Below are 71,912 nucleotides of genomic sequence, written 5' to 3'. Positions count from 1 at the left end.
AGAGATACTGCTTTGGTTTCACTTCTCGTCTTTCTCTTCCACACTCTCCCTCTCCTCTCAAAGTAGTAATTTGTTTGCTGTCTTTTAAGAAGTAACAAATTTGTCCCTTGTTATATAAACAAATTAATTACACAGTCTTTAAAAAACAGATGGAAACAACATCACAGTAGAGGAGGAGGAAGGAACTACATGGCCTTTCTGCTCAGGTGGTATCCCATGTGCACTTAAGGGGAGACTACAGCCTTCTTACCCTAAGTCTATGCCTAAACAATTCTATACCTTGTAATCTCCATGATTCACTGATTACTTTAAATGTAACCACCTAAGCATATAAGTAACAGTTATAATTTAAAAATTCAATTAAAAAATCAGCCTTAAACTCTAGCCTACTGTCTAGTTTAATCACCTGTATTCTGATTTCCACACCAATATATACACAAGCATTCAGATGAAAGACCAGGGATGTGGACCTCTATGTTGCTCTTGGGTGAACACCACAACCAATTAGGTGCATCTCTTGCTGAGAGCATGAGATAATGCACAGGCCTGAATATTGTTCTCCTACAGGGTGTCAAAAACTAAGACAAGAACAGACTAGATGATACATCCTTCTATTTTGATCTACTTTCACCCTCACAATAAAAATGTAATGTATGTATTTGTCACAGAAAAAAGCCCTTTTAGTGGGAGCCTAAGTTGCCTTGCATTCAATATTTAATTACATATTCAAGAGACAATCTCCACTATATACCTTCCAGAAGCAGTGCAAAGGAGTAATGATTTGGAAGAAGTAATTTTCAGAGATTACTATAGATAAGTACATAAAGTTTCAGATGTTATCAGCAGTGTTTCTGAGCTTTGTAATGGTTGATTAAAGAAGAAGCTATGTTACTCAGCATTGACCCAAAGATGAATACATATCCTTACGTTCTGAAGAGATCTTAAATAGATGTTCCCTTTACAGCCTGAGTATGTGTTGGAACTGAAATGGAAAGAGAGGAAAAGAACAAAAAGTTCTGTAAGGACACATCAAAGGCCATTAGAGAAAGAGCTTTTAAAAAGGAGACAGTAGCATATGGCAAAATGATCAGGCAGTGCTATATAGAGAAGAATAATATTCAGCTATTACATGGAACTGACTATGTTTTGAAAGCAATAGAACATTCAAAATGTATAAAACTTGCCTGTGAGGTGTTTTCTCTTTAGTTAAAAGCTTCTTTTTAAAAGGTTTACCAAAGGATAAGCATGTATTACTTCTCTGAATTCATTTATTATTTTTAATGGAAAATAATATTTATTGTTCACATATTGCATATAGGTAATATCTGGTTCTTCTAGGCTGAAAAAGTATATAGATAAAAAGAGTTCAGCAGATCTACCATTTTAATGCATTTGAATAAAAACACCAGAAACTCCACGTGGCTTAGTAAATAAGAGAACATTTTAATTAAATGGAAACATTAGTTGACAAAAGAATGACCACTTTTAGTCATATTACTTTAGTGAAGTCATTTAACATTTAATAACTCAGACCATTTAACACTGAGATTAATCGGTAAAATTTTTCTTAAAGTTATTGCTAAACAGTATTCTTCTCCATTGAACCTAGTTAAATCTTTCAGTATATATTCTTGTATCTCTACTTTATGCTAAAAATGGCCTCTCTGAGAACATACTGACTACATGGCAAATTTTTAAGTATTTAAAATAGTAACTTGAATGCATGTTATACTGGAAAGCATATGTACCTCATTGGATGGATTAGAGTTGACATTTTGCACAGTACCTGGCCTGCATAAAGAAAGCATCTCATTCTTTTTTTCAAAATTTTCATGTTTTTGGTCCAGGTGATGTGACTGGTGAGGTGCAAGACTGCTTTGTTCTTCACAAGACTCATCCAAGTCATTGGATAGAGTGAATATCATGTCCTTTTGGAAGATCATGTCTTCATCTCATCTTCACTTTGATAAAAAAGCAAGGAAAAGAGTTGGACAAGCAATATGGGAACCAGAAGCCATAGCTGCGTTGGCCACGCCACACTGAGCAAAGCTGGCAAAATCCTGTTTGACTTGGAAGAAAAGGCTAGGAATCAGAGAGAAAGGTATATCGATACCAGTGTCCACAAGATCAAAAGTTTATCAGTTAGGAATGTGTTCAACATCACCCAGGAGCCAGAGAGACTGTATATACTTCTTTACTGAGAGCTTGGTCTGCAGCATATCTGTGCACGCTCTGTCACACAATAATGTGGTATCATCAGGGTGATTCTGGTGCCTGTTTTATGAGACATTACTGAAGAGAAATGGGGAGAATGTGCTGAGGTTATCTTCCCTTTTTAATTCTGGTTTTGAAAGTGAAGATTTGTGCAGGAAACCTGCACTGACAGTCTTACATTCCCTGCTGAAATATCCAGAAAGATAATGAGCTGCTACATCCAAGACCAATGCTATGGATTTCTCAGGAAGCATATGTGCAGCTTTGCGTCCCTTAAGAACATGCCAAGTAAAGGATTTGCAGAGCACTTCCAATGATGTAGGAGTCTGTCAGACAGTCAAGGCAATCAGAATGCCCATCATTCATTGCATGGTTCTCTCACACACAAAGTAATAGATGAAACCAGACAGCCTAAACATCTAAGGAACACTTTTTGGGAAATGACAGGGAAAATCAACTGGGAAAAAATCAGGAAAAGAGATCGTTACTAGCCTAGCTAACTAAAAAGTCCAAGTATAGTTACATGAGTTAGCGAAGTCGAATAATGCCAAAACCGAAGCTCCATAGAAGCAACCCACCCTTTATCCTTGGTGCAATGCAGGCGGGGTGAAGAAATGCTTAAAAACTTTCCAAGATCTTGCACGTGAGGGATGACACACCCACAGCAGAATGATCCCTCGGCTAGAACTGGACCTGCACTGTGTTGACACAGAATGATTAACTTTCAACTCAAAGAACAGGTAAGCTTTCTTCTTGGTTAAGAGTTTGCAGAACAAGAACTCTCATACTGTAAATTTCTCAGATGTGACCTGAAATGAACACATTTCTGAGAATAGGCTCTTTGACAACACTGGGTGGCATTCAGCAATATGTAACATTATAGAGTAATAGAATATGTATACAGGTTTTTAGAAGTTTATCATCTTCTGCCCTTCCAGCCCTCAGATTGGAATACTGGAAGGAACTCACAGCTAGCTTGGATACACATACGTGTGCAGCAGTTTTAGCTCCTGAGCACACAGACATGATGTCTTTATTGCTGCCTCTCAAAGGAAGTGCTTATGTCTTTGTGTATAATTAGCTCCACTGTGAAAAAGTACTGAGAAGAAAAAGGCTTGGTTATCTTGTTAGACTTGTGGTTCAACAGGGTGGGGGGGTAGTGATGTAGAACAGAGGGTTTTGCACTTAGTCATAAGCGGTGCTAGAGGCAACTAAAATCATTAGTATAGACTGGCTCTGTGTGGGATTCCATTACCAGTAGAGGAGAGATTCACAACCCGAGACTGGTTTCAGAGAAATGCTGCAGGGTGGAAATTCCATTCCCACCTGAGCTCTGGACCTAGGGGCTCGTTTCCCATTAAGGAACAAGAAAGAAGAAGAAAAATAAATTTCCATGCAGAGAAACAACACCCGTGTGTCAGATGACATGACTAGACACAGATGTGAATGACATTGCTGATGATAAGAGTGAAATTTGTTTTCCTTTCAGTTATTTGGTATTTTATAGTATCTAGCAAGTAAACTTTGGCATGAAATGCTACTGAAGAGGCACATAAGCAAGTTCAGCATAAACACTTACCTATATTTAAAGAAATCAATTGAGTTAGTACGTAGATAATTTGAAAAACAAATTAGAAATAAAATTAGATGACTTACCTGTCTTTTATTGTTATCTCTGTGGTTTTACCTCATGTAATTTTAACGTTTCTTTCTCCCCCGTTGTTGTATGAAGTACAACATAATTGGTAGGACCCACTTGACCAAAGTATATCTGATAGGACTTGATATATCTGATTTTTCAGCAAGTAATACAGAGCAAAACAAAGAAAACCTTTTTCATCTTACTCTTTCAGTGGTAGTTGCTAAAAATAAAGATAAGCAGCTATTTAAGTTCCAAGCTGTTTTTAAGAGGATGTTATTTCTTAGGAAATGGGGCTTAAAAATCTTTTTTAATTAAAGAAGGAGGAAAGAATACTAATAAACTAGAGCTCTGGTCCTGTAACAGTAACATGCATTATTGCTTTATTTGCATTATTTGACTACATACAAAATTGGTAATTGTAAGAGTATATAAAGCTACATCTCCTCAAAAATATATAAAACTACATCTTCACTCCATCACAAGTACACGTAATGATGTTGATACAAAGATACTTGCACAAAAATATATTGTTTATTATAATACTGTACAGGTTTAATTGATTTGATAAAGAGTAATTGGAGCCATACTGCAAATGGCTAAGTTCCCATAAAGTAGCAAAATGTTTGAAATGCTCTGCTTTCTCATCACAAGATCCTCAGGGCAGGGGCTTTCCTTATTCATGTCTGTACAGATTTTATTTAGGAAAATGAAGCAGAATTATTTCCACTCTCAATTTTAGGCCCCCAAATTGGAAGACTAAATTAGTGCTCTACAGTCAGTGACAGAAGGAAGGCACTTCTATGGGGCTATTCAGGCCATCTGTGTCAGAAGTTGAATTGCTGCCCCATTTTAGGTGGTCTGAATTGCCTTACAGAAGATTCCCATCTTTCCCCATTAATACATAAAATTTAAGAAGCCTACTCACCTGTATAGAAACTTAATGTAGCAGCATATAAATTGGACAGTACTATTAAAATTTCTTTTTACAAGACTGATAAAGTATAGGTATACACTTCACAGGCATGAAATAATAAAAGCCACTGCATCATTTTTACTCTGCTATATTTATTTGCAATTGAACCTTGTCCTGTACATTCTCTTGCTGCTCTCCTCCACGTTTATGTTTAGATGGCTGAGAATATAAACACATTACCTTATTTCTCCTTTTAAAATCTGACATGACAGTAATGATTCAGTTTTCTACATAGACCCTTCTCTGCACCACCCCCCACACAAACAAAGAAGGGGAATTTGGAAACGTAGGATTAGAAATTACTTTTTGAGTCACTCAGTCTAGTTCCCTTTTATAGGCAAACATGAAATATCTTTTGTAAAGTAATAAAGTGCCATCCTAAAGCCAGTGAGCTTATTTATCCCATTTCTCCTATTGTAAGGCTATTTTGGAACCGTAGTTTCCTGATGGTTGGAAATTTTCTTCTAATTTACAATCTAAATGTGTTCATACCACATATATCTACTTGTGTCTTGGTTATCATTAGCCTTAATCTAAATAATATCTTACTTTATCTCTGAAGGGTTTCTTTAACTAATGCCTTTCCAGACATTCTTTTTTTTCCACACAAGCCAATTCTTTTAGTCTCCCCTTGCAATACATGCTCTTTATTTCCTTTCATCATCCCAGGAGCTCTATTGGATTGTCCTGTCAGCAAAGTATAAATAATTGCCAATTGTAAGATTCAAAGGATAAGAAGGGAAGCCAGACTTTTCTAATGTCTAAAAAAACCCCAACAAAATATTTACACCAGTCTTGCTGCCAACCCTTAGTTTTGTAGAACGATGGATTTTCACAAGAGTGGCACATGTCATTTGTGATATTTTGAACTTTTAGAAGGAAAGCTGCTATACAAAAAGTATAGAAGGAATTAACTTGTTATAGTGAAACATCCATGATGATAAACATTTGCAATAGAACTGAATGAAGATCCTAATTTATCTCTGCTTATTGTACAATGTGCAAATTTTGCATCGCTTGACAGAGATCTTCATCTAAGAGTTATATTTTTCTAGGCCAATAAGGACTATACTGAAGTTCTGCTCCTACCTGGTTAATATAAATCAACTTACTTGACTTTACTGATAGTAGGTGTCTAATATTCATCCGTGTGAACAACCCTATTAGTTCCATAGCAAAAGTTATATAGGTATCAAAAGTTGTGTTATAACTTCTATAAAATCATGGTTGTACAATATTAAAGTCTCCAGTTATTTCATCAAGATTTTATGAGTCCTGTTTAGCTTATCTTGAAATGCTTATATATGTGTATAAAATATATATATTTGTATAAATTTAAAGAAAGACATTTAGATAGTATTTTATTTTGTCTTAGACCACTTAGAATGCTACAAAGCCAGAAGGATTTTAATGGAATTGCTGTTGATTTACAAGTTAATTAGGCTCATAATCAATAAGAACCAGGAAAAACAAGAGAGTGCTGATAATAATGGATGAGAAGCGTTTTCATATCCACACCCACCAGTTTTGAAAATCTTGAAATGGATGAAATCAGAGCATTTAAAACCTTAAATCTACATCTGGACTTTGTTTTCAAAAGTGCCAGTCACTCTGGATATTTCGGTTTTCTCTGCACTTGATTGGCAAATGCAGGTCTCTGGGGGTGCCCATTAGTGACTACAGCAGTTATTCTTAGTGCTGACTATTGCTGTGCATCAGCTCCTAGATATTTTGAGATAATCAGTCAAAATGGCATTTAAATTCAAACAGCTCCTAAAATCCTATGGCCCTTCTTTTAATTATTAAGTACTATTCCAGCCAACTTTATGAAATCCATTTAACTTAGGGGCCCAGCTCTTAGTCGTAGAAGCTAAACTATAACACTCTGACTGTGCTAACCGCCGGTGAGATCATTTTCAACACCTGAAGCTCTGTAACCCCTTTTCTTCTCTCATGTGTGCACTTTGTCTTTGTACCTTGTCCCTCGGTTGGCCATGTAATGCTGATAGAACCACCCCTGCCCTGTGAAGCAGTCATGTGCCTCCATCATGGGACTGTATTTCGGAGGTGCGGCACATGAAGTGCAGATGGATGGGAAGCCAGAACCAGCAAGCCGTGGAGTTACTTCTACTTGGCTTCCTGTGCTCAAGCCCTTCACACACAGACAGGTTTCAAACACACAGTGGGGAGGAGACAGGGGAAGCTCGGCAGAGCCACATGACTGACTTCAGGCCCTGGCATGAAGCAAAATTCCTGGGGATTAGATTAAGAGACTTCTAATGTGGACAGTTATAAGGTCTGGGTTTAAGGGCATCCTATTGTATTTCAGAAATTACACTCTCATCAACATCACACAGGCCTAGCAACACTGAACACAGTATTGCCTAAATACTTTTAGAAGCTGAATACCTAAGATAATGAAGCTGTTTTCTGTAAATGTGGGTTTTTAAGGTGTTAAAGTCTAAGCTATTTTCATTAATTAATCATAATCATTTTAATTATGGGAAAACTTGAATTTAAATTGGACATTAAATACACTGAACATTTGGCTTTGAAAAATGAGTAGAAAACTAGGAGTCATCATCACCAGACAGTAAATAAATAATAAATATCAATGAATATATTTTAATTAAAAAAAAAACACACCACAAAACCAGTCTGCTAAGTACCACAAGTTACCTGTTGCTCTCTTCACGTTGTTCTTTTCCTTGTCAGTCATGTGACAGACATTATCCTGGCACCATGGGTTTGAATCTTGGTAACTGACTTGAAAAGAGTGGGAAGGATTTTAATTTTTCAGAAAAGCAGCAGGTGGAAAGTGACTTGGTAAAGATGACAGTTGACTGAAAGAAAAGCAGCTGCCTACTCTTTACCCAAGTACATGCTCTTTGGAGCAGCGGAAACTGAAAATTTTGACACTAAAGGATGCAGCTTGCTTTGCTTCATGCTATATCATCACATCCAGCAGTATTAACAGCATACATCAACCAGAATATCTTCTTCACAGAACATGCAAAATATTAACAAGCTGCTCTGCATCAGTACGCTTTAATGCAGTAACTGCTGAAAGTGGAGGACCTCTCAAAACGTACCTTTTGTTCTGCAATTAGCTTATGGTTTCTCAAGCAGGAAATCAGCTTCAGGGGTGGTGGTTTTTCTGCAGCTAACATAACGAACGTAGGAATTGTTTGATCTTTGCAGGTTTTTAAACGGATAGTTTTGTGCAGAGTCAATGGAGAGAGTTAAGTATCTCGGTAGCTACCTGAAAATATCTCATACAGCTATAAATAAATGGATGTAGAAATTACTGAAATGAGAATTTCTTCACATTCCAATAATTTTGTTTATTCTACATTTAGCTGTCTTGAGAGCTTGTATACTTATGAACGATTGAAACCAAATGGAAGAAATAATATGCTTATCCAATAATATGCTAATAACTTTGTTTCCTCTAAAACATGAACAAGGGAAGTTTTCCTTGTTTGAGGATTACACGATGTAGGTTATTTAAAGAAGTATCTGACTGGTAAAGGGAAAACTGTCTAATTTGAAAAGGGGAAGAGCAGTCCTACAGCTGTGACACTGGAACTGGTGGATGCCAGTCTTCCATTCCTGGCAAAATTTCCCCCGAGAGTATGTGAAATTCATAGTCTGTTTCTATTGGAATTGTCTCATTTTCACTTTTCCTTTCTGCCGAAAACAGTTACAAATACTACAATCTGTAAAGTGCAGTATTTCTTTATTTTGCTGTATTCCTTTATTTTTTTATTTTTGAAGGAAACCTGCATTATAAACATTTACTTGATAGAATACAATACTCACAAGGTATTGTGGCAATTTAAGAGTAAATTAAAATTGGATGTAGTGTGGGAAGCTAGGATGACATGTAGCATTTTCAGCTTGACAGTCTTTCACTGGAGGTGGCACAGTAAAAGATCTTGACACATCTTGACACCAGTGTGAATGCCTTCAAGTGGAAGGCAGGTAATTTTTTTCAGCTGCAGTAAGAATCTAAACTTATGGGTAGTCATGAGACAAAAAAAACAGAAGAACTTCTGCATTTCCTAGGTGAGTGATGATTTATGTGTATTTTTAGGAGCAAAAGTAAGTAACTAAAAATAAAACAAATTTAAAAATAACATATAAATAACATATATGTAAAAATAGCTATATATACATACTTAGAACTAGTTTTCCTAGTAGAATAAAGCTGTGGAAAAAGTCCAATATGGCAATTTGGAAAATTGAGGTATTTGGAAATGTCATGTTAAAAACAGTGCAAAATTCCAGAGATCACGAAGAACGGAGGAAATTTAAGTATACAGCAGTAGGTTCTTATTTGCCTCTTTCGCTAGCTGTCTCAAGAAACTTTTCTGTTCTTTTTTCTTTTGAGCTGCTGCCTTCTTTTAAGTTCTCCTTCTCGATTTATTTAGTCTCTTTCAGTCATCTTTTGTGTTTTCTTCTAACATAATTGAAAATAATAGACGAGCAGACACTTAATTCTAATCCTGTAAAATAAACAGTTTTACTACATGAAATTTCAAGTTTATTTTAATAGGATTGCCGACTATATTAACATTCAATACGGTCAGTTTTCATTTATGTAAGGTGATGAGGAATGAGACAACACAGTTAAAACATACATAATACAATACTTAGGTAAAAAAGCTAGAAGAATATATGATGAGATGTAATAAAGAAAAGATTAAGTATTGAAGAATGCTTAGCTGTGAAGTGCAGACAGTTTCAAAAGCCTGCAGGCTCACACAAGGAGACATGCCACATCCATGTGTATCAGCAAGGGACGCTGCGGAGCCACAGTTGGGTGGTGGCACTCCCAAGTGACAAACCCCGTCCCCCGAGGCAGGGTCACATATGGCTGCACCAGACGTGCCTACACTGCAGAGGTCCAGTTCCCATAGTCACCCACAGAAAGCTGACCCAAGCTTCTCTGCACTCACAACACGCTGAGTCTGTGAAATGGATTAAGATCCACCCACAAATAATAGAAAGGTATCTATATGTGTAAGAGGTTTCAGGATTGTGGCTTTGTAGGTAACAAGACTGTTTCTAACTACATTCACGTATAACTCTTATGACAGTGAGATGTCAGTGCTATTTGTAAAAGTAACTGTAATGAAAAGAGGAGTAACAAATGTGACCTTACTACTGCCACCTACAATAATGCTGCATGTTTGTGTCTGGTTTTCTCTAAAAGCTTGTCAGTAGACTATTCAGATCCAAAAATGGGGGATAAAGAAGTTATACTGTGGTGTCTTAAAACAGTCACCGTTGTCTAAATCGACGTCTGTTTAGTTTTTTCTCCATCATATTTACTAACCAGTCCTGACTTGTGAAAATGTACTTGGTGCATTGGTTGAACTGTTTGCGTAAGCCTATTTGAAGGTATGCTCCCTTTACTGATTTGCTCTTCAATATGAGCTGGACTCAATAGCCATTAGAAGTCTTTGTATTTATTACAAAGGTAACAGGATCAGGCCATATAGGAGAAATGTATGTCTAAGTCACACAGTACCACTGTTATCTACCCAGTTAGAGTTACTGATGCTTTATGAAAAAAAGAAATTGCATAGGTCAGTGGGTGGTTAGTGGGACTGAATTTCAAGAGACCTGGCTTCTATATTTAGCTTGACCTTCCTAGACAAGCCATATCATCGATCTGTGCCTCTTCTACCTAATAATACATGCTGCCTGGTTTTCCAAGCTTTTCTTAATAGGTCCTGTCTCTTACTGGATTTAGCATAGGGAGGCTAAAATGCTAGCTAAAAGTCCAGCAGGCACATCTGTAATAGAAGTGTGTAAAAAGAAAGGGAAGGGGAAAGAAAGAAGTAACAAAAATAACAGTGAATATTCATGTTCATATACAAATACCTTTTCTACTGGAGGGAAAAAAAAAGTGAATTTGTATAAAGAAATTAGATTAAAGCAACTCCAAAGATTAAAAGAATGGAAAAAGAATTGGGGGTGTATATTAAATAAACCCCCAAAATAATCCTTTAAACATTCAGTAGGCAGAGAGCCTTTTACAGGTGGAGGTTTAAGAGGAGCCCGGGACCACACAGCAGGAGAAAGAAGAGTTAGAAACAGGGGCCAGATTTCCCGTCCCAAGCACTGGGGTATCACAACAACCCCACAACGAACAACTAAGTAACTGATGAGTGTAGAATGACTACAAGGAAAACTGAGGAAGGAAAGCCTATGTGTACTTTTCAAAATAAGTTTGCGTAAAACTACACATCAGGTGGTTGTTCCTAGGCCAAAGAGTGCACTTTGACTACAGATACTCACAGCAGAGCCCTCCAGTGACATGTACATCACTATGCAGTCTATGAAACTAAACAACACCATCATGAATATTATCTACAGATTTTACTTCTTCAAACACTCTCACTGTTGGTACATTAAAACAGCTTATTTCTGCCTCACTGCACACAGGAAAACCCCATTCCACAAGAGAAACAGAAAATGGGGTTAAAAAAGGGCGTCTGTGGCTTCTGTTCTCTGCTGTATTCCAGTAAAGTTCTCCTTTGAATTGGCAGATGAAATTTAGTTACTGCTTGTTTTTGTCCAGCCCCAACTCTTAGCCCTACATACAGCACCACGACCCTCAAGCCTGCACTGAGTTCCTAAAACTACATACACTCCATTGCAAAATGATCTAGTGATCATTGTATCTAGCGATACATTACATTCGTAAATTGTTTAAATTACAAGGCTATTGTGAAAGTAGTTTGAGACAACTGATCTGTAGTGACGAAAAATACTTCTGTAACATTCAAATCCTTTAGCACCCTTCAAACATTCCAAAAACCAAAGGACACTAATTGTGTAGGCATAGCTTTAAGCTTAAAAACCTTTTTATGCAAGAAATTAAGTCTTCATCAAGAAAATAACCGTTGAAATCTTAATATCTTTCAATGACAGCCACATTTGAAGAGCAATTTTATAGCATAATGATCCTTGTTGCATAATTTGGACAGGCTTTTGTTCTCATTTTAATTTCCCATACACAGCTTGCTTTACCATCTCTCCTTCCCACACCGATTGAAAGGGAGAGATCAAAAGTCAGGAGGGAAAACATCAAGATATGGGTCTGGAGTTAAACTTCTAAAGATTTCAGAACAGCTCCTACTTCAAACATGCTATGGCATATCTGACTAAAGCCTTGGGTGCCTCACATGAGACTTGGGCAGCTGCTTTCCATCTGAGATCCCACTGTAGGCACAAGTCCAAAACAGCAACTTTAAAAGCCCACTCAGCTTCCACCCAGGACCAGAAGTATCTAAACTTCCTGCTCTTTGATTTTGATATTCTCAAGGCATCTAGAATATGAACCTGCCCAGAAGATGTCCTGGAAGAAGAGGCATTTTTTCCCCTCTACTTTACCTCATATCAAAGGTTGTCTAAAATTCAGAAATTAGTTCCTTAGTCTAAACCTTCCTCCAGTAATGATCTAACAGGCTTCCTCAAAACAGGCCTATAGGACTGGGTAGACTATAAAATGGAGCTTCAGATTCTTGCTTTATTATCTGTGTAGCTGGAGGAGAGTCTTATACCCATCTTTTATACAATTTCATAACAGTTACAGCATTTGCCAAGGAATGCAATTTTCACTTTTTTGTGCCCAAGAGAGTCAAACACACACCATTCTCCCATTAGAAAAACTGTCTAACCATCAGTTGTTACCCTTAGTACATAAATTGCTGGACTGTGATGTACAAGAGGTCAGACTAGACAATCTTAAGAGTCATTTCTGGCTTTAAACTCTATGATAATTTATGAAAACTAACGTGTTGCCGGAAATAAATAAATAAATAAGGCATTTTGCCTCTGAGTCACTACTTTCACAACGTGATAACAATTTGCTAAGGCAACAATGAAAAACTAAAATATTGTCCTTCTGGAGTATTTGTGACAAGTTCCGTGACACAAGACATGATGCTTAGTGTCCCATCTAACTTTGCCTTGGGGTCTGCCCAAGTCAATGCCTTTGTACTTTCAACTGCCTGAGGATTTCAGCAGGTGAGCTGAGTCCTACCTATAGTTTGTGAAGCCCTTCTGATCTCAAGTATTCTATAAATGTGCAGTAACATAAGAGGAATCTTAAATTCCTTTCTATATACAGAATTATACCAGTCTGAAGCTTTTATTTCCTCCCAAGGAAGTTTTATTAACCCTTAAACTCTAGAAACATAGGTCTTCAGAATGAATGCGTTGTATCAGTAATGCATTCTCAGCATGAGTGGAACAAAACCATATCCCTTCAGAGAAGAAACGTGTATTGGGTTTGCATGGCAAGGTTTTGGTAGTGGGGGGCTATAGGGGTTGCTTCTGTGACAAGCTGCTAGAAGCTTCCCCTATGTCCAACAGAGCCAATGCCAGCCGGCTCCAAGACAGACCTGCCACTGGCCAAGGCCGAGCCCATCAGCGACGGTGGTAGCGCTTCTGGGATTACAGATTTAAGAAGCGGGGGGAGGGGGCGGAACTGCGCAATTGCAGCCAGAGAAGAGAGGAGTGAGGATATGTGAGAGGAACAGCCCTGCAGACACCCAGGTCAGTGAAGAAGGAGGGGAGGAGGTGCTCCAGGTGCCGGAGCAGAGATGCCCCTGCAGCCTGTGGTGAAGACCATGGTGAGGCAGGCTGTCCCCCTGCAGCCCATGGAGGTCCACAGTGGAGCAGATACCCACCTGCAGCCTGTGGAGAACTCCACGCTGGAGCAGGTGGATGCCTAAAGGAGGCTGTGACACCTTGGAGACCCTGCACTGGAGCAGGCCCCTGGCAGGACCTGTGACCACATGGAGAGAGGATCCCATGCTGGAGCAGGTTTGCTGGCAGGACTTGTGACCCTGTGGGGGACGCACGCTGGAGCAGTCTGTTCCTGAAGGACTGCACCCCATGGAAAGGACCCACCCTGGAGCAGTTTGTGAAGAACTGCAGCCTGTGGGAAGGACTCACATTGGAGAAGTTCATGGAGGACTGTCTTCTGTGGGAGGGACCCCATGCTGGAGCAGGGGAAGAGTGTGAGGGGTGCTCTCCCTGAGGAGGAAGGAGCGGCAGAGACAACGTGTGATGAACTGACCGCAACCCCCATTCCTTGTCCCCCTGCACTGCTCGGGGGGATGAGGTAGAGAAAATCGGGAATGAAGTTGAGCCCAGGAAGAAGGGAGGGGTAGAGGCAAGGTGTTTTAAGATTTGGGTTTATTTCGCATTGCCCTACTCTGATTGGTAAGAAATTAAATTAATTTTTCCAAGTTGAGTCTGTTTTGCCTGTGATGGTAATTGGTGAGTGACCTCTCCCTGTCCTTATCTCGACCCACAAGCCTTTCGTTATATTTTCTCTCCCCTGTCCAGCTGAGGAGGGGAGTGATAGAGCGGCTTTGGCGGGTACCTGGCATCCAGCCAGGGCCAAACCACCACAAAACCATACTGCCTTTGGTTCATTTTTCAAGCTAAGTGATGCATCCATATCTTTCCAACTGAAGTGGGAACTGGGAAGATACATCTCTTGAACTATGGTACACATATAACTGACATAAGACACTTGAAAGTCTTATGCAAAACCAGAAAAATACACAACCCGTCACTCTTTCCTGAGAGTTGTGGGAAATAATTTCTCCGCATAGCAAATACTGACAAAATTGTTCAGTGACTCGACTCCATTCATAACCTCATAAAGCCTAGCATCACCTTCCCTTACAGCTCAAATCAGTGTCACACAATTGTATTCTAAGATAGCGGTTACCCAAATAAACTGAATTCTTGACACAGAGACTTTTTAAAAACCTGAATTTTGCCTTGGATATAAAATTTCCAACCCTTCAATGAATTAACTACTTATTACTTAAAAATTAAAGTATCCTACCAGAAACATGCCATAATCCTCTAAATGCAGTCTCCACTTACATGGAGTTGAGAAAAGGAAATTAAAATTCCTATTACCTGAGTATTATCCCTATGTTCTAGGATTCACAAGATATTAGGGAGAGCCAATTGATTAAAAAAATCAATTTCTCTTTTACCTACCAGTAAAGTTATAGAAGGGATGTGCTGAAAAAAGAGCTCGTATTAAGTAGAATTTGAAAAGAAAATGGAGGGTGAGAAGTGAGAGGAAGAGATGTTTGTTTTTTTCTTCTGAGTGCCACTATAGACCCTTGATTCAGACTTGGTTAGAAGAAACTATTAAGGTTTGGAGGTTTTTTGTCTGATAGCAGCATTAAATGAATGGTACTGCACCCTTCTTCCCTTTTTTTTCTCTTTCTTTTTTCCTTTCTTCTGAAAGGGAAGTAATTACCATTTTGCTCTGCCCTGAAGACTTGACGTGAGACTGAATAAGCTATTGTTGTCCCTGCAAGCAGACTTGCAGTAGATGCCTTGAGAACTTGCTGGGGAAGTCTGCAATCTTTGCTGATGCAAGAAGAGGTGCAGCAGCAGCTAAGACCCAGATTTCCAAATAAGCTTGTATCTTTGCAAGATATACAGAAACAAAAGCATTTCTATACACCAGTGGCAGAGTAACTGTCATTATCCTACCTATATCCTTAGACCAGGTTGGAAGATAATAGCTCTTGTAAGACCATCTGGTATAGGTGGGAAAAAACCCAGAGAAGCCTTTAAGAACTCAGGCTCTTTTTCAAGTCTAAAATACTGGGTATAAAAGCTACAGCCCTGCTCCCCCCCCCCCCCCCCCCAAAAAAAAAAAGAAAAAAGAAAAAAAAAACCCATCCAAAACAAAAGTTAGAAACTATTTTAAATTGTTATTAAATAAATCTATCATGCCAGGATTTCAATCTGGTTTTTCTTTGTATATCTTGAAAATAAAAACCTAAGCATAGAGTTGCTATCCTGAATAGAAACAAAAGACTGCTATGAGTATTTCTCTGAGAAATGGAGCACTCTAGGAGAATTGAATGAGGGTAAAAGATTATCCACCCTGAGACTACTTATCCTGAATTATCAATATTGCCTAGGACATCAACAAAGCACTGACTGTTTTTTCTATCTACTATAGGCTACTATTTGTAGAACTACTAAAACTTTTACGTTTTTTTTTTCTAGTATTGTTAAACAAAAGCATGCTTTCCAGGACAGTGGTTTGAATTCTGGGAAATCTTTCCTGGGCCTTTGGATGTATGTAGGTACTTGGGTCCTCCCCCAGATTCCCAGTTGTCATACACATACATTAAGGTGGAAATATGCATCATCAACTTCTGTGTTAGCTTTAGCCTCCTTTTACCTTTCAGATTTCTGTTAAATAAACCTTATTTAAACTGGAGAATGCAACTCCTGCCTTTCCATTTTGGCTCTCGTCTTTCTAGGTACCTCTGTTCTTTTTAATGTTACTACTAACCTAGGAAGGAAACCAGTTGCTTCTTATATCTTTTAACTTCTAATGCCATATTTGCAAGCTACTGGGGTGAATGTTACTAGTCTTCGTTTATTATTTCCATCTTGAGCAGACCATTAGTTGGTTCACTTTGCTTACATGTTGCTTAAGCTGTCCCACAGTCTATGATGTCAATAAAATATAAATCTATAACTCTTCTAAGTATGTTATGGTTGTATCAATCTATATTTTAACTCATGAAGTCAGCTGTGGTTTAAGGAGCAGATGTGGAAGTTTGTGTCTGGTAGATGGCTTGTTCGACTCTGCTTTTATTTTAAAGGTACATCCTCCAGCTTGATGTACAGATCAATGTTTTGGTTTTACCAGAGAATATTCTGCATTGAGGAACAGCTTAAAACATTGTTCTTCTTAGGGGTATCTTAACACCTTTTATTTTAAATTCTGTGCTTTAGGGTCGAAAACAATGGGTGAAGATTGCACATCTAGTTGTGTAAATTGTTCTATCACAGGTAAATTGCCAGTTTCAGACCATTCAACCACACAAGCACAAGAACTGGAAGTGAAAGAAAACCAGAAAAGAGAGAACAGTCTTCCTACTAGCGTTAAAGATAAAATTAAATGTATTATAAGTGCAAAATGTCATACACAGTGTCAAGTATAAACTCTTAGCTTCAGCCATGCTTGAAAGTATCAAGCACTTAAAACAGAAAGTATCTACATTGAGTTGAGTTGACCAGTGTGGTATTATCAGTAGCTAAGCTGCTTTGAATCAGAGGCACTCTTTAAATTTCTCATGCTGGTTTCTAAGATAGTATGTGGCTTCAAAAAAATTGTCTCTCCCCTTAGTGCGGTAAAAGGAATTTTTCAAATTTCTCAGCCTAATCAACATATCTTGTTACTTTCAGTCATTTTCTGATTTTTTATTTTCTAGCAGAGTTCCAGATGATGTGGTGAACTTGAAGCCTTCTCATAGTCGGTTGATTTATTCTAATTAGCATTTGAAGGTATCAGAAGTACAGTCTCCAGCCCCAAAGAAAAATAGGTAAAATGCTTCCTCAGTGCAATAAGCATGGAAGTTTAGTCACTGACTCAAGATCCTAGCATTATATATGTTAGAATCTGCCTATGAAATCTTCAGGCTTTTCCAAAGTTTCACCTACATAAATTAGAGATGCAGGTATCTTTTCCCTCACATGGTGATTCCTCCGTTCCTTCAAACGTGTGGTCTTGCAGAGTAAATGCAGGAAAGGCATGCTGTATACTGCTGTTCTCCGAGAGCTGTCCCAAAATTTCACTAGAAAAACTTATTTGACTACAGCACTAGTGAATGTAAAAAACAAATTCAATTACTACTTTTCACAAAATCAAGTTTTAGAATATTTCAGACAAAATACTGATGATTCTTAATGTGGAATACTCAAACTTGAATGAGTTAGCTTTGATAATCTGTCCCCAAGAAATCTGTTCATGGAGCAAACTCAGATGTAGAGTTAACAATTTATACAACTGATACTAAGGTTTTAAGATTGTAGTATCTAATTTTCTGCAATAGTCTCTTCAAAAACCTGAGCTGACAAGATGGTAAGCTGAGACCAAATTCATAACCCAAATGAAACATGGGTTAAATAGAATTATTCTATTCTGAAACCATGGTTCAGAGGAAATTCATGTTGAATGTCAGTTTGGAAGACACTCTTTCTAACCTTATTTTCCCACTTCAAGTACACTTTAAATGCTCTTCCTTACTATTTTCTTGATCTGGAATTAGTTTTCATCAAGCTACTCACAGGGGTAGGGGTTATAGTTAACCTTAAATGTTGAAGGTATTCAGAGTATCCAGATGGTTTTGCTTCTGACATAATTCTGAATGGCTGCAAGTAGGGACACCGTTGCATGAGACTGATCCCCCCCAGCACTGTCAGTCCTGTGCAAAAGTATTTACTGAAGACAAGACAAAGCAGCAGAGGGAGAGGGAGATGGAAAAGGGACATAGCTAATGTAAAGGCAGGCTGAACAGCACGGAGAGATGACAACTGGGAATTGGAGTAAATAATTCCTCATTAAGAGAGAAAGCCAGGAAGAGACAAGAATGAGTAAGAACGTTCAGAATAAACTGTACCAGTAGTCAGACTCTGAGGACACCAATGCGTAAACGTCCCTTGTGCAGCTGCTTTTCAGGGTTTCTCCTGGATGGTATGGTCTGGCTTTCTGCCCTCATGATCTTTCTTTTTCGTGATCTGTCCTTATGATCTTTCTGCCCTCATGATCTTTCTGCCCTCAGCTGGTTCAGTTGAAGAAGTAAGGCAAAACCAGCCCTTGTATTGCCAGAACGAGGGATACTTACACTCTTTCCCACCAAGTTCTGAGTTTGTTCAGGGAGGGGTACTTTGGGGTAAGGTCTGTTTTCCGTACTCCTCATGATGTTACGCTGCTTGTTGAATTAGCTTGTTTCTGCTTCCTCTAGCTGAGTTTCTCATTAGTTTGACCACTGATGGTTCTGAGTGGTTGCTGAAATGAGACTATCAGTAAACATTTGACTTCTTTTTTAAAGCTCTCATTTCTGGAGTAGCTTCCAAAATTCACAAAATGCCACACTAAATGTAGGTGCTTATGTTTTTTTTTTTTCCTCCCAAAATGTAAACACTTATCTATATATGGATAGTGCAAAAGAGTGCCTCTGTGTGTGTGTGTACAAACACGTTTGTGTATTACATGCTGGATGCGAAAAGGAATGGAAGCCTGGCCCTCCTGATGACAAGAGAGTCATGCCATTTACTTCATTCCAGACAGGATTTCACCCATAGCCTCTGAAAATTAGAATTATTTAAAATGCCAGAAGCTCGGCATGTCAATTCTTAGACAATTCTGTGGGGGTAAAAGAGTAGCCAAATAGCTGTTTACTTTATTTTTTCTAACTCATATTTGAAAGAGATTTGATAGATTTGAGTGGGATGCTACAACTAGTTCCAAAATTAGATGCCTAGTTCTTATTTGCAAAGTAATTTTTCTGCTCCAGTCTCTACCTGTAAATAAAGCAGAAATATGTTAAAATAGTCACCTAAAGGATATTAAAATATTTGACAAATATTTTTGACAAAATTACTAGATAATACTGTGGCTTTAAATATCTTCTGCAAAATGTAAAAAGATTACCTTCATCACTTTTTTTTGGAAAAAAATACAGCACAAACTATCATCATGTGTTTTTTCTTATGTGAATACTGAATGGAAAATATTTGACATGAAGAGTTTTGATGTATTTATCAGATCACAGCTCCCTCTTGTGTAATTCATTATTACTACAGAAAACTAAGCTGGACAGAGATTGCTTAAACTAAATTCTATGATACCTATTTATTTTATTCCTTTACTTTTACTTTTCTCATCACTGATATTTTAGGTTTTGGAATTTCATATTTTCATGTAATTTCAATGTCAGGACAGATTATAATACTTACAGTAAGGCTGCACTAAAACTACATTTAGAGGAATATTACTTTTGCTCAATGACAAGATTTTGACGTCCATAAGCAAAATCCTGGGGTTTTACTTAAGAAAATTCATGTCTAATCTGCTATTTATTATTGCTGCTAGGTCTTTCTTGTACATAACTTTCTAGCTTTTTTTTCTGTTTATATTTTGATGACTTTTGGAAAAACTCTAGCTATTCTCCTTTTGTTTCATTTTCTAATTTTTGTATCCGTAAGTGTTCAGAGCACGATAATGTGCTATTATCACTCTGTGTCTAAGGTTTGCAGTATTCTCTTTCTCTCAGTGAAGACAGACTTACTTTAGAACCAGTACCAGAATATGTATAAAGGAAAAGCTGGAAAGCTCATTTTTGCTACAGCACTTATTTCTGACTCTACACAGGAAGATTGCATTTCATTAATTTGACTGCTATTAACACTTGAAGAGTTATGTTTGGAAAAGAAACTTAAAAAAAAAAAAAAAAAAAAAAAAAAGGGCAGTTCTTCCTATAACAACATAGTACAAAACCCCAAGTGACCCTCCTGGAGAAGGTGTATGAAAACACAGTATGGAAGAGATAAGCAAACCCAAATTTAGAAAGTACAAACAGACCTGGTGCTAATGGTTTAACTGCCACTTGAACTGTGAGTTGTGGTTTTGTCCACAGAAAACTATGAAACATCTTAGGTGGATCTGTGCAGACCAAAGCTAATGCCAGAGAAGGTAACATCACTGACTAAAGCAGATGTGAAGATCCTTAATCTTTTATCTATCCCAATATATACCACCATTATAATCAAGTAAGGCTGACGTCGCGTATTCATTCCTCCTTGAAGAATTCAGTTTATTCACAAAACTGCACTGGTTTACTATTTTAAATTGAAATTTATTTTCAAAGAAACAAACATTTATTTTCAAGTAAACAACGCAACCCCAAACTTGGTAACATTGGCCTGAACCTTGCTGGGGGCGAGGGGAAGGAAACGTGGTGCTGTTTTCAGCGTTTCAGGGCCCTCCGCTTGCTGCGCCTGTTGCTCCATCCCGGCTGCTGGCTCGCTCCGCCTCCCGCTGCCCCGAGACCGGGCACCCCCCGCAGCGATCAGCCGCTCCCCGACGCCGACACCACCCGGGAACCGGCGCCAGCGGCAACCGGCCCCAGCAGCTCCCGGGAGCCGCGGTCTGCTCGTCCCGTCCCGCCCCGCCGCCGCCATAGCACCCCCACGCTGGAGGCCTGCGGGGAGGGCCTGTAGGTAGCCAGCGCGATCGCCCGACGGCGGCGCGCAGGGCCTTAGGAGCTGAGGGAGGCCGAGAGGCGGTGGAGGAAGCAGGCGCCGCCGGGGCAGCCCCGGGTGGCCGTTGGGCGGCTGGGGCCTGATTTCGAACGGCAAGCGGCCCAATCAGAGGCGCGGGCGGGGTAGGGCGCTGGGTTTGAGCCAGGCGGTAACCGGCGGCGCGCGAGCGGGGCTGGGCCGGGCGTCGGGGGGTTGCGATGGCGCTGAGCGGCGTCTGAGAGGCGGCGGGGGGCTGGGGAGCGAGAGGTCGGGGAGGCGGCGGGCGCTGGGATGGCGGAGCAGAGGCGGAGGCTGGTGCGGCTGGCGGTGCTGGAGGAGCTGCGGGCCTCTTACGGGATTAAGGTGAAGAGCGGGAGCTGCCTGGCGGCGGCGGCGGCCAAGCAGCCGGGAGCGGCGGCGGAGGTAAGGGGGGCGGGGACGCTGCGGCGCTCACCGAGGGCACCCGCTCCCCGGGCCGGGCCGCGGCGGCTGTCGCTGTGGGAGCGAAGCTTCTGCGGGTCCGGGAGCTGGCCTGCTGTCCCGGGGAGGCCGGGAGGCCGCCCGTTCTGGCACCAGCGGCGCTACCGCAACTCCCTTGCTCCTGCTGGCCCCTGACAGGGCATAACCTCCCCTCGTGGGGAAACGTCTTAATCCCTACAATGAGGAAAGTCGTTTTTTCCCCCTTTTTCCTCAGCGAGCAAGTGCTCCGGACGGTCGTCAGGGTAGCCAGGTTCTGACGTAGTAAGATAATGGTTTAGTGATGCTGATTCCCCCCGCCCGTTTAGGACCTGAATGTTGCAAGGCAGACCAGATGGTGAACGAGATGTGTTCCTCTTTTTGTTAATGTAGTGGATGTTCTCTCAAACACGCATGCGTGCCTCTGGTCTAGGCAAGAGCTTTTTACACCTTGCTGTGCTTAATGTCACTCACTATGGAATTTAAGTCTCAGTCGTATTATTTATTGGAATACATAGCTACTATGTAGTTTCTAAAAGCTTTATGTCTTTTATTTTACGTGATTCCTTAGATTTTTGGTTTGAATGGCTTTATTTGCATGGTTTCTTAGTATAAGACGTAACTGTGGGTATTTGGTACAGACAGATCTGGCCTTGATTTGCCTGTGCTCTGAAGAATGAAATCTGTCCTGTTATCTTAAATACCTACTTTGAATTTGTTGAAGGAAAAAAGTGTGTTTTCTCTCTCAGGACTCTTATTTAAAATTAAAGCATCATAATGGATGCCAGTTTATACAGCACTGAAGTCCATTTCAGAACACTGATCTTCCTGTAGACTTATTTATAAAGCACAGACCACTATCAAGTCCTAAACAAGATCCCTGTGCACCTGATATGGCACAGAACAGAGCATTCTCAGAATGAGCTTTCTGTAAGGCTAAGAAGATATTACAAAATGCTGCAGTAACCCTTGGTCAATATAAACCAAAAAAGTTGCAAAAACACATGCTTGAGTCGGGTTGTTTGGAAAGGGAGAGAGCAAGAATGAAGTTAGAATTAGTTTCTTCCCCCTTGTCAATATCAAGCATATGGTTCTAGACTTTTTTTTCCCCGTTTGAAGGGAAGGTAATAAGAACTGTGAATAATGTATGTATGTCATAATAAAAGATGCCTATGTAGTTGTCTGTAGTAATTAAATTTTATACAAGGAAGAAAATGTATGTTTAAATAACAACTGAGCAAGGTACGAAAAGGTATAGAATAACATTTGTTTTGCCAGGAGGCGTTATATTTCTATTGTAAGGGAACAGACATAACTTTATTTTAAGAACTTAAATCAGAACTTCTGATATTTCAAACAAAACCTAGTAAAGTGAGGGTATCAGTTATGAATTTTGCGTGTTGAATTACAAGCCACTGGAATTCTCTATTGCATAATCTTGTAAATACAGAAAAACATTATATCTTGGAGTTAATTTTCTTTTTGTACTTTTAGTAGCAACCTGGATTACAACGACAAACATGTTTCTTCTCTTTCCTTATCGTGTTATGCTTGTTTTCTGTAGGACAGATAGGCCCACGGTGGCCTAATGGATTAGTTATTGATTAACTATTTTCCTAATGTGGTCAGCACTTTGAATTTCAGGTATAAATGACCAAGAGTTTGCATTCATCTCTGATAACAAGTTGGGCATGATCCCAGTCCTCTTCTGGTTTGGGGAGGCGCTGGCTTGCATGTTCTGTTAACGTAAATAGAAAAGAGTTGGGGCAAAGAAATAAAAGTACAAGTTGTTACATTGAAATGTGGGCTTTTATAACTGAAACAACTGTGCAGTAACGGATAAACATTTTAAAAAACGCTGTAGATAAGCATCAGTAGTAATGACTGAAGAAATTGCTTGTTTTCTAATATGTAACAGGTACTCTGATGTCTTGCTATAAGGCAACAGAGTTATAACAGTTTCTTAAATACAAATGCTAAATGTGAGAGTTGAGAACAGTTTTCTAGACTATTCTGTTGAGTTTAATCCTCCCTGAAACAGCAATCTTGAGTGCTTCAGATGAAAAAAAAAAAAAAAAAACCAAACCAAAACCAACTTAAAAAAAAAAGAGTAATTTCAAATGTGTTGTGTTGATTTTTAAGAAAATTAGGATTTAGTCAATTTGAAAAGGTAAGGTGAGATTCCAAAACAGTCTGTTTAGTATCCTTACTGATTTGGGGGCCTCATAGGAAAACTGACTCCTTGTAAAATAAAAAGTGCAAAATGTACTGCAGAAAACCTTTCTATTCTTTCACAGTAATCTAGGGTGTTACCTGTAACTAGAATCATCATAGGTTCAGATATCTAGAGATGATAGTGCTTTTCCTGACAATACCTCTTATCTGTCTTATCTATAAGACTGGTTTTTGTCTTAACTACCCTTCTATTTGTACTTTGTGGAATATGTGCTTTTCTATGTTGTATAGTTAGTAATCCTATCAACTTCTGAATAACATTAATTGAATTTTTTATTTTAGGGTAAAATCTTTGGAATATCTTTTCATGCGTTACCGCAATCACTTGTGCCAGAATATGGTTATATTCCGAGGTAAATTAACACTGTATATTTAGACTTACTCTTACTTTGCCCTCTTTATAGTATTAAACTCTTGTCAGAATAGGGAACATGATATTTATTCCAGGCCTGCTAAAGGTAATGGGGGATATAAGAATAGTTTCAGTTGGGGAGGGAGGGATACAGAAGTTAGATGGGGAATTCAGAGCCACAGCTTTCATTCAGTTGTATTTCTTTATACTTCTTGTCATTGGGGAGAACTATCCTATATGTGAAGTTTTATCTATTTATAATGAAATAGTTTTTCTGGAAAAAACAAGCTTTATTCTGAGTGTCAGAAGTATGTTACTGTTCTTTCCTCAGCTTTCTTGTTGATACTTGTGAATATTTGGAAGAACATGTTCATACCGAGGGACTCTTCAGAAAGTCTGGATCTCTTGTTCGTTTAAAAGCTTTAAAGGTATTCTCTAAAGCCTCTCTCTCTCTTTTTTTTTTTTTTTTTTTTTTAATAAGCTGCATTTCACTTGATCATATATGTGTTTTAGTTTTTGGACTCTTCAGTCATATTCAAGTTTTAATATTGGAAGTAGACTGGTAACATTACCGGCTTTAGAAATGAGAGGAGATCTAGTCCAGAAACTGGCAAATTTCACTTTTTTTTTTTCCTGGGAAATTTTTCAGCTTTCCAGATGGTGAGAATACACTCGTGACTGAACAAACTTGTTAGCTGTTATGCACACTGGATACTGTGAAGACATTTATTTAGCAATGTCCTCCCAGGAGGATGTGTACGTGGGAAACCTGTAAATTAACACGTGGTCTGACAAGATGGTCTGTGTCTGTAGATACTGTAGCTGGGTAAACATGACAAGGCTGAAACTAAAAATGGGGAAGATGTGACTGTCTTTTCTGATAGGGGCTAGAGGGTTAATGCCTAAACTTAGAAATCTGATGGTATGTTGAAGACTTCAAATCATGTTTCTTATGAACAATTTCAGAGTAAACTGGATCAAGGTGAAAACTGCCTCTCAGCTGCACTGCCATGTGATGTTGCAGGGCTTCTTAAACAGTTCTTTAGAGAGCTGCCAGAACCCATCCTTCCACCTCACCTGCAGGAAGGCCTTTTCAAAGCTCAGCAGCTAGGAAATGAGAAGAAAACTGCAACTGTGTTGCTGTCGTGTTTGATGGCCGACAGAACAATTGAAGCTTTGAGATACTTTTTCAACTTTCTGAGAACTGTGTCCCTAAGGTCAGTGTAAAGAGAGTGCATGTAAACAGCTTCCAATTCCTTTAACGAGTTCTCTTTACAGGTAACCGCTGTAACTTTCTGTGAGTTGTTTGTGACTTTAAACTTTATCTGCAGTCATTCACTAGAATTCAGTCATGGTCTTTTCTTTCATAAATCCAAAGTGTTTTCTTTATGAAACCTTATTTTACTGGAGACTTGACTTTGTTCCATTCTTTCATAGCTGTATTCCTCATTCTTCTTTGGAAAGCAAAAGGGGTGACTGATAAAATTAACATAAGCTAACTGATACCTTGCATTCCCCAAAACTGACCAGGGTCTACAACCTCTTGATTTCAATAACACAGTCATGTGGTTACCTAGCCTGTGGTGCATAAGTCTACATGTTAATCTTGGTATGTGAGTACTCAAGTGAATGACTCCGTATTTTCTTTTTTTAACTGCATTTGTCTTATTTGGTCTTTTCTCTGTCCACTGCTTATGTACTGATAATTTGTGTAAAAAAAACCTTTTCTTGTTAAGATCCAATGAAAACAGAATGGATAGCAGTAATCTGGCAGTGATTTTTGCTCCCAACCTCTTGCACTCGAATGAAAATGAAAAGATGTCAGCCAGTACAGAAAAAAAAATTCGCTTGCAAGCTGCTGTTGTGCAAACACTTATTGACCATGCAGCAGAAATTGGTAAGATGATAAATGTTTATCAAAATGTCTTGTTGCAAATACTTATATACAGCTTTTCTTTTCAACTTTTTAAATAACTTAAAAAAAAAAAATATATATTTCTCAACTAATTCAGGACAAGTACCAGAATTTATCTTGGAAAAGATTCCTGCAATGTTAGGTGTTGATGCCTTTCAATCTACTCCTTCACTGTGGGGCCACGAAGACAGTGAAAATGAATCTCCCAGTGAATGTAAGAAGAGGAGGCACCGAAGTGTTGGGGGTAGGTATGTTGCATGAAAGTTTCAGAAACTAAAATAGAATTATTTCAAGACTTCAGGTATTCAGGTATGCTGATCCTAAGCACTTGCTTCTTCCACAAGCAGAACAGATGCCTGTGAAATTTGTTGGATTTGATTTGCAAAATATATATAAGACTTCACTAATCACATCACTTTATTGTGTTTATTCTGTCTGAGTTTATTCTAGCGTGTCTGTTGTCTACCAAAGAAGCTATTTTGCTTGTGTTGAGATTTGTGAAGCCAGATTAATGTTACAGCTTTTTATTGAGTCAACTTCAGATCCTGTTGCAGAACACTGATAAAGATTTTTTTTTTTTTGCTAGTTTTGAAATGATATTTGGACACTCAAAGATACTGCATACTTTGATAAGTCAGGTCCTGAGAAGGCAAGGATATAAATGGCATGTGTGTTTTGAATTACAGTAACTAATTTGTGTCTTGTAACTCTGAATTGGATATTATTGGATACTGTGTGCACTGATATCATGGATCTGGGGTTTTTTTTTCAGTTTAGCTATTCAAGGGGGGATGTGTGAGATATGGACAATCAAATGGTATATTCTCTGTTCTTCTGCATTCTCTTTGAGGAAATACAATGGAAATACAATACGCTTGACTTGATTCAAATCTACTTTAACACTGGTCTTGTATGTATTGCTATAAAAATATGAGTATGTATTTAGCTCATGTAACTGGAATATTAAACCTGACAGCAATTGAAATTAAGGCTTTATTATTGTATATGTTTAGCCAAGGCATGTTTTTTTTGTGTAATATATTTTTCCATTCTGAAGAAGGGAAATCATCCTGGAGTTGCAAAGTGATAAATATTTGTTGATGTTAAAATTCTGAGGAGAAGCAGTTAGAGTTTCTTAATTCTGTGGAATAGGTTCAGGTAGTAGGCAGCTTCTACTCTTTCTCCAGATGTAGTAAAACATAGTATTACAACACTTCATCTATTTTCAAAGATGAGGTTTTAAAAACTACCTAATATCTACTAGACACCATGAAAGTACCGCAGGCTTGTAGTTTGCCAAGCTTTGCTATGAACACACGGAAATACAACTGTAGGTTGCAATAGCACTTAATAAAAATACTTCATTTTACACTTTTAAAAGCAGGAAAAACAGTGAAACTTCATGCATATACTCTGCTGGGTTTAATTTTGCCTTAAAAAAAAAAAAAACAAACCAGCACCCCAAAACAAAAACACATAGTTAACAGAAAAGTTGTATGTTATTTTTTTGTGAGACCAAAATTTCATACTCCTATTTGGACCTAACTTCAAAGCTCTAAAAGCTTTTCAGCTTCAAGACAACTGTCCAGTAAAGTGAGAAAGTCTGTGAGACTTTCTGTGAGAAGGACTTCAATGGATACCTTCTAGGTTTGCCTACAAGAAATCAGAAGACATATAATTTTATAACGACCAGTAGCATTTTCTACAAGAAACTTCTGTTGTCTGTGCATGAATTTTTTTTTTAAGGAAAAAAGAATTTTTCAGCTATTGTGAAAGCAACAAAAACTATGTTGATGACAAGATCTGGACTATGGTTTTCTTTACATAAAATGATTTGCTTTATTTCTCTCTGAAAGAATACAAGTTAAACTTGGGTTGAAAATAGAGCAAGACAAACTTAATATTTAAATTTGATTGCTCGGTGTGTCTTGCATTTCAGATATTGTTAGTGGAGCATTGAATAAATTTAAATCTAACAGAACACCCTCCACTACACCTCAACAAGACAGAAGTGGTAGGTATTGGTGTATTTGTACTAAATAAAGCCCATGCAGTATCTTCTGGATTTGTCAACTATATTCCACAATTTTAACTGAAGAACTAGAACTTAGTTGAAGATAAGTGATTACGTTTAAGTTGTTTAAAACTTTGAATATAGAGACATATTTACTGAGGATACTGCATTTACTGTAGTTCTTGGAGCAGCTACAGTCACTGCAGCAGTGGGCTGTGCGGTTCTAGGATTACGCAACTGAACTTTTGCTTTTTATCTAATGCGCACTAAGGCTTCAGTGCAGTAGTGCAGCATTTTATCATCTTGGGAATGAATTTGCCAGGACTGAAATTCTTTCACTCTTACTCTGTCTCTCAAACTTACAGAAGATGACTATACTTTTTTTTTTTTTTTTACCCCCACCTAATACTTATATTATGTTATTTTGGTTTTAGATTTTCCTTTCTGGTACTCTGTCTTGTGAAAAAAAAATAAAAAGCCAAACCCTAAGCTATACTGGTTGCTTCGCCTGTTTAAAATGCATGCACTTTGGCTAAGCTTTTAGAACAATTTTCTTTCAGAGTTTTTTTTAAAAAACAAACAAAAAAACCCCAACCAACTGTTTATACTTTAGTAAACTCTCAACATTTTAAGCTGTTATTGCAAATTTAGTTTTCTTAATTTCAGTCCTTTCATCGGTGACTCCGGTGGTTCTTACTCCAAGTACCAAGCGCAAACTTCCAACTGATTGCTCTCAGGGCTTGTCCAGCAAGAAGAGACGATCTTTTAAGCATAGTTTTGCTTTTGAGTTGTTACCAAGTAGCATTTTTAACAGCAGCTCAACACCAGCATCAGGTACAGTGCCTTCATTTTTTCCTTGCTGCTTGAAGTGGTTGTTTATGGCTTTTAATTTAAATGTGCAGTCTTTTGTTCTTATTAGGCAGTCATTGATAATCTTCGTTTAACAGTGTTCCTCGCGCTACTTTCCCATCTTAGTAAATAGTCTGTTTATGTTCGTTAGTGACTGTCATGTTACATGCATTGAGCAAAAGCAAAATTCTGTTTCTTGTTTTCTGTTACATTAATTTCTCAAATCTGCAGTCCTGATGTCCTTTTCTCTTTTTCAGTCCCTCTGTTTCACCTAGGTTATGCTCGTGTTTCTGTCTTAGCATACAAATCCATGAAGACTGCCTATGCTTCCAACCTTTTGAAAGTTGTAGCCTCCTTCTGTCTCCTAAATACTTAAATAGCTGGTCTTAGCTCTGTGTGAAATATAATTGTTGCTACTATAAAGGTTCTTTCTTAAATCCAGTCACCTCTTGTTTTCTCTAGATGCTAAATAATCTCAAAATTCTATAGAAAAAGTTTTACTTTTGTTTGACAGTGCTTTAATACCACTTCATTCTATTTGAGTGCTTCCAGCTGTCAGGCTCTTCTGCAAATCCTGTTTTGTTTTTGTTTGGTTCCTTAATGTTCTGCTAACTGAAGTTAGAGTAAAAAGAAATTTCTGGATTGGCTATGTTTTGTTTTGCCTGAAGATCAAAATTTTTTTCCTCAATTGAGTGGTATAAAACTTATTGCTTTTGTCTATTAAACCATTTCATGCTCACCATGAAATTCTTGTTTCTATGGTGAAGCAAACCAAAGCAATGCCATTTTCTAAAGATAGTAGTAATGCATCTGTTTCATAAAAAAATTAGGTAGTAGAATAGCAACTCTTTCATTTATTGTTGCTTTAACTGTTCTGGCTAGGTATGTAACAAAAGCACACTGAAAATAATATTAGGACTGAATCTAATTTTTCTTATTAAGCTCTTAAATTTGAGGAACTGATCTGCTGACAGCAGTGTGGAAACTTAATTGAGGTAGTGATATCACTAGCATGCAATTAATTGCAATCCAGCAGCTTCTGTGGATGCTACAAGCAACAGCTTCATTTAATATTAAATAAAAGTGGAAGTCAAAGTAATTTCAAGCCAGCATTCCACAAAATAAGCAAACAAATCTGTGCTGTTTTAAAAACCTATTCTTTGTCTTAACTGTTAAGTCTTTATCTGAAAAAAACGTGCCTATTTTAAGATCTTGGAAACATGATTTTGTTCCTGTAGTTCAGTTTGAAGCAAGCCCTTGTGTGTCTCTTGAGTCATCACAAACCTCACTGTCTCCTTCAACTGGTGGTGAAAATCATCTGCCTAGTACAGGCAACAGAAGAAGTAAAAGGCATGCAAGCAAAAAGTTATACAGGTAATTTACCTTAGCTCTCATAATCTAAAGATAAATTGGAAAGGTAGGTCTAGACCCCTTGACTAATGATGGGTAAAATCTTAATCTGTTTTTAAAACGATCCTTTTTGGTATTCAAAACATACCAAATTTTTACAGTAATCTTAAAATCACCAGATCTTCCAATGTGGCAAAATAGAACTCAAAACAAAATAAGACCTGGTATAGTAGCCTTCTGTGTCTATTAAAAAGCTTGGCAAGAAGGCAATAGAAGAAGTAAAACTAGAGGAAATGACCATAAATAAGTGTCAGGATATTTTTATTGCCCTCCTAAAGAGGTTTTTTGTGTTCACTTCTTCCCTCTGTCCTCCCAGGGCTGAATCAGGAAAGACAGGTTGTTTTTCTCCGAAGATTAGCCGAAAAGAAATGGTTCGTAGGTCGTTACGCTTGAAGTTTGGTTTGGGGAAAAGCAACAGAGAAATGGTAAGTATTCTGCTTCTAACCCAGTCTTCTTGTTACTATGCAAATTTTAATCCTAAGTTTTGGGCACTGCTTTTCAGTAGCAGGAAGGACTTATTTGGTAATGGAGGGACCACAGCATAACTGGACCTGCTATCAAGTACAAGAAAAACCCTAGGTTTATTTTCATAGCAGTAACTGATCAGCTTGTACTGCATTTGGCTAGGATGGGGCAAGAGACTGGGGTAGGGGACAGCTGGGACAGCTGACCTGAATTGACCAAGGAACTATTCCATGACATATAATGTCATGCTCACCAATAAAACTGGGATGGGGGGGAGTTTTTGCGAAGTAGCCACTGCTCAGGGGCTGGCTGGGCATTGGTCTACTTGTGGGTTTTTTGGGGTTTTTTGTGTGTTTTGGTTTTTTTTTTTTGTTACCCCCACCCCTCCTTTTGCCTTTCTAGTTCTCTCCCTCATCCTGCTGGGGAGTGGGGGGAGTGAGCAAGCAGCTGGATGGCAGCTTACATGCCAGCTGGGGTCAACCCACCACACTTGTGATCAATAGGTCTCACAGCTACTGAAATTCTGATATTACGGCACCTATGCACAGAATCACTATGTTCAGAGTGTGGTTAAGCCTACCTTACTGCGGGTGGGTTGTTCCCTACCTAGGTCTACAGAGAATCAAGGGAGGATGAAGTATGGCCAAGAAAAGGCTGCTATGGCTGATTTGCATAGCGTTTTCCTGGAGGTTCCTCTGTAAATGAGATTCCAAAACACAAGTTTATATGAAAGTAATTAACACCTTTTATTTGTTCAAGAATATTGTATCAGGATGTGCGGTTGGTAATAGATCTGAACATATTGGAAGGCGTCTTGCAAGTCAACAAGGTCTGGAAAGCAGAACTGAATGTGCAAAAAGAGATGTACTCTTCAGCCCATGTGTCAATGAAAAATTCCCTAAGAAAGGTAAGTATCTAACAGAATATATTAGATGGGGAAGACTTCTGCTTTTGTAAAGCAAAAGTAACTTTATGGATAAAGGTATAAAAACAATTGGATTAAAAGTGCTTCTAGCTAGTAGGACAAAAGTTACTTGAATGTTAGTGGCTCCTGGGGAAAAAGAATTGGTTTGGGACAGGCTTGTTGTGTTTCTAGTGTATTTTAGTAGTTCTCCTTTGTTAGTTAAGCAAGATGAGATATGTGATTTCAGTTCTTAATATTACAACCTTTTTTCACACCTCTGAAACTTAAGGGAGTAATGGCATCTTTAAATTCAGTGCTGTTTTGATAATTAGGGGTTTTTAGCAAGAATTTTGCCTATAATGATAATTAAAATCATACGATATTATTCTTAAACGCTGTGATATTTATTTTAAGGTTCAAAGAATGTGAGCAAGTCAGAAGAAAACTTGCTAACTCCAAAATGTCATGATAAAGTAGTTCACCGAATGTCATGGAATAGTCCTGCTGTTACAGATTCTCAGGCGATCAGCAGGAATGAGGGAATTCTGCCAGGACACCCTGAAATGGGCATCAGTTCTTCAGAATCTGTTTTGATATTTGGAAAGCCACCAGTTGTTCCAGATGAATTCAAATCCACAACTGTAAGCAAACAAGACAACAGCTTAGAACTTTTGCTTTGTGAAGAGGAAAGTAATTCAACTGCAGAAACGTTACTGAAAGTTAAGCAAGCCTTCTCTGCATCTGGAAGTAATCTTCACAATTTGATAGGTGATACAAAATCTTCCTTCTCAGATGTAGCAGGTGAAACATTAAATAAGACTCTGTCTCTCACAGGGCTCAGTCCAGAGAAAGAACTGGTAGCTGAAGAAGTTTCTGAAAATCCAGCAAATACAAAATCCAGAGAGCTGTTCCACCAATTTAATCAATCTTACACTATTGATAAACAGCAATCAAAAAAAGATGAAATTAAAGTTTCTGAGAAAAGAAACTTCAAAACTTCTATTGAGATTGAACTTCAGGTCCCGAAACCAGATACAAAAAATGTAACAGAACTTCCTGTGCCTCAAATGCTGGCCAGGGAAGATACATTGACTGTTCAGAACAGTTCATCAAAAGATGACTTAAACAAATTAGATTCCTTTGGAAGAAAAGCGGAAATAGAATTAACACACTCGCAAACAGCTGAAAACTGTATAGTAAAATGCTGTAATTTGGAAGAAGATACTGCTAAACTTTCTGTGGCAGGACAGCTTCCTACTTCACAGTTGCCTAAATCACAACATGAAGTAGGCAACCAATACTTGCAAGCTGAAAATTCTGATAAAACTTTAACTAAAACGTCAACTGTTTCTGACCATGGAAAAGTTTCTGACCACATACAATGGTTCAACAAGCTTTCACTAAATGATCCAAGTTCTACAAGCAAAACTAAACCACCTCTTAAATTTCAACGTACTCCTGTTAGGCAGTCTGTGAGGAGAATGAATTCCTTATTGGAGGCTAAGAGAAGATCTGTAAGCTCTCAGCTGCTTAAAGCAAGTGATGTTGGTTCACCGCTTGTTAAATCTTTGAGCTATGACTCTGCACTCTTCTCCCGCACAGAAAAGCCCTCAAAGAATTCCATGGCTTTGCCACTCAGGAGTGAAAGTACATATGATCAAGTTTCTATATCTCATAAGCAGCTAGACTTAACATCCAAATCATGTTGCTGGCCGTTAAATCCATCAGACAAGCCTGATGTTTGTGTCAGAACTGCTGGAATCCACGAACAGAAAGCAACTGTTCATCCATCAAAGTCTGTTCTAGAAGATCTAACCAACCATGAAACAGTGAAATCCAGTTTAAAAGTTAATGCAAATATAAATATTCCAGGTGCTGTCCCAGAAAAATCTACAACCACAAGAAGTGCTCCAGGAAAAGAAAGAGTTCGTTATAGAGGATCTCCAAAGAATCCAATATCTAAAGTGAAACTGCTACCAACTGCAAAACCAGTAGACTTATAAGATCAAACATGGTGGCTGAATGGGCTTATTGTAACGTGGTTAACTGTTGGAAAATCTAAATTTGTATGATTATTTTTTAGCTCTAATTATTTGTATTTTTTGATTTATTTTTTTAACTGTACAAGGCATGGAATTGTACAAATAATTTGTTTTATTTGGGGGTTTTCTTGATATACTGAAATGTTTGTAAATGCTAGTCAGTTCATCCAAATGAATTTGACTTCTAAAACAAAAATAACCTGCTTTTACAAATGTTTGTGTTAGATCTCATGTTTGATTATCTCAGCTTCTAAAAACATGCTGCATCTCCCCAAACAATTTTTGCAGTATTTAGACTAAGTACCAAGTTTTAAAAACAAAAAAAATTTCTCAGACATTTAAAACAAAACTAACAGACGTGAAAGGAAACGCCTTGATGCTGAGTGTTGGTAGTTAAATTTAGTTACTTCTTAGTTTTAAGCATATTGTAGCACTACTTTGATATTTAAGTTGGACCTTACACCAGCTCTACTTCTTTTGAGACAATGGTTTTTATTTCTGTTGGAGTAAATTTGGAGCATATTTTTCTTGTTGAGCAGGTGAATTACATTTTGACGTGTACACACACACTGGAGAATTATTAGAACACATGGAAAATAAATGTGCAGTTTATTCAAGAAGTGAAAAGACTTAAAACTTCATCCAGCAACATGTTCTGCAATAGGTACCAAGTATTTTCGGTTGTGAGCAGTAAAATGTTTTATCTTAATATGAAAGGATGATTTTAACTTATTTTTGGAGCAATGGAGTAGTGTTGACTAGATGGTGCAGAAGCAGGTTTTAGATGCTGATAATATTGTAAGAGAGGAATGTAAGAAGCCATAGTGTGTTAAAAGTTGATCTGCACAAGCAAATGTTTACATCTTTTGGAATTAAAACTGTTTGTCTGTCATCAGTTGTAAAATTATTTAAGAGTAAACACTTGAAACTGTTCATTAGCTTTCTGTATGTGTGAATTGCTTATTGGCGAAACGTAAGAGCCGAAAGCATCGGATACTTTTGGTTTTAATAAAACCATTGGTTTTGTCCCTTTTCTGAGCCCGTTCTTCTATAATGACTTAGAAATTTAAATTATGTTGTTATTACTCAAAAATGAGTAAGTTTAAAAATACTGAATTCAGAAGTGATTCTGTTCTGGCTCTCCTCTTTGTTCATATTAGATACATATTGGTGATTCTCATAACTACCAAAAGGCATGGTGCAACACAATTTAGCAGGAGTAGGCTTCTAAACTTCTTGAGTGATATGCTAACGAAAGGAATAGTTCTGCTTGCTTTCTGTTCCCTGCCACCTTCCCCATGTGTCCACCAACTTCCTAGCTGAATTGGTTCAGCGGGTGATCTGGTGGAACCCTCCTGCCATCAGCCTAGCTGAGCTGCCTCACTTGCTATGTTACTGTTAAGATCTAACACTAGGGAAACAGCCATGGGAGGACCTTAACAGCATTGCTTGGTGGTGTGGTTAAGTATTGGAAGCTTCAGTTTCATGAAATAAGGGAGCCAACATAACAGTTTACCACCATCCAAAGAGGAAGCTGCTTCTCCCTGCTCTCAGCTACGTCCTCCTACCCGCTGCCTTTAGCTGGTGCTGGCAGATCCCTCAGTAGGCTGAATGGAGGCACCAGAGCATCATGTTTTGTATCATTTCGCTGAGGTAAATAAGGCTCAGCAAAGCAACTGCCAGCTGTCACAGCTGACGCAAGGAGGTAGGAGATGGAAATAGGACAGAAGGAGATAAAGGCGATGTCAGGAGGAAGAAAAAGAGATCTGACTCCATCTGTAACAGTGATCTGTCACCTCAATTTGTGTTTGAAAGAGCAAGACTTGAGATTTTTTCTGTTAATATATGTCAAAGCTACATTAGCATTCAAAATATTTGGCAATGTGTCACGGATGGAGCAGTAAACTATTTTTGATCATCAATGCAAGCCGGTCTTGAACCAGTACCCTTCAGTGTCAGAAAGGGAGATTTTGGTAGGGGCCTGACAAACAAACTCTTTAACATCAGGAAAGATTGTCAAAGAAAGTTGTAGGCTCCGGTTTTACAGAAGAGTTAGGCACACATCTGTTTACATAAAGTTGATCACATTTTGGAGAAAGATTAGAAATGCTAGATGCCCAATGGATGTCTCTACTGCTCAATCCTGCAAGTTACAGGCCTGCATAATGTCCTAGAGACCAGCAAAAAGAGACGGTAATCCATATTTGAAGGTGTAGTTCATGGATCTGTTGTGGTTTATGGGGTATAGTCTCAGAGCTTTTCTCTAGATAGTTATCCTAAAATGGAACATGTCGCATTCAGGTCAGTAGCAGTGAAGTTGTGTTACATAAAATAGCCTTCAGAAATTACCATTTTGCCAAGTGCTATTAAATGATAGACTTCATTTAGCAAGATCGTTTTATAGCTGTCTTTTTGTTAACCTCTGCTATGGATGATGTATATGGATTTGCTTAACCTGGAGACCTTTGCCTGCAAGTGCTTAGAGATGGTTGCCATGTTGTTATCTTGTAAACCTGCAGCGAGGTAATACTATCATTCCGTAAGTAATCGTTGATCATATGTTCCAGGGAGAGAAATCGCAGCGGGAAGACGGACGCAATCCTAGGAATACGTAGTATCTTATTTCTGTAACCGTTAATCCATCAACAACCTTCAGTTTATTTTTAGACTATTGTGTTTGGCTGAAAAGGGAGATCTCGAATACCCCCCCACACACCCCACACCCCCCCCCCCGAGCTCTGTGTCCTCTTCCGAAGCGGGCAAATCCACGCAGCGAGCACACGGTCGCGGCAGGTGCCTGGGCTGCGGGGGGAAGGGGGGCGAGGGGCCGTGGCTGCGCACGGAGGATGCGCGGCCGCGGAGCCGCCGCACCCGCGGAGCCGCCGCACCGCAGAGCCGCGCCGGGAGCGGGAGGTGAGCGCGGCGCTGGCGGGGGGCGCCGGCGGGGGCCGGCGGCGGGGCCCGGGCCGGGCCGGGGGCTCCGTGCCGCGGCTGAGCGGCCCCGGGCGCCGGGGAAGGGCGCGGGGCGCGGCCCAGCTTCCACGGGCGCAGCACAGGGGCGCGGGGTGGCGCGGGCAGCGGAGCGGCAGCCCTGCTCGGCTGCGTGTTAGCGGGGAATGTTTTGCAGAAAGCAGGCTTTTTCCCCCTCTAAATAGACGAAAGGTGGCCCGGCTGGTGTGCAGCGCTGCTGCAGGGGCCGAGGGCGCGGAGATGGAGGGGGTGGCGGAGCCGCGCACAGGCGTGGCGGGGAACATTTCCAGCATTGTTTTTTTCAGCCATTTTTGCCTCGAAGACGTTTTCAGGTGCCTTCCGTTGGGCGGTTGGAGCAGTGGAACATCTGTAAACGCCTGGCGTGGAGAAATCAGGCAGCTGTGTGTATTTTAAGGAAGACAAGGGGGATTTGAGGGTTTTTTGTTTATTCAAGGGATTGGAAGTGATGCAGTTTAATTATTTTCTGATGTGAGGGGAAAAGGAGGTTTAAGAAACAAGCATTCCTATTAAAATTCAGCCTCTCAAAGAGGACAGTGGTGCTTGGGTTTGTTTTGGTTTTTTGGTTTTTTCTTTTCCCTAATTAAACTACACTGTGCAGCCATTTAGTGCAAGGGATTCAAGGAAACAAATGAAACCTATTTGCTTCAGTGGGGGAAGATGATGCATATGAAGTAGGAAGCCTCTTGTCTTAAGGTACAAATAAAATATAATCCAGGTTGTTCTGCAATTTCTGGTGATTCATTTTTCAGGCGATGCAAGAATAGAGCTTGGAAAACACAGTTCCTGGCTGAAGAGTTCTTTGCTTTTACCTCAGAGCTTTATAAAATAGCATAATAAACAGGAGGGGAGGGGGAAGGGGAAATGTATTCTCATTAAATGAAACAGTGGATCCATTTTGTTTGCAGTGACTGTTAATGAATGTTATGGGCAAATGCAAATCAGAAAATTGATTTCTGCAGTTTGCAGCTTAATATTTTTTTTAGAAGAGAAGAACCTATCCACCCTATTCCCCCCACCTCATTTTTCAGCTGGCTAGATTTTCAGCTGCTCCTAGAAGCTCTGGTAGTAAACTGTGATGTGCAGAAGTAAGATCAGAAGTCATTTCCAGCATGCATACTGGACTTTTTTCCACTATCATTTATAATCAAATTCCTTTCTTTTTCACAGGATAAAAGTGGCTACCAGAATGACAACTACCTTGCTTTGTAACATGATATTTCTGCTGGCATTTGGATTGGCTTCAGCTTTTAGCCACAGCCCTAGGACCCCTGACAGGGTTTCTGAAGCAGATATTCAGAGGCTCCTCCATGGGGTTATGGAGCAACTGGGAATTGCCAGACCCCGGGTAGAATATCCAGCACACCAGGCTATGAATCTAGTTGGTCCACAGAGCATTGAAGGTAGCTAATTTCTACTTTGAGTTATGACAAATGTATTAGTGTCCTTTGGTAATAATTATTGTTTTGCATATAGATGCAGAATATCCTGAGCTTAAAATCATGGACTTCCTCACCATGTTGTTGCCTGATCTTTATTTTAAAATCATCATCCATCTCTTGCCTTCCTTAATGTAATGATTTTGGCAGAAGAAGTAGTGGGTTTTTTTAATGTACAGGCTTTGTAGAAAAAGTCATGTTGTCTTAGAAGTGTCTGGTCTCTAGTACCTCAAAACAACGGGTTTACTAAATTCTTCCCCAATAGTGTGTATAAATACATCACATATATATTTCACATGAAACAAATGTGAGCTATAGAGCCCAAATCTCATGGATTTTTAGAAACATTTGCAGACCAGAAGAGATCAAATGTTTGCAGTGTCACGTGAGATAAAGGGAGAAACCTTCTACGGGGGGGTTCTTCCTACGCGCTGCAGAATGCCGTGCAGCCCCCCGCGGGCCAGGCTGCGTGCTGGAGCGCGGGGGAAGCCAGGGCTCCGGCTGCGGCGCTGGAAAGGACACAGGTGCTCCTCTCCCTGCCTCCACAACTCGCACCTCAACACTGGGTTGCTGTGATGAATGCTCTGGGCTCGGGTTCATTTTTTGGGCTGGTACTTCTGGTCTTGCTCCGTGTTAAAATTTTCCTTGGAATCAGTCTTTTATAACCACGCAAACCATCTGAAATATCTGGCTCAGATGTTAGGGTATTAGGATAATGTTGCAATGTATTGCTATTTGAATTGTAATAAACTAGCTTTTATTTTGGGATTACAGCAAAAGGTTGAAGGTACGCAATGCCAAATATTATAGTTTACATTCGGACATCAAAACAGAGCAGAAGCTCTCAACCCTTCTCTCAGAATTAAACCAGTTTGACACAATGTAGCAAGTCTTCACAGTTCGTAAGTCTGTGCCCTTTATTTTGTCCCTATTCTGATCTACAGGCTATGCTAGCCAAAGAGATACAATTGCCTTAATGGAGGCTGAGTGGATTAAAGCTGAATAGGCACTTCTACCAGATAATTGCAGACCTAAGTTTATATATTTTCTAAAGAAACTTTGATGGACATATGCTTTTCTGCAAACTTAAATGACAGAGATTAGGTTTAAGGAGTAAAATTTGGTCTGTGCCCTTTCCTCCTCCTCTATGAGTGTTTGTGTGTAGAGAAATTGGGACAGACTGGTAGAAGTGAGTAATTTTACTCTCCATCTCCCTCTTTTCCCCAGACTTTTTTTTTTTTTAAAAAAAACCTTAGAAAAGATAAGAAAATGTGGATCTCTGACAAATATTTCATCACAGCTGTTTGCCATTACTTTCTAATTACAATGCTAGCAGAACCAGATTAAGAATCTCTTATAAATAGACATGCAAATCAGACCTTCATGTCAAACGTTGCTTTTCATAGAGTGTTTTGTGGTAAGTTTTTCAGATAGTAATCGCTTGCTCTTTCTTTGGTTTCTTCTGGTGATATGGATCTAGCTATAGATAGCTAGATATCTCTTAAAGTATCTGATTACAAACTTCAACTTAAGAAAGTGTTTTGAAAGTGTTGGTTCCGGTTACAAGATTAACATGGTTTTATGTCATTCTACACAATATTTTCTCATGCTGCTTTTTTAAAAAGTACATATAATTCAGTAAATTTTCATCATGAGTTTATCTTTAAATATAGACCCATGAATTACAGGATAGCTAATCCAACAAAACTCGCATTTCATTCTGTACCAGTGATTTTAATTATTACATTGTGAAAGACTTCAGAATTTAAGATACCAATTACTAATCAGTTAACAATGCTCTGTTATGCTCTCCTTCAATATTTATTTTTGTGTATTTTGGAGAAACACCTGCACAATGGGTCTGACTTTCTCTTAGATGTCTCCTTTGGAAACCAAACTGCTAAAATGGCATGGTAAGACATTTACTCAAAACAGTCTAGCTCCATAAGAGATCCCCATATATAATGCTCCCACATATGGTATCTGCCTGAAAACCTGCAGTTTTTACCATTTTCCCCACAGTCTGCCCACTACTCGGTCATTGCCAGGGGACTGACATTCCTGACCTCCCAGCAGCTCCAGTCAGCCAATGTTTTCAGAAAAGGCACTGGATTGTGGCAAGGGCCTTGTCCTCTGGCGAGGAATGAGGACAGGAGGCATTTGAATGAGGACTCCCCTGAGGCATTGACATGTTATGGGCAGATGAACTGTAATGCTCAGTATAGTAGAAATACTGCGACCTTTCTGAACCAGGTTTTTGTTTGTTTGTTTGGGGGGGGAGCGTGGGGCTGGATCTTACACACATATTTTGTGAAATTCTGTCACATGATGTAGAAACAGAATTTCCTCAGAGGAGGAAGCTCCGATCCCTGCTCTGCTAAAGAGACCTGCAGGACTTTCTGGAAGAATGTTTCTGATGGTGGGGAGGTCTTACAGCTTGCTTGTGTCTCAGATGCTTGGCCAATGTGCAAGGAGGTGAACTGAGCAATGCAAGTAACAGTGTCATGGGTTGTAATGTTTAGGCAAAAAAACCCTGTGCCTGTAGCACAGGTGTTGACTGACAGGAGTATTGAGGAGGATGGAGAGAGGACTTGTGACTGATGTTCCCAGTGCTAGCCATAAGAACAATAAGTAATTTATGGTTGAGCTATGGAAAAAATAACTGCATGGTTTTTTTTAAAGTTCATCAGTACAAGGTTTCAGATTCTGAAGGATTCACCTATGGGCTTTCCACAACATAGTTACACTGTTTTATCACTGCCTAATAATTCTGTGTGCAAATGCTTAAAAAATTCTACGAGATAATAGAAGGGAAAAGTAAGGGGGAATGGAAGAAAGAGGTTTAACAATAATTGGACTATGTCACAGAAAAATAGGGGTTTCACCCTAAATACCATGATGGCAAAGTGGTAATTCACCAACTATGCTCCTGAGGCACTGTCTTCACTGGGAATTTTTGCCTGAAAGCAGTGGAGAGTAGAATTGGGTATGAAATTCTTATTATTGATGAGAAATCCTGAGCTGCCAGGAGTGTTGACTTCCAGCCATTTTTCAGACTGTAGGTTGTCAGTTTTCAGACTGACAGTTTAAAACCTGGTTCATCCCATGCCAGCATCCTCATCATCAACCCACTGACTGTTGTAGAGTGGGTCTGTTTCTCATTTTGACCAGATATTGCATCTCAGCATAAAAAACTTTATCAATCAGAGCTTAATAAATTTAGTATGTTCCTACAGAAAATTGTTTTACTTAACAACATGTTTTTGTCAGAAATTGCCTCAGCAGTGTAGATCCGCAGCAGTGTTGATGGCTGCGGATGCCATCAGCTTCAGCCGAGCCAGGATTCCGCTGATTTTCAAAAGGCCAAGATTTCACCCGTTATATGTGTACACTTGCAAATGAGGTGCTGTCAGGAAAAATTAATTTCTGTGGCTTTGGAATTTGGAAACACATTTAGGCTGCCATAATATAGACAAGTTTATACTAGCAGCCTGATTATAATGAAATGTTTGCAAATTTGAGTGGTTATTATAATAACCTTTTCCAGCTGAATAAGATCTTAATAATTTTATAAGTAACAAAAATACTATTGCTGTTAGTTCATTTCCTAATTATGCCCTTTTTCCATCTCAGCTATCTACATTTTTTCCGGTGTTAATCATCGTATTTTGACTTTAAAATGCTAAAAAACAGAGGGTGGATGTATTGCAAGGAACTGTACATGGTCTTTCCACCCACCCCTCCCCCCCCCCCCCCCCCCAAAAAAAAAAAAAAAAGGGCTTAGGGCTGCCTTGGCTGTAGTAAGTGAAGTCACAAACTTGCTCTCTACCAAAGACAATTAAAAGATGGATGCTTTTCAGAAAATACATTTAGCAGCATGTGTTCTCTTTCCTAAGTGACCAGATAGTTTTCTTGTTGATGGATAGGGAAAAAAGTACAGCTTGTTAATTGAAAGAAGTTACTGCCTTTTCTTATGTTGAAATCTATAAATACATGAGGGGTTTTTTACTTCTCCTTCCCTTTGCATTTGTTAATTTAGCTGTTACCTCAGGTCAAGCTGCTAAAATAGGAGCAGAGTCTAGAAAATGCCTGATAGAGTTTAATCTACCAAGAAATTACTGTGAAGTTCAAGTTGTGTGTAATCCAAGGAGAGCTCGAGGGTCCAGCGGCTTGTGAGCGTGGTGACTGTTCTCTCTTGGTGGCAGGGTGAGCCGCCTGGGGAGGATGGCTTCGCCGCCCCAGGCCCGCAGGGAGGTGTGGAGGCCGCGTGAGCTCTCCTCCTTTGCTAGGGCTCTGTTAGCTGAGTGGAAGCAGTTCACGGGATAATTATGTCACAAAAATGGGAATTTGCTGACTGATTCCCTATACTCGTGTACCGCAGATGGCAGATGGTGCACGGCATGTCAGCACGGCGGAAGCCAAACAGATCCCGCGTGATGAGTGTCAGGCAAAGATGTTTTTAGCACCCGAGCTGGTACCTTAGAAGCAGCTGGTTTTTGCTGACCACTGAACAGATTTTCTTTCTGCACACCCCCCGATTCCTAAAAGTAATAAACTCACATTAACTAATTTCTCTAATAATATTCGCTCTCCTTGTATTTTATCTTTTCAGAAAGCTGTATTGGAGTCACTTAGCAGTATCTATAAAAAGAGGGAAAAAGCACAGAAAAGCAAAATAGGAATTTTTAATGAGTAGCTGTGTTTTTGTAGTTACTACTTAGGTTTATCACTAAAATACTGTACAAGCACCACTGGGCTATATTTGTGTTTTCTATAGACAAGAAGGGGGCTGCATCTATGTTAATAGAGGACAAAAGAATAAAATAAAGAAATGCCTTCCAACATTTCAAAACCAGAGCAGTTATTTTTTCTGCCTGGCAGGGAGTTTATGAAGTAAGAGACCACATGTTTTTTTCCCTTTTCTTGCATGCTTATAAGTTTGTGCCAATATTTAAGGGTTTTTTGGGGGGGAGGGAATATGTGTATAATGCAAGTTTCAGTATTATTATACCATGCATAGGAGAACAGTAAAATCTCACTTAAACACATGGGGGCACCAGTAGCTCAGCTCGGGCAGTTTATAGAATTTAACTTCATAACGGGAAATGTGAAGTCCTATTTTCATTTTGCAAATATCATCGCCTTACATTTTCATTGCCTCCTGTACAATTCAATACAACAGAAAGCCTCTTGGGTGGTTTGTTTGTTTGTCTTTGATTTGGTTGTTTTGGTTTTGTTTCTTAAAAACACTTCAAACAAGATGATGATTGATAAACGTGCTGGCATGACAGCCCAGAGAGAGTCTGAAGTTTTCAATCTGCAAAAGAGGCGTAATGCTGTCAACCTCAGTGACAACATTAAATGATGTCTCTCAAATCCTGATCGTTTGTAGGAATAAGAAAATATGATGCCTCTATGAGAGGCTTTTGACTTTCCTGCAGAGACTGCTTATAGCTACTGAGAAAAGGCTGGGGTTTATTTGATTATTTTGAAAGGAAATAAATACCTGTTTGCTGTTTTAGGAAAAGGTAGTTACTGTTTGCCTGACTGAGGTGGTAAAACTCAAAAGAGTCTGGAACATTATGCTAATATTTCTACTAACAACTGGTAGTTAATGACTTGTCAGCACAGACTATACAAATAGCACTTTGCATGAAATCTGCTGTCTGTAAAATTATGCAGATTACTCATGCATGTTAATAATGTCTATTTTGTTTATGTTTTCCTAATAAGAAAACTAAGACAGACAGTGCTGGATTACCTTGCTATCTGGCCTGTAACATACCTGCAAGACTGCTACTTTTTTTCCTACAAGGACGCTAAAATCTTATTAGGAAGTTGCCAAAACTTTTGCTTGTGAATGCACCCAGTAAAACCAGTGCAGAGAGAACCTTTGCACTCGTTTGCTTTTGGACTAGTGTGTGTTATGCTTATACCTGAATATATTTGGACTTCCTTGGGTGACTAGAAGTAATAACTATTGATACATGGCAGTAGGATATCTGGGGGTCAGCAAACATGGCAATGTGATGGCTGCGTCCGCTTTGCTCTAGTTTACATCCTCTGTGCCAGCATCTGGGGGCAGCAGTGTAGGAGTTCCCAGGCTGGCAGCGTGCCACTGGACTGAGGCAGACCTCCTGCAGCCAATTCTGCTGCTTCAGGGCTGCTTTGTAGTGTCAATTTAGTGCAAAGAGACCACACAATCATTTGGGATTTGGATTATTGTATCTGTTCTATAGAGAAAGTCCTGCTGCAGTTAAGACATAAAGTTATATTCACATTGGGACTGCTTTTGCTGAAGCACACATGATTTTAATCAAACGCTGTGTTATGGGCCTGACATTTAACAAACAAAATCAAACCCCAACATCACTCTACTTGTCTCTGCTTTCAGGTTTTTTTTTTTTTTGCAAATTACTGAAATAGACCAGGAAATACAATTTCAAAATTTAATACGGACATCTCAAATTTGTAAAATAAAATGAAAATGGTAGAGCTATACTTCTTTGCACATTAATATGGTAGACATTTGGATTTGTATAGATCTGACTAAAAATACCTATCATTTTCATTGTATTTTATTCCCCAAATTGTAATGTCAAACATAACCAGAATTTGAGTATCAGGCAATGGTGCATGTCGTAAGAGAGGTGATTTAGATTGCTAATTCCTGAATTTAAAAGCTAATGACAGTGCCAAATGACAGCGGTGGTTTACAGTGGATTTTCTTTATCTGAGTAAGTGATATAGCACAGCTCTGTGAAGAAATTGCATGTAAAACGATTATACCTGTAACTCCACAAACAGGAAAATAATGAGGTGGTATGACTTTATTCTTTATTAAAGACAAGTGTTTGAAAATTTGGCCCATAATATCCTTGCTTCCATATGAATTTATAAGCCATGAGAAGCAGTGGATAATAAGAAAGCAAAGTTGGTGTTGGTATTGCCATGTGGAGGTGGTATGGTGTTACCTCAATGGGTCTGACAACTTTCCCTCTTGAGGAGCAAGGGCAGGATCCAGTGAAGGCTGTGGGTGTTTCCACTGTGGGCTCTGCCACTTCTGAATTTCAGGAACTGCCCTTCCTTGCCGTCCCGGTGCTGTAGGAGGTGCGCAGCCACTGCTCTTGTCTCCTCGGTGTGTCTGGGGAAAATTCTCAAAACTAGCGTGCTCGTCAGAGAAGTCAGTCAATGGGGAACACAAGAAGAAAAGTGTATTAATCCCTGTTTCTCTCTAGATCTTTGTTATTTGCATGAGGGTCTAACTACGGGACCTATTAAGATTTGAGGCTTTGAACCTTTTCTTGAAACAACATGCATATAGCAGTCTTCGTGGCTGCAGGAGGGAGTGCAGGTGTCGCATCCCTCTTCTGAGGAACCAAGAAGATAAAGTGACTCCAGCTCTTAAAAACTCCCGCTAACCACTGTTATGTGGTATAGACTACTGCTGCTATTCATAAAGTCACCTTTAAAAGATGCCACCAAAGGAGAAAGCAGTTTGAGATGGGACTTTTTCAGGGAAGAAAGGTGGCAGGTCTGTACGGATTTAGAATTAAGTAGATTCTCATGTACCTAAAGGTAATTAATTAGAATAGGATTTGTAGCCACAATTATTTTTTTGTATATGTTACTAGAGGGAAACAATCCAATAAGAGAGGTAAGAAACCTGAGGAGGAGAGGGAATATGATAGCTTCTGTATTGTCTGATGCTTTATAGTTACCTCTGTTTTCTAGTGTTGGCAGATGGTATATAGAAATGTAATACGAAACTGTAAAATTTTATCTAGCAATGGAATATGATCCATAAGTGTTTAAAAATCTGCCAGTGAAGATCGGCCAAATTATGATGAGTTCTGTTTTTCAAAGATTTTTTTTTTTTTTCCCCTGCTTGTCTTTCACATGCATAAACTAAATCCTTGGTCACATTAGTTAGGATTTATACCTTCTTGTAATTGTTCTCAAAATCATGTGCATTTCCCCTGCTCCCATCTGAATTTGAAATTAACTTGCAGTAAGAAAAGCTTTTTTAATTTCTTTGGTTCTGTGAAAACATATTTTAGAAATCTAGAAAGAAGAGATTCTTGCTTGTCTTGATTGTGGTGTCGTGTGCAGGAGATGAAACCTCTGGAGCATGCCAGAGATCCTCAGAGCTATTCTCTCTGTGCTTCCCATCGTGCATGCTTTCCGCAGTGCCCTCGCGGTTGCTGCAGGGATGAGGAGGAATGTTCTCAGCTGCTGAACAGGAGGGAGGAAGAAGCTGGTTTCTCCTCTTGGGATGCTTTAGTACATCAGGTTAGCTGGCCCGAGTCCCTCTTGCAGCACCAAAGAGCAGCGTTGGGCCTGGTCTTACCTGGCAGAGCTCTTCATCTCACCACTCTCTTGCATCTTCATTGTGTGCTGACGCTTTTACTCAAGTGCAAAAGAAACCTTATCTTGACTTGGGCTATGTTGGCAGAAGTTTTGCGTAGCCTCTGCTTTTGGAGTTGTGAGGTTATACTGGCTCACCAAAGCAGGAACTTTGGAGCCTTATAGCCCCACACTGGTATTGTTCATGATGAGGTTGTTTGGGGGAGTTAGAAAATCTACCCTGGTGGCAGCTGTCAGATGGGTATGCGAAGCTTTTAAACACTTCTGTTGAAGAACCAGCTGGGACTTTGAGCCATCTGCATGGAAAATGGAACTGAATGAATATGAACGGGGAAATGAACAGAAAAACTTTGTGAAGCTCAGTGGAGCAGTAGACAGAAAACATGGTCCTGTTCTGCACAGTTCTGGTGCCTCCATGCTTCACATTACAGGAGCGAAAGGAGTATTTTTCTGTGAGTGTGTTGACATTGATGGAACATCTGGGCTTCTCATGCAGCTGGCACCAATGCCAGTGAATGAAGTGCTCCGGTCTTTCATTGGCAAATTTACATTTATAGGATTGAAATAGTGTCCCATCCCTTGTGGGATAAAGGAGGTCACCGGCTTCCTTTTGTTGCCCTGTTTCATAGAGCCATGCACTGCACATATGGTCATTAGCAAGGTAATGTTATGGCAGCTACAGGTGTGTGTTGTTTGCTGGACGTGCTTTCCCTTGACTCTGCTGATGCATGGTAGCTGGAAGTCACTGTGGCAGAGGGGGCCTGTTGCTGCCTACTGCAGGTTGCACTCTGTGTGTAAAAAGGGCAAGCTTATCCACACGCTGAAGGGCGAAAGCTTTCTGCTCCGATGGAAGGGAAATTAATATAGTCAATTAGAGGACTGTGCAACCAAGGAGGCATAAGAGATTGCTTTTGTGCTCTGTCAACAAGTGAGCTGCTGGATTTTTTTTTATTGTGTGTGCAATTTGAATAATGAACAATAATGGCATATAAGCTACTCTTAAAAATTTATTGAGAGGCATGGGCGTTACTTTGGTCCTAACCATTTCACAATAAAAGCATTTCATATCTTAAATATTTGTACTGTTTGTAATTAAAATATGGGACAAAATGGAATTATTCACTGAAAGCAAGGTCAGTAATTGTGTGATGTGTGTTCTTAAGGCCTTAGAAAACACATTGAAAGGAGTTTGTTGCTCTGCAGAGAAAAAAAAAAATTAATCTTTACAGTTTTAAGAAACTTTGTGTCATCAAGGAGAAGACAAGCTGACTCTGGAATCTGGGATGCTTGAGTATGTATAGTTGTAGTTTTCTTGGGTTTCCCGAGGCATGCTTTTGAATGGTTAAGGAAGTTGGCTAGGTTTGCATTTTTCCGCTCCTCGTTCTCCTATGCTCTTTCTCCTTCCCTGTTCTCTTATTTAGCAGCTTCTGTGGAATAGAGAAAATGTGATAATTTATAATTTTTCCAGTGCTTCGCATTTCCTGATCTTAATCAATCTCAGCAACCAAGATAGGACTCTCTAGGATGAAGCTAGCTGAAGATGCATGGGGGAAATGGCTTTGGGACTGTAAAGCTTTTAGTGATGTTAGAAAGGGTAAGGAAAATGAAAATGCATTTTTTGCATTCAGGATTTTTTTGACAGTTTGAATTAATCAGATTACATGGTGGGGAGTCTTGCATATAATAAAGGAAAGGAAAAAGGAAGTTAGTAGATGGTGTCCTGTCTTAAGATACAAGAGCACCAGAAAGCATTCTGCCAAATTTGCCTGTGATTAGGGATGAGACATGACTTTTGAATGTGACAATGACACAGCAAAGGTAGATACGGCAAGATGACTGGGGACGGAAGTGCAGGATAGTATGGAAAGCTGTCACAGTGAAAGGAAGAAGAGCTATCTCTGTATCAGAGAGGACACACTGGAAATAATTTTGAATATTTTCCCAGTGATAAGAACTAATAGTCTCGATTAACAAAAGATTTTGCAAAGTAGCAAAGATGGTATTGCATGTCTGATTAATATCTGTTTAGTCACTCAGGAATCTTACGCAAATGGGATAAGGTATACCAGGCTTCCCTTGCAGCTCATATTTGCTTGGAGTTTGTACAGCTCAAGATCTTAAGGGGTGCCATTCTTACTCGGGGGAGTATTCCTCTGTGCATCTGGGAAGGGCTTGGGCACTTTAAGAATCTCCTTCATGATGTTTTAGAGCAAAAATATGAAAACTAGGGCATCTAGCATGACTCTCTAAGTAAAGGGCTTTAATTTGGGATCTGGGATTTATTTACTCACAACAGATATTCATGGTCCATTCTATTTTGTATCTCCTTGCTAAGATTGGCCAAAGCACCTCTTTTCTGAATTTGGAAGTGGGGTAAGCCTATCTACACCATGATGTGGGATACTGTTCCAATGAGACTGAAAGGCAAATTTGTCCCATTATTTGTCTTTAAATGTTCTGCAATCACTTTACACTTTTGAAAATCCGTTCTCACTGACTTTCTGGAGGGCCATGTTGCTTGTTTGTATTTGATGTGGAGGATTGCTTCTGAGAGCAGATTTGTTTCAGTTGTGCTTTATGCTACCAATAGATGGGTAGCAGCAACTAGAACTTCAGGGGACTAACAGCATTTCCATGGGATGTGTTTGATCAGTGGAATATTCAATACTGGAAGGAAACTAGTTGCTCTTCGTGTTTTCTTTTCCTTTTTTTTTTCTTTTTTTTTCTCCAAGAATAAAGTGGTTGTGTCGTCCTCCCACCCATAGAGACAGTATTCTACAAAGAAATGAGCGAAAATGTGTGCACTTTAAATTTTTAGTCATTCCAAGTATCTCTAATTGACGTGATACTAGCAGTTGGTGAGACGATTAAAGACGTCCAGAATTATAGAAAAGGGGAGAGGCATTGTTCCATTTTTGTTTCCCACACTGCAACAGTTCAAGACCAGTGCCAGAAGATGGTTACATATACCCATGTATTTTAAATGAAATCCAAAGCTTATGACAATAAGTCAGTCCAAAAGACCTAAACTTCTAGTTTATCCTGTAGGGATGTAAAATAACTACATGCTCACACAGAAATCCTGCACATGAAAGGCAGCTGATTGTTTTGGAGGGGTTTTTTTGCCAGTATGTGGCATGCAAAAGCCAGTTAGAATCATAGAATCATTAGGGTTGGAAAAGACCCTTAAGATCATCGAGTCCAACCATTAACCTAGCACGGCCAAGTCCACCACTAAACCATGTCCTCAAGCACCACGTCTACCCGTCTTTTAAATACCTCCAGGGATGGAGACTCAACCACTTCCCTGGGCAGCCTGTTCCAGTGCCTGACTACTCTTTTGGTAGAAGAAGTTGCCCGGATCCTCCTTGCAACCCTTCTTGTAGAGGGGCGTCACATTTGCTAACTTCCTGTCATCTGGGACCTCCCCGGTTGACCAGGACTGCTGATACATGATGGACAGTGGCTTGGCAAGCTCCTCTGCCAGCTCCCTCAGTATCCTCGGGTGGATCCCATCTGGCCCCATAGACTTGTGAGCATTCAGGTGGAGGAGCAGGTCGGTGACTGCCACCTCTTCGACAACTGGGGCTTCATTCTGCATCCTATCTCCATCTCCCAGCTCAGGGGCCTGAAAACCCTGAGGATGACCAGTCTGACTATTAAAGACTGAGGCAAAGATGGCATTAAGTACCTCAGTCTTCTCCTTATCCTTCATGGCAATGTTTCTCTCCGCATCCAACAAAGGATGGAGATTCTCCTTGGCCCTCCTTTTGTTGCTGATACATTTGTAAAAACATTTTTTGTTATCTTTAACGCTGGTGGCCAGTTTAAGTTCTAGCTGGGCCTTTGCCTTTCTAATCTTCTCCCTGCATAACCTCACAACGTCCTTGTAGTTCTCCTGAGTCACCTGCCCCTTCTTCCAAAGGTGGTAGGCTCTCCTTTTTTTCCTGAGTTCCAGCCAAAGCTCTCTGTTCAGCCAGGCCGGTCTTCTCCCCTGCCTGCTTATCTTATGGCACATGGGGACCACCTGCTCCTGTGCCTTTAGGACTTCCTTCTTGAATAACATCCAGCCTTCTTGGACTCCTTTGCCCTTCAGGACTGCCTCCCAAGGGACTCTGTTAACCAGACTCCTAAACAATCCAAAGTCTGCCCTTCTAAAGCTCAGAGTAGCGGTTTTGCTGACCCCCTTCCTTACTTCTCCAAGAATTGAAAACTCTATCATTTCATGGTTGCTGAGCCCAAGACAGCCTCTGACCACCACATCACCCACCAGGCCTTCTCTGTTCATAAACAGCAGGTCCAGCGGGGCACCTCCCCTGGTTGGCTCGCTTACCAGCTGCATCAGGAAGTTATCTTCCACACACTCCAAGAACCTCCGAGACTGCTTCCTCTCTGCTGTGTTGTATTTCCAGCAGATATCTGGTAAGTTGAAGTCTCCCACGAGAACAAGGGCTAGAGATTGTGAGACTTCAGCCAACCACTTGTAGAATACTTTGTCTGTTTCCTCGTCCTGGTTGGGTGGTCTGTAACAGACTCCCACCAGGATATCTGCCTTATTAGCCTTCCCTCTGATCTTTACCCATAAGCACTCAACCTTATCATTACCTTCGTTGAGTTCTAGACAGTCAAAGCACACTCTGACGTACAAGGCTACCCCACCACCTCTTCTTCCTTGCCTATCCCTTCTAAAGGGCTTGTAGCCATCCATTGCAGCACTCCAGTTGTGTGAGTCATCCCACCATGTTTCCGTGAGGGCGACCACATCATAGTTTTCCTGCTGCACAATGGCTTCCAGCTCCTCCTGTTTATTGCCCATGCTGCGTGCATTGGTGTAAATGCATTTCAGTTGGGTTATTGATCTCTTCTCCAACACAGGCATGCCACCCCTAGGCTCATCCCTAGCAAGCCTGGTTTTATCCCCTTCCCCCTTCGAATCTAGTTTAAAGCTCTCTCAATGAGGCCTGCTAACTCCTGAGCCAGAATACTTTTCCCCCTTTGTGACAGGTGAACCCCATCTATCTCCAGCAGGCCTGGTGCCATGTAAACTGCCCCATGATTGAAAAAACCCTAATTCCACCTCTGGCACCAGCCTCCGAGCCACGTGTTAATGAGATGGGTCTTCCTGTTCCTTTCCATATGCCTCCTGCCTACTGACGGGATGGAGGAAAACACTACATGCGCTCCTGATCCTTCAAGTAATCGCCCCAGTTCTCTAAAGTCCCTTTTGACAGTCTGTGCCTCTATCAGCTACCTCATCACTGCCAACCTGAACAACCAATAGTGGATAATAATCGGACGATTTTACTAGCCTAGGGAGCTTCCTAGTAATGTCTCTTATCCTTGCCCCAGGGAGGCAGCAGACTTCCCTATGGGATGGGTCCGGTCCAGTTTATACAAGAAGTAAGGAGAAATGGGAAAAACATAGACTTATCTATCCCATCCTTTCTTAGTACAAAGGTGTTCTCTGTACTATTCTTCTGGATTTTTGGTAGTCCAGTTTCAAATAATTTAACAATGGTGTCTCTCATGCTTCCCTTGGATAGGAAATTGTGAGAAGTTCCTTGATATTTAGTAGTCTTGTCTTTTTCAGTCTCTGCCTCAAGGTTCAAGAGACCCATTTTGTGCTATTTTTGTAGCTGATTGTATATGTTTGTATCACAATATTTTGACTTGGTAGCTGCTGTGTATTTAATCCTAATATGTTTCTTCAAATCAGTAATGTTACATTACCAAAACTAATGCAACTTGTGAATTACTGTACATAATATCCGTATTTGGTATATTCATAGCATTTTATTTTTATTATTGCAGTCTTCACCGAGTGCACTAATTATCAGAGTTTATAAGGAATAAGCTTTGCTAATGCTATTAAATCACTCAAGTGTGCTAAATTATGGCACCAGAGCAGGTGCTATTGTCTCCAGCTCTTTCGGAAAGAAAGGAAAAACCCTTAAACAATCCTGGACATTTCTACCTAAAGGAAACAATCCTTTATATTAATATAAAAAGATCGGTTTGTACTCAGTCAAGGGAATTCTTGGCAGTCGGTTTAAACTTACATGTATATATAGCACACTGGAGCCTGCTAAGTACCTCTGTTTTCTTTATGGATGGAGCTTTGGTGCCAAGAGGTCTGCACCACATACAAGTGGAGATATGTTTCTATCTGATGGATTGTCCCATAGTGAACCACATTGTATACAGGATGTTCAAACACGTATTGATTATGTGGTTCTGTAGTTTACAGCAGAATCATAACCTGATGCTTTTAAGTACATATATGCAATCAATCTTCATGTGAAGGAGCTCAGTACAAAAGAAATATTTTATGCTATACATTAGATGTTAGATTAAATGACATTAGATTAAATGTATGTTGTACATTTTTTTAACCTCAGCACCATAGCATTATTGTGAACCTATACAGTTCTTATAAGCATCATCTCTGTGCTGACTATGCACTGTAAATGTATAATAAAGTTCTTAGTGCGTATAACGCTATTCAGGTTTTAGTACCAGGTCTCGTGGTCAGCTACAAGGTAAAACCTCATGTAACACAGATGCAAATTTTTTATAGGGCTACTTTTATGTTTGTTACGTATCTGTAAAACTTTCGTTCAACATTGCATTACAGAATAAGAAACTTGTACTTGAGGGGGGAAATTAGCATGTTGATTAAATTTTAGTCCATCACGCAAATAAAATTGAAATATATATGCTTATGACTACCTTGCTTCTGGTACTATAATGCCAGCTTCCAACGGATTATTTGCAAAATATAGACAATTTGACTCAACTACCACTTCTAAATGTGGAAGTGAATACAAAATTTGTCAAGACTGACTTACGTTAGCAATTTTTGAAAGTGATTATGTTAGCTTACAATGCCTAGCTGTATAAAAGATGAATTAGGCTGATAGTATTTATTTGTAAGTTGGGACAGGAGTACTTGAATGATTCTTCTGGAGCAGCTTTCATGTTCAGAAGCTTTATTCCAATCTTTTGGATCTATGACAATTACAGAAATTGAAAATAAGACTATTTGGTGATAATATGGTGATCATGCTATTTACCCAAACAGTTGTGTCTGCATTCACTCTTTAACTCACATTTTCCAGTCATTCAGATTCCTTTTCCTCTCATTCATTGTTAGTGGAATTTATATGTTGACTCTGTGTTGTTATCCCTCATTATACAGGGTTTTAAAAAATGTTGCTCTGCTGTCACACAACTATCTCGGTACTCAATAACTATATTAGCTGTTGCTGCAGTGTGTGTGGTGGCTGTGTTACGGCAGGGGAAAAGAGCATGCTTGAAACTAAGTTTTAATTTGTCTGAAATTCAAAAGAATACTGTACAATAGTATTTAGAAAACTCCGCAAGCAGCTGGGTTTTAACCTGTAGATCCATTTGGCCGGTAATGTGTGCAGAAAAGATCTGGAGTAGATAAACCTTTGTAGAGACACATGTAGAGAGAATGGCCCGAGCTCGATTCCCAAACCTTTAGTGGAAGACCATCATTGTGTCCTCCACCACTGTGTTATAAAACTTGCTGCACACTGCTGTTGTGACCCTGCAGCGATGGTTCTCTGAGTTCCACAGGGCAAATATAAAAGCCTGCATCTAGAACTGGTCTATTAAGTAACGGTATAAAAGTCACTGCATGTGATGTTTCATGCCGTAATGGCTGTGTAGGTGTACATGCACAAGAATTCCCATTAACCATATGGACTCTTAATTACTTTTCACCATTACTTCAGGAAACTCAAATTTGCATTTAAGAAATGTTTAATTTAAAAATAATTTTCCTAGCTGTATACAACCAAATTTGCTATAATATCTTGGGTTCCTTCACATGACTAAATTTATTAATGTATTTCTAGGCTGTGCAAATAGTATTATTTCTTTCTACAGTGTCATTAACTTTGTCTTCTTGCCATGATGCTGTCTTGCCATATCTTCTTCAATTATTAGTTGTTACAATGACCAGTAAAGAGTATCAGTGACTGAAGATTGTGTAGCAAATGTATTAAGTTCCATTACTGTCTCATGTTTCTTTTTCTTTGCATTTTCTTACCTATAACTTACATAGTTAAGGAAAAAACAACCGTAAGGCTAATAATAACTGGCTGATTTTGTTTCCTAGTTTCATTTTTCATTACCTAAGTTATCTAATCTAAGTCACAGGGTTATGTTTCTAAAAGAGACATTTGAAATTTAAATGTGGATCTGTCTCTGTAACAATTATATATATATTTTAAATCTAAGTCTGGATTACTTGAAGCAACTAAAGCACTCATGCTTTCACTCTTGTAAAAAGACAGTGTGTGTAAATCATCTTTTCTAGGCGGTGCGCATGAGGGTCTCCAGCACTTGGGTCCTTATGGCAATATCCCAAACATCGTGGCTGAGCTGACAGGAGATAACGTACCAAAGGATTTCAGTGAAGATCAAGGATATCCTGACCCTCCAAATCCCTGCCCTATTGGAAAAACAGGTAATTCTGCTGTAGCCTTCGCACCTCTGTCTTCACTGTAACATCTTTCAGTCTTTCAGCGCTGTACTAGGCAGTACAACACTTGATCAACAACGGGTGTTTTCTTTCGTTCTCTACCCCAGGAGCAGAACTGTTGAGCAATCAGCTGGTTTAGACAAGATTTTTTTTGTTTTTAATATGTGCACCTTCTGTATTGCTATATGACTGCTAGAGAAGGTCAGGTGGAAGAAATCATCTTGACCTTGGAGTAGAAGATAGTGAGATCTATGATAGCATCTTGTTCCTGAGGGAGTTCATTTTTAGGCTGGCCCCTGAAAAAAGTTATCATTCTGTACAGATGAGATTTTACCCTTATTTTAGAGACTTTCATTGTGCCAAGAGGAATGAAACTGTCTGCCCTGATCTCCAACCCAGACCATGAGTCAATATTTAAGATACCTTGGCTCCAATCCATGTGGCTTTATAGCTCACTGAGGGTGCATCTGTGCCAAGAAATGGAGAACTACATGGACATACCCCAACGCGCTGCACGCAGGCTCACTCTGGCAGAGGAGCAGTGCAGCCTCAGAGTGCCAGAGCAGCATGGTACCTGAGACACCCGGTACGTCCCTCAGCTTGCAGCTGCGCATATACCAAGCCATGAAGGTGGCTAGTGCTGAAGGATCTCTAAAGCAGCACTGCATGTGCATGATATAGACATACCGTAAGGGAATTGATCTTTTTCCTGTTATTTGAGCCGAGGAATGACTTCCAGTACTGAAAGTAGTAGTAAAACACCCATTGGCTGACTTGGGAGCTGGAACTGGGAATGAGCACTCTATTTTTCTCTCATTTTTTATTTGTGAGCTAAGAGGTCCTTTCAAAATCTTTTCTGTTTAGTTGTCTTTTATGTTATTTGGATAATGCAAAACAGTTGTCTGTATTCTTATTAAAAAATGTTCTAACTAGCTTAGAATTGATCAAGAAATAAATATTTGTCATGAAAAGTTTTGCAAACTGTTTTTACATTTCATTCAAAAATATGACAAAATTTTGAATAGTCCTCTCTTACTGTTTTCTATTACAGCCCATTTGCTGCTGATACCTGCATCTCTTCTGAAATAATATCTAATCTTCCATTTTGTTCACTTATAACTATTGTCTGACAGGTTTTAAACGATGGGTTAAGGTTTTCTCACACACAGACTTTCTATCTTCTGTGCTTGCCCATTAGACCTCTGTTAGTGATTACATAAATAAATGAAAAACTTGGCATCCAGAGAAATGCCTTTGAAAATCCCTTCAATTTTTCTTAGGTGAAATAAAAGTTGTTAGCTAAGCTGATACAGTCAGATCTGAACACAGGGGGAATTCTTAGGGAAGTGCTGCCTGCTCAGATAAATGGCTCTGTCGTAGGTACGCTGTGAGTGAAGATAGTATCTACTAGGATTAGAGTAAAATGTTTTTCAGAGCCTTAAATGGAAATTCAAGTGGTGACTGCATTATGCATACAAATTACCAGAGGCCTTCCTCAATCAGGTCTGTGGATTTGCTTAATGGAAAACAATTTTTCCAGTCACTGTCTACATATGCACATTCCACAGCAGGAATACATAAGCCTGGAGCACTTGAGCTTGAAGATTTTTGGATTAGCAGTCGCAGAGGGCACACATATGTCCAGCTACCCTTTGTGCTTTCAAACAAAAGACATGGATGCTCTGAGAAGGTCTACCACATTTCTGTTGTCACCTGCTTCTCTCTTGAGATGACCCTGTCCCTGCTAAGGCTGAAATAATTTTTAAGTGCTTGTAGTTAACTTTAATGGTTTCTGAGTTACTTAGCCAGTATGGTTAGTTTTCCCCTGTTTCCTATTGGCAACTTTTTTTTTTCCCCCATTCTAAGGAGAAAACAGAGAAAGCTGGATCTGTTGGACTTAGAATAACCTCCTCGGGTCATTGAATCAACTCATTTTTAAGTCATCTTTACTGTTTCCCACATCTAAGGGAAAAAGATAATCCATCTGCAAATCTTTTTACATGATGATCACACAAGGACAGAAGGGGATGTCCACAGGTGTGTCCTCTGGAGTCCCTGTGTTCTGGCAGACGCAGCTGCTTGGATGCCCAACATCATGCCCCGGGTGGAAGGATCTCCTTGGCTATGTCTGAGAGAGGAACTTGGACTGCAAATTTCCCATGCTGACAAAGCAGAGGGAGCTTCAGGGGACTCTCTCCAAAGAGCTACTCTGGCCTCAAGCTGCTGAATCTTCGTTTAATCTAAAGATGACTTATTTTGGTAAAAAGTCCATAAGCTGGTTTTTAAAAGGGTATTATCCTTGATGTGACACTGTCTGCAAAACTATCCATTGTGATTAAAAGAGGCTTCTGGACCCATCAGATTAGTTCCCAATCTGCAGAAATGTCTTCAGCATAAAACTTCTGCCACATTGCATTTTTATGAGATCTTATGATGCTGTTGTAGTTTAACCCCAGCTGGCAACTAGGCACCACACAGCCGCTCACTCACTACCCCCCCCGTGGGATGGAGGAGAGAATCAGAAGAGTAGAAGTGAGGAAACTCGTGGGTTGAGATAAAGACAGTTTTATAGGTAAAGCATAAGCCGCACACGCAAGCAAAGCAAAACAAGGAATTCATTCACTACTTCCCATCAGCAGGTAGGTGTTCAGCCATCTCCAGGAAAGCAGGACTCCATCACACGTAATGGTTACTTGGGAAGACAAACACCATCACTCTGAATGTCTCCCCCATCCTTCTTCTTCCCCCAGCTTTATATGCTGAGCATGACGTCATATGGTGTGGAATAGCCCTTTGGTCAGTTGGGGTCAGCTGTCCTGGCTCTGTACCCTCCCAACTTCTTGTGCACCCCCAGCCTCCTCGCTGGTGAGGTGGGGTGAGAAGCAGAAAAGGCCTTGACTCTGTGTCAGCACTGCTCAGCAACAACAAAAATATCCCTGTGTTATCAACACTGTTTTCAGCACAAATCCCAAACATAGCCGCATACTAGCTACTGTGAAGAAAATTAACTCTATCCCAGCCAAAACGAGCACAGATGCATAAATGATTTTCAGCCATTTTGAACAAAGTGGGAAACCAGAAATGGAGTTCCATGAAAAGCTACTCAGTGAAGGAAATTCTGTCTTTGCTTACAGCATCGTTTTACCATGAGCTTCAAAAGTATTGCCTAAACAATTTCTACAACTTCTTGTGGGCATTTAAAAATGAAAAGAGGATCCCTTCTGAATCAGAATAACATGCAGTTCTATGTAAAATCAAACTCAATCACCAATTTAAAAGAAAAACAAAAAGGAGGGGGAGAGCTTGGAAAATAAATGTGTTTAGTTTTGAAGTTTTCTTAAGCTGTGTTTTTTAAAAAAAAGCAAATTAAATATATCCTGACCAACTCCTTTCAAAAGAAAAAAATACCCGATATTTTCCAGTCATCCAGTTCTTTAAATGTTTGGTTTTGTTTTTTTTTTTAAATTGCATAATTGCATTTAAGAAGTTTGCTGATTAGTGTGGCGCATATTGTGTGTTTTAAAGCTACTACGCGCTCAGTGCTTTCTAACATACTTTTGCAGTTGATGATGGGTGTCTAGAAAACACCCCAGACACAGCTGAGTTCAGCAGGGAATACCAGCTGCACCAACACCTTTTTGATCCAGAGCATGACTATCCCAACATGGGCAAGTGGGTGAGTATGTGCTTCTTGCTTATTTTTGTTGCATGTGAAACTGGGTATTGTCTGCTGCGTGGGATACTATGAAACCATAAGGAGAATATTGTGCTTATTGCTGGAAAAATTATCACCCTAAGGGAAACTTCTCAAAAAGGTGAACTTGCCCTTAAAAATATAGAAATAATGCCTGTGATTGATGAAAAGCCCATAAAAATACAAAGTAGAAATCCTTGTCTTATTACCTGTCCCAAAGCATGACAGCTATGTATGTATTTGATAAATTCAACAAACTACATTTCAAACTATAGTGAACACGTAACCAAAATTAGTGCAAATTTTAGCATAAGATTTCAAAACATAACAGGGCCCTAATCTGAAAGATTATCCAGGTTCAGTGGAGTGCAGCAGTGCTTAAACACCTTAAAAAAATCTAGGTCCAGACAACTTGCTCTAAGGAATTCTCTCTGGCTTAAGGATTTTGGTGGACTTAATGCTATTCATGTTGTGCATTATATTATATAGAAAATATATTTTACACATCATGTATAATAAATACAATGAGCTACACTAAGGGCAAAAATCTTGCTCTGAGCATACAAGGACTTTAATAACTCCAGCCAGACTATTTCTGCAGGCTAGAGGCTCCAAAGAGAGCTCTGCCGCTTAATCTTAGATTACATCAGTTAAATGTCCAATCCCAAATCCATCTTCAGGCGCCAGGAAAACAATAACAATGATCATAATTTATGCTTCTAGAGCAAATCATGAAATCTCATTTTACATTGTTATAACACTTTACTTAAGATTGCCCTAAACCAGTGCTCTGTAAGTATATATCGATAAATGGACATGTTTGGCAGCCTCTTCTCCTGTAATTGTGAGACAATGATTCATCATTCATAATGAAACCAGTGTAAGATTTATAGTCTTAATTACTTATGTGAGTGCTAAATTTCTAGAGAGAATCATGCCAAAAATCCAAATTTTGGAAACTCTTGTTGCATTCTAAGTAATTACCATCAAAGGTTTTCATTTTAAAAACACCAGATGGTGAACTTTCTTATTTATGCCAGATAATGCTGTTAGTTTTCTTATTATTCATAAGTAATTTACTTTCATAATACCATTTTGAAGACTATAAAAGCACTTCGTAAATCTTTGGCCTATAGCAATATTTCAGAATCAAGCATACATACTGCGTTGTCATCAGCAACATATATATTAACAAATGGTAGGTAATCATTAGTAAATACTGGCCTTTTTTCATTTCTCCATCCATCACTACTAATTCAGGGGAAAAAACTGCTCATGCATCGATTAAAACAGACTGTTAGGTACTAAACAGTAATCATATCTAGCTGCAGCATAGCCAACTCCAGATCTTTTTAATTAGAGATGAAACAGCTGGTAATGTGCATGAGCAAATGTTCTGCCGAGATCCAGGACGATTGCCCCGATTGCCTCCTCATTGTATATTACTACACGTTAAAAAGATAAATACAACAGTATCTGGTTTTATGGCTGGTTTTGTTATTTTTATCTCCCTGGAAAAATAAGAGCAGAAAAGCACTCTAAAAATTAGCTGTTTGAGACTTTATAAAGGAGAGAGAAAGTAGATCAGATCCTTTAGGTCATTTACTGTCATCTGGATTAGGTTGTAAATGACTGACACAGCTGACTGCAGGCTGCCTAGCGGGTAACTGTGTGCATCCTCATCCTCCCACCACCCCCAGCCACCAAAATCCCCCCTGCTCGCCAGCAGCCCATTCCTGCTTCTCCCATGGAAGAGCCTGGGACCAAATGTCCCTGGAGCTGTAGCGGCTGTGTATTTACAGACTGCATTTTCATGAACTCCTGCGTGCTGTGAAGGCGCTAGGCTGTCACCACTGTCTGAGGCCCTCGGAGTTCGTGTGTCTCCTGGACCCGTGTGAGCTGGCGTGTGCTCGCAGCTCTCGGGGGAGCTTCTCCCCTGCCTTTTCCTGCCACAGAGGCAGTGTTACAGTTCCCACTGACTTGTCCGTTCAAGGAGCCAGCGTGCATTCCTTAGCGTAACCACAGTAAAACCCAAATTATATTAGCAGGTCAGGAAAAAAAAAAGACCTGCTTGTTCATGAATAATGGGAAAGAAACAGGTTGATTAGTTTGTTTTGGTGACAGACTCTTATGCTTGCAAAGCTGTGGGACCTCTGCAGTACCCTGTGAACAGCAGACACATTTTATAAGGGTAAAACAAGCCTAGAAGCTGTCTCATACAGCAAAGTGTATGATTGTGTGTAGATGCTAAATATTATGTGTAAATACTGCTAATACATATGAAGATATGAATATATACTGGGTTAGGAGAGGGAAGAAAGAGGAAGAATTTTCCTGTCTTTGGGACAACTCTCCATGTATCAATATGCTGACATGTGGAAAGTCCCAGGAACAGGCTCTGTTTATAGGGCAAGATACAGAGCTTATACTCTTCTCCTCAGCCACGAAGACTCTTTTTCTTCTCTTTATATGTGGAAAATGTAGAGAGGACAGTGGGAGCAGCAAGATGAGGGACTTCTGGAGGTTTCTACCCTAGTGTGCAACTATAGTTTCTATGATTTCTGGCCACAGAGGTTTTGGAGTTTTTTTCCCCTCAGTTCAGACTTTCCTTGCAGGAGACAGGTACTTTCCATTTGAGTCTGCCTTTTCTGCATCTTGCAACTTGACTCTTTAGATGGTCTGAAGAAGTGCTGTCAGCATCCAGAAAGACTTGCACAAAGACAGTTTCCAACACACAATTTACAATACAAATCTAAAACCCACTTACATGTAAGTTGTATATTTATGGAAACCCAAAGCGTTAACCACTACCACGTGTAGGGATTAAAAAGAGGAGGGAAGTTCAGCTGTGTTTTCTGACATCAGTATGAGTACAAATGGAAAACTAAAAGCAACTATGTGTTTCAGCAACACTTCTTTTTACTGAAGCAGTGGATAATATTTCACTCTGAGGGTAGAAATAACCCCAGTTTTGCTTATCAGCTACAGTGGAAGGATCCAAGACAGCACAAAGAAAGGCAAATGGGAAGCAGGGATAAAAATATTTGGCTCCTTGTTAAAGAAGTGCCATCTCTGGCTTCCTCATTTCAATGAAATCCTGAAGCTAGTCACCTATAAATTTCATTTTATTCCAACTTCAGTTATAGTCAGAAACGTTAAGTGCATCATTCTTTGCCAATTGACATTTTTAAATATCTGGATGGCAATGGTGATTATTAGGATGGGTTATGATAGGTTTGGTACTCCTGTTCAATTTCAGGCAGTAAATACAGATTGTTTAATTCAGTGTCATGTGTTTAGTGTAATAGAAATTGTCACGTTCGATATTCCTGATAAGACTGTGAACTGACTGAAAAAAAAGCCCTCCCGAAAAGGTGCAACCTTGCTAATGCAATTTTCCTTTTCAGTTTTGCTTAATAATTATGCAGGTCCAGATTACAGAGCTGCTGATTTTTACTGACTTAAATTTCAGTGAAGACTGAAAGATCTAAGGGCAAATCTCTCTGGTATTAGTTAGTTGGTAGTAAGCATTTTAACTAATGAGCTTTTTCCACCCAAATCCCAACCTGTAGTACCCTAATCCAAGTAGCTGGGAGGGTGCAAAGGAAGCTCCAGGAGTGAGGGGAAAGTAGCAATTCACATGCAGCATGTCTCCCGATTAGGTGTATCTTTAACTGGAGAAACTCTGCGTCTTCATTCCTAATGAGTCCTAGGTGAGGGATGAGAATGGCGAGTGCTTCACAGACAAATTCTGGTGGCTGATGAGCTCAGGCCCTTACGCAGTGGAACATATTTTCAGGATCGCTATTGGTGTACATGCACGCTCTTAGCTTATGCTCCATAACCTCATTTGCTTTGTACTCCACATACTGCTTAAGTAGTAGTTACAGTCTTAAAACATTCCCAAACAGACTAAACGAAATACTATCTTCCTGACCAGGAACAGTTCAATTGTAAGGAATTTTCCTGAGTGACAGAAATGTTAGCTCCAGTAGTCATGAAATTCTTTTTATTTCAGAAACACTATTTTTCCTCTCATGAAAAGTATAAGGTCAAATAGTTTACAAAGAGAGGCTTCAGCGGTGCTTTGTTTCCTAAAGAGAATAATTTATGCATCCATGGGTTTCTTTAAAATGTTAAATTTAAGTTTTCCCAAAGTGAGTTTGCATAAATGACTAGCCAAGAATGTCCCCTTGGCCAACTTCATCTCTGCTCCCTTTTGGCACAGCTCAGACAAAATAACTGAGGTTGGGCAAGAGATAGGCCTTGTGAATTTGGGGCTTAACGAACATGAGAAGTACAAAACAGACAATTTTGGCAGATTTCATTGTAACACTTGAAAATGTTTGTTTTTTCTCATATCAAGGCTGCAGAGAGGGTAGAAGTGTTTGGTGAATTTGTCTCGCGCTAGAATTACACTTTCTATTTATGTAATCAACATTAGGTCAGTTGTTTATAGCAGAATTAATGGCCTTGTTTATACAGTGTTCTGCTTTTATACATGTAATTCTTCTCTCCTTCCATTTTCAGGTTAGAGTTTGGTTTTGTTTTTCTTCATAATACACAATTGAAACAAAATGTGTTGAGCATGTGTGTGTTATTCCAGACTTTATTAGAATTCACTACTTGTATGAAATACAACAATATGTGGATACACTTATGTAAACTATGGTCAGAGGGGGTTTTTTGTGTTGTGTTTTTTTTTTTTTTCTTTTCTCATCATCATAACTTTCTCTTCTGCCAAGATGTTTTTGGCAGTTTTTAAAAGGTTCGCCATTAAAAATGTTATAGACCAAATGGTTTTTAGAAACTTTATTGAGGGCACTACTTAAACAAAGGAAGAGTTGGCGCTGAACTCCTTTCAGCAGAACTTTGCACTGGGAAGTGTTGATATCTGGAAGGGAATAAGCAAAGACAACAAAACAGTAGGAATGACGCCGATTGCCGGTTTTAAAAGGAATTAGAAAATCCCTTGTAAAGGAAATATTTTTTGCTCCTGTTCTTGTGTTACCTCAAATGTATAGAAAGATGTATCAAAGGCAGGATTCCTGCTTCCTCTCCCTCCCACTCTTATTTTTCTTTTTTTCCTTTTGTCTTTTTTTTTTTTTTTAAATATATATTTATACTATGTATCACATGATGGGGAACATCCAGTCTGTATCATTATACCAGCATGTACTTGAAGCACTTATTGCCGGAACAGGGACGATAATATAGTGCAACATAGTGCAAAATTACTGGCTTTTTAATTGTTGATAAGACTCTGACTGCTCCTGAAGAACTGCAAGATGTTAGCAGGAATATCCAAACATGTATTTGTGGTTTAGCTTTCCTGTAAAACTGCACACCGCTCTAAACTTGCTAATGTTTAACAGCAAAAGTAGGAAAAAAAATAATATTTTAAAAGAAGGGTATAATGACTTTGATGGCTGCATTTTTTCCCCTTCCAGAGCAAGAATTTACTCCTTGAGAAGATTAATGGTGGTCCAAAAAGAAGAAAGAGGGTAACTATCAGAATACTTTATAGCCCCTGTATCTTCTAGAGAGCTAATAAGAACTAAAATCATGCTGTTGAAATGAAGAGTTAGTCTAATGCATCTGCATTGTACCTTAGATAATGTGTAAAGTCAGGGAATCTCTGTGATAAACTAGTACAGTAGGCTTCAGGAATGTCCACCGAGTACAAGATGTATTTAAACAGCCTGTTGCTTTCAGAAGGTACACTTCAATGCAGAGCATTAATTTAAAAACTTCATATTATCTGCATTTTTAAATTCATCCTATTTGCATAAAACCATTTAAAATTATTTAAATGTCTTTAAAATGGAATTTTAAAGTTTCCTACTAAAAATATTGGTAAAATTAATTACCACTACCCATGCATGTGAATACGGTTTTGGGTGTAAATGACAGAAGAACTGGTCCTTTGGCTCATATAATTTGATTCACTTACATACTTAGATTTACCACAGAATAAACTCCTGTCTCTGTGTCCCACTTGCTTGAAAGACAAAGATGAATGGGTTCTCATCTTTCTGCCCCAGAAATAAGGAAGGCAATCCATATATCACAGAGAACCTCTGCACAGTCCACCTCACTGTCTTCTCTCTTTTTTTGGTAGGATCAGCCTTTCTTTTATGAAAAAATCACTTTAAGACAGAGTCGAAGTCTTTAGCTTTGCTGCTGGTAACTTTTTTTTTACAAGAAGAAAAAGTCTAGCTGTCTGCCAGAAAGTAGCTTTTCAAAATATGACACCACAGTTTATATTGTAAATGAAGTAAATTTGAAGAATAAGTGAAGATTATACGTTTGTTTGTTTATTTATTTATTTATTTATTTAACTCTTAAACCTAAAGTCTTTGCTAGAAAGGAAGAAGATGAGTTGATTTCTTACCAATTCACACATCACTGGTAATAAACACTGTTCAACCATAATGATCTATCTTGAGCTTGATATCTGCCTCCTGCTTACATTTGATTTTCGAGTTTGTTAGCGGAAAAGGAGTCAGGCACCTGATATTAACTCTAAAGTAAGTAGAATCTACTCTAGAAATAGTTATGTGGAATATTTATTCATAGCTAGACCAGCATGTTTAAGTAGGATTAGTGCAATATATACATGAGAAAAAAAGAAAAAAGTAAATAGATGTTCTGTCTGTGTGCTGACTGATGTAATGAGATACAAAAGGAATAATGGCTGGAGAGACATGATGGCCACGTGGCTGGGGGTGGCCCAGAATTTTGGAGGTGAAGCTTCAGTTTCTTGCTTTGCAGCAGATCTATTTTCTTAGCACAGGCATGTCACTTCCTGGTAAATTCATTATCATTTAAAGTATTTTATTGTTTTGAGAGTAATACTGTAATGATTGCTAATCCTTTAATGAACAATTCAGAATTTTCACTTTATCAACAGAAGGGTAACCTAGAGCTGTCAGCAGTAGAGTGTATTTTTCCAGAAACCAAAAAGTCCACTGGATTCCCTTCCTGCCTTCTGCAGTCCCTGCCACTGCTCCGTGCCCTTCTGCACAGACAGAGAGTTTAGGGAGGACAGCTTCTGGCAACAGACTGGTCTTTTTGGGTCAGAATGTCCCAATTTTGGCTTAATGCAAGTCCTATTTGGAGAATCGGGTTGTCCATGGAGAGTCACTCTGGTGTGCTAATCGAAGCTATAGTGTGACAGTCACAGAGGCACTACTGGAGTCTACAAAATTACATATTCTAAATATGTGTGTATATTCATATATTTATATGTATGCATATAAACACACATGCAAGCATACATACACATAATCGTATATATCCCAAAGGTTTCTATTTTCCATTTGCTATTGTGTTATTTTTTTGCAGCCTTTGCGGTGCAAGACAAGGAAGCTTCCAGTGACCTCTAATTTAACTAGCAGTTCTCCCCTTTTTTTAATTTCTATGCATGAGCATATAGCTCTGTCCAGAATCTAATATCCCGAACACGACAGGAGTCATATAATCAGTTCTGTAATCACTGAGTCACATTGCTGTGGGCTTGGAGCTGTGCACAAAGGTACTCAGGAACCGCATTACTTTGAATTCAGCACAGCTGTATAGGATTAAACATTTTTTAGTTAAATTAGCCAAAAATTTTGCATTATATTTTGTGGTTTCTTTTGTCAGTTGAGAAGGATTCAAATTTTTATGTATTCTCATTCTCTTCTACTTTATTTCAAAAAGTAGCAAGCAAGTACCATTCCCAAAAAAAGACCAATTAATCTTCCTAAGAATTGTCAAATAATTCCTAGAAGTTTATGCAACAGACGAATTTCACTAAATTAACATTAAACAGAACTTCTTGAAACACACACAAACAAATCATTTACATGTGTCTTATTTTTAACAATTTAAAGCATTAAATTAGTGTTAGTTTTATTTTCAAAGATTTTTCCACATTCGTTTCTGGTTCTTAATATTTTTATGTTTTCATTTGCAGCAGGCAAAGCACTGAAAAAAACAATGGAAAAAAGCAAAAGGGCTGCTCTACACTATGATTAAGTATTAATGATAGTGTCTACAAATCTAGAGAAACCCAAGGGCTTAAACTCGAAGACAGACAAACCCCAAATCTTTTCCAGAGATTTGACAAATAGTTGGGATATTTGAAAATAAATATTTCATGCCTATTTTAAAAGCTTTGTTTTTGCGTAGTTTTGAACTCCTACATTTTGGTGAAAGAAGCACAGAAATATCTCAAGAAAAGTAATGTCTATGATACTGATTTCTATCAGCCTGACAAGTATCAGGAGATACTGGAAAATTTGCATTCCTCCAAAGTTTGTCCTTAGGCAAACAGTTTTTATTGGCATCAAAAACCGGCACACTAGAATTTTTGTCTGTATCTGTGAAGGAGAAAGTATATACTTGAATTTTATTTACACTGACACTGTAATAGGCCAGAAAGTGGGTGTAAATAATATTTAAGTTAATTCTGAAGTTCCACTAAACTGTTTGATACTTGCAAATACAGTAAATACATTTTATTCCATGGGTATAGGTAAAATTCAAGCATAGGCTTTCTACGTTACTATGATCTCCAAACAGTTTTGAGACAGGATCTGTTCATCTTCAGTCTCACGTTGTGCTGCTTACATGGCACAAAGTGAAGTTAAACCCTCTCCGGGGATCTTCTTTCCAGCATTCCCTTATTCTGGCAGTGGTAGGAGAGCCATTTTCTATGCCAAACCTTGCTTGGCTCTGCTTCTGTGCCAGCAGTTTTTTATCTCAGCATCAAGAGAGGAAGCGAGGAGGGGTTTCCTGGAGAGAAGATGGGCTGAAGAAGAGGCTTTGGTCAAAAATGGTATCGTGGTATCTAAGTTGTCTCCCAGCATAAGGTCCATCAGAGGCTAGTGATTTAAGCCAAAGCTTACCTGTACTTCTCTAACAAGTTCTGTCCTGCCTCAAGAATTAGGAGTTAGATCTGCTGCTGCTTCTCTGCTGAGCTGAGGAAAGGAGGAGTGGAGCAAAAAGAGAGTGTTTAATTCAGACTGTCCTATATTCTCGATAGTCCTCCTTCATTTGTATTCTTTTTAGTGGATTGGATTAAATTCTTGCACACAAAAAAATTAGAAAACAAAACATTGATTGACTTTTCAACTTACTTCCTGGGAGCAATTTTTTTTTTTTTTCAGTCTGCAAGTATTTGATAGATAAGAAATATATAAATATACCCACTAATCCTAGTTACCTTTGATATGTTTCCCTGTTTCTAACAAGTATAAATAATTTTCAACTCTTTCAGAGTGTGAACCCATATCTGCAAGGACAGCGACTGGATAATGTTGTAGCAAAGAAGTCTGTTCCACATTTTTCAGATGAAGACAAGGGTCCTGAATAAGTACAATAAAAATGAATGATGAAAACTCATGCCATCCTCTGCTAGATCGTAATATTGCTTATATATAATCATCTATTAAAATCTTTGTGAATGGCAGCATGTTTATTATTTATATAATTGTAGATGAAAAACAGCTGTATTTATAACAGTATGTTCTCCTAGATAACAAAAATATGGTTCTGCTTTTTGTTAAGTTATGGTAAAAGGACATTTCTGTTGTTTTTATTTTAGTCATGGAGCAAACTTTAAAAATGTTAGTCATTTTAATAGCTAACGTGAGGTAAATGGTCTTAATGAGCAGCTTGTAAATAGGAAGATGTAAAAAAATGCCCAGTCTGACTCCAACATTTAATCTTACATGTTACTATGTTTGACACATGAAAATTATAGTTTTATGTTTTGTTCACAAATATTGTTACTTAGCAAAGACAAAGTATTTATTTTACCCAGAGAATTTTGGCTTTTGGTCCATTCTAATAAACATTTAAGCAATCTACAAGGTTTGCAAAGTGACATTTTCCAAAATATTTCAGAGGCTCATTTGTCTCTGTTATTGCTGTGCAAATTTAGAAATTAAAGAACTGCTTTTTGACTCTATCCCCTGGAATATTTTTCTGTTAAGTTTTAATTGTTCCATGTCCACAACCTTCCTGAACATTTGCACATCTTTCTTCCCATCAATGGTAGTGTAGTGTGCAAATTAATCTCCCCCGCTATTCTTTGTCTTATTAACAGCAGCATTTGTGCATTATAACGTTCTTAAATTATGTGTCCCGGAATATTATATGTGAAGATGGAGACATTTGTCTGTGTTAATCAGGTTGTGTCAACATCCTCTGAATCTAAATCCAGGATATGAAGGTCATTACAGTTGACGATCTGAAAAACTATGATATTCTAATAACACTGGTAGCTATCACTGCTCTTGAAGTTGCTCCAGGAAGCTTAAATTGCCTTTTTGCTCCTAGGAGATGGAAGAACTTTATATTCCAGAAAATTGAGTTCTCCCTTTCTGAAAGATGAGAATATAAAATTACCTAAAATTTTGTTATTTTCAGGGTGCATCTGAAATATTTCGAACCATGTGCATGGGGAACCGGAATTATGGAAAACAGCATTAGCTTACAGCTTTGAACTTCATATCTGTGGAAAAAGAATGTAGTTTCCTTCCCTGTCCTAAAGAAAGACACAGTAAAATAATGATGACCCCTTAGAAAAAACACATAAGGACCTAACGGAAACTAAAGGTCCTAGCTACGTAAGATTAAAGTTAACAGGATCGCACAAATATGTCTGTGTATGGCATTTGCTTTTTCTATTCCAGCACTTAGTAATTTGTAATAAATTGTGTATTCAGAGAATCGGTCCTCTCACGTCATTTATGGGTAGATTGCAAAACTCTGTAACATTCTAGGCTGAACTAGCATGTCTTTCATCATATTTCCTCTTTAAAAAAATCTGGAATACAAAACTAAATAGTATGTAATGCAGTGGGATTTATACTCACACGTGATGTGAAGTTGAGGAGTTTGTGTGAATCGCAGAGCTCCTTCCACTTCCAGTGCCCGGGATGGGATGGGAGTAATCCAGCTGTTCACATGAGAGAACTTGAATTCTCTGCTTCTTAAGCTTACTCTTTTTATCTGCACACCTGCTTAGCCTTCACACAGGTATTGAGAGTTGCAGAGTTGCAAAGGTTGTCTCCAAAACCAGAAAAAACTATATATCGTGGCATGAATTTGAAATCAGAACCCACTGATGCCCAGTGGCCTGGAGTAGGAGAAATGGTCACTCTTCCCACCTAACCCCACAGCCAGCCACTGGTGCTGCCACAAATCTTCCAGTTGGTCAGAGGCTAGATTTCCATTCCTAAGAAACTGGTGTTTCTTCAGGTACTCAGCTGTCATCAATACTTTTAAAGTAATCTGAGCTACATTCTGTCCTTATTAGCCCCAGTAAAATCCATTGTAATCACAAAACCAAAGCAACCATAAAGGTGATTTATTTAATTTTTAAGCTCTTAGTAAGGACCAGCACATAGTAAAAGGCAGTGTGTACAGCAAATGAGGGGCTTAAAAACAGAGGAGCAAAGAAGTATTGTTTGCTTTATAGTATCAGAAATCCCATGTCTGATTGCGTGAAGCACTGCAGCTCACTAAACCCACACCATGGGGATGTGATAACCTGGCATCGCACACTGACCAGAACAGGGATCCCCGGTGGCTGCTTGTGACCCTGATAGGGCCTGAGGAGCTGCCTTTCTGTCTTCTATGGCAGATCTGCACAGAGCAGGCGAAGGAAATATTACACAATTTAGGGATGTTTTTGTCTTTAAATGCAAGCGAAAAAATCCTTTATACTGCACAACACAATGATGCATCTTACAGGAACTGTCTGCTGGAAGAAATCAAACGCATGGCGGTGAGCAGCCATCTGCTGAGTCCATCAGGCAGCTTGAGTGTTTCACCAGGAAGACTCAACAGCACTATTGTGAAATTTTAATAAACTATTGCTATTTCACCATGATATTGAGATTAATTTCAGTTTCATAGTAGAGCTGCCTTCCTGTACTGGGATTGGTAGTCCCATATTAATTAAAAAAAAACAAAAAACAAGCAAAAAGAGTTGTCCCTTCTACTGCTCCAACAACAGTCCAAACATGTATATGTAGTTTTTTATAAAGAATCATCACAGTGCTGGCTTTTTGGAATCAATGAACAAAGATACCAACTAGCTCCCTCACTAAGAGGTTACTCCACCAAATCAATATTTACAAGAATGTAAATAGCGGCTCAGCTCTTACAGGTGTAATCACCCTTTTACATTTATGATGCATGTGAATCAAGGAGCATGTATATTGCTATTGTTGTTTAGAATTTTAATTAAAATAAAATCTTTTTAGATTCTTTTAAAATCTGCAAGTGTGTTAATTATCTCTAACATATTTGAGACACAATGTGCTTGAAAGAAACCATATAAAATAAAGTGTATTGCCATGCAACATTGCTTTTGTCTGGTAAAGAAATATTTATGACCCTAGTTTAAAAAAAGCACTGTGTAACTGAGCAGATTATAGTATTTGATTTGTGACACAAAACTTACTCTGGGGGTGCATACGCACACACACACACACTAACGTACACTACTTAAAAGATAACATAATCTTATAATAAACTCAGTAGTAAAGAATATAAAGATGTCAACCCACAGAAGAAAGTAATACAAAAATGCTTAGTGAATTATTTAGGAGGGGAAATAGCGATATGCTCCTTTTTATTGGCACATTTGCATTCACCTAACAAAACCATGCCGCTAATCTATTCAGCAACTCATGAGCAAACCAAAGAAACTTGGAAGTAGTTCCTGGGAACGTTATGTCAGAGTCCCAAGAGCCACTTACAGGACTGTAAGTAAAGCTGATCTGAAGCTTATTTTATCAAAATATGATGAAGCATATCTTCATCTGTTAAACTGAGGAAGGACACAGGCAGAAAGATGACTACCAAGTCAATTAAGTTTTTGGCTTCGTTGTGGGCAAAGTAAAATTCAAGCCCCTTTGTTTCCAAATGTCAGGAGTTGGGGATGAAGAAAAGTATTTTTTGACAATGAAGAGGAGACTTGAGTCCAGCCCTCAAATCAGGCCTCTAACCAGTAGCTGTGTGAAAGTGTTGAAAAGGCTTTGTTTTCATTTTCATGCTGCACAAAAACTAATTTTTGAAACATTTAAATTTGTTGAGAAAAAGCCCACAACAACACCAACCCCAAAAAAACCTTGGACTCTTCTGGCCTTTTTGCTGGTAAGCTCACTAAACCAACTCTTACCTCATTTGTAATGGTGTAACACTTGTCCTGTGAATTAATTTTTATCCAAATACTTCTTTTTCACATGCAAGTCTGGAGTGTCTGGATCATTAAGTCAAGGAGTTCAAAGATAACTTTTCAGTCAAAGTCACAGACTCAAATTCATGGAAGG

At 39.1% G+C, this 71,912-nt stretch overlaps 2 protein-coding genes across 6 annotated transcripts; both read left to right on the top strand.

Moving 5' to 3' along the window:
* The first annotated feature begins 21,106 nt into the window (after nucleotides 1–21,106).
* ARHGAP11A (Rho GTPase activating protein 11A) lies at nucleotides 21,107–34,611 on the top strand. 2 transcript variants are annotated; one of them, XM_087746617.1, is made up of 12 exons: nucleotides 21,107–21,359; nucleotides 23,910–23,980; nucleotides 24,311–24,407; nucleotides 24,946–25,196; nucleotides 25,716–25,876; nucleotides 25,992–26,138; nucleotides 27,834–27,908; nucleotides 28,575–28,742; nucleotides 29,996–30,131; nucleotides 30,484–30,592; nucleotides 31,392–31,539; nucleotides 31,951–34,611. In XM_087746617.1, the coding sequence occupies exons 1-12, from the start codon at nucleotides 21,228–21,230 to the stop codon at nucleotides 33,537–33,539; spliced, it is 3,084 nt and encodes a 1,027-aa protein (XP_087602743.1). In that variant the 5' UTR covers nucleotides 21,107–21,227; the 3' UTR covers nucleotides 33,540–34,611. The 2 variants fall into 2 exon arrangements, with proteins under 2 accessions (XP_087602743.1, XP_087602744.1); XM_087746618.1 differs by lacking the exon at nucleotides 27,834–27,908 and having other exon boundaries at nucleotides 21,112–21,359.
* A 1,470-nt stretch (nucleotides 34,612–36,081) lies between these two features.
* On the top strand, nucleotides 36,082–70,942 carry SCG5 (secretogranin V). Of its 4 annotated transcripts, none has more exons than XM_087746620.1 (6): nucleotides 36,082–36,101; nucleotides 37,737–37,969; nucleotides 54,720–54,869; nucleotides 58,448–58,560; nucleotides 64,029–64,082; nucleotides 67,844–70,942. In XM_087746620.1, exons 2-6 carry the CDS (start codon nucleotides 37,756–37,758, stop codon nucleotides 67,937–67,939), a joined length of 627 nt encoding a protein of 208 aa, XP_087602746.1. In that variant the 5' UTR covers nucleotides 36,082–36,101; nucleotides 37,737–37,755; the 3' UTR covers nucleotides 67,940–70,942. The 4 variants fall into 4 exon arrangements, with proteins under 4 accessions (XP_087602746.1, XP_087602748.1, XP_087602745.1 ...); XM_087746622.1 differs by lacking the exon at nucleotides 36,082–36,101 and adding an exon at nucleotides 36,316–36,491; XM_087746619.1 differs by lacking the exon at nucleotides 36,082–36,101 and adding an exon at nucleotides 36,931–36,949.
* The last annotated feature ends 970 nt before the right edge of the window (nucleotides 70,943–71,912 follow it).

Source organism: Nipponia nippon, unplaced genomic scaffold, assembly GCF_047370975.1.
Source record: "Nipponia nippon isolate SJK-2023a ecotype South Korea unplaced genomic scaffold, ASM4737097v1 scaffold_10, whole genome shotgun sequence".
NCBI lineage: Eukaryota > Metazoa > Chordata > Aves > Pelecaniformes > Threskiornithidae > Nipponia > Nipponia nippon.
This window is presented reverse-complemented; position numbering and strand designations above follow the sequence as displayed.

Bases quoted from the DNA above. Each gene is read 5' to 3' on its own strand.
- SCG5 (XM_087746620.1), top strand. From the start codon at position 37,756: ATGACAACTACCTTGCTTTGTAACATGATATTTCTGCTGGCATTTGGA. The intron at 37,970-54,719 runs GTAGCTAATTTC...CATCTTTTCTAG, and splicing joins TGGTCCACAGAGCATTGAAG to GCGGTGCGCATGAGGGTCTC. The intron at 58,561-64,028 runs GTGAGTATGTGC...TTCCCCTTCCAG, and splicing joins ATCCCAACATGGGCAAGTGG to AGCAAGAATTTACTCCTTGA.
- ARHGAP11A (XM_087746617.1), top strand. From the start codon at position 21,228: ATGGCGGAGCAGAGGCGGAGGCTGGTGCGGCTGGCGGTGCTGGAGGAG. The intron at 26,139-27,833 runs GTAGGTATGTTG...CTTGCATTTCAG, and splicing joins GAGGCACCGAAGTGTTGGGG to ATATTGTTAGTGGAGCATTG. The intron at 28,743-29,995 runs GTACAGTGCCTT...TTGTTCCTGTAG, and splicing joins CAGCTCAACACCAGCATCAG to TTCAGTTTGAAGCAAGCCCT.